Source organism: Prionailurus viverrinus, chromosome D2 (genome assembly GCF_022837055.1).
Source record: "Prionailurus viverrinus isolate Anna chromosome D2, UM_Priviv_1.0, whole genome shotgun sequence".
Classification (NCBI taxonomy): domain Eukaryota; kingdom Metazoa; phylum Chordata; class Mammalia; order Carnivora; family Felidae; genus Prionailurus; species Prionailurus viverrinus.
Window position 1 is genome coordinate 79,518,122 of NC_062571.1, and position 69,904 is coordinate 79,588,025.

At 49.7% G+C, this 69,904-nt stretch overlaps 3 protein-coding genes across 5 annotated transcripts; all 3 read left to right on the top strand.

Annotated features, from left to right (window-relative positions):
* Nucleotides 1–27,335: 27,335 nt before the first annotated feature.
* Nucleotides 27,336–29,036, top strand: HMX3 (H6 family homeobox 3). The gene is made up of 2 exons (XM_047826435.1): nucleotides 27,336–27,735; nucleotides 28,363–29,036. The coding sequence occupies exons 1-2, from the start codon at nucleotides 27,336–27,338 to the stop codon at nucleotides 29,034–29,036; spliced, it is 1,074 nt and encodes a 357-aa protein (XP_047682391.1).
* A 10,413-nt stretch (nucleotides 29,037–39,449) lies between these two features.
* On the top strand, nucleotides 39,450–41,207 carry HMX2 (H6 family homeobox 2). The gene is made up of 2 exons (XM_047826319.1): nucleotides 39,450–39,717; nucleotides 40,654–41,207. The coding sequence occupies exons 1-2, from the start codon at nucleotides 39,450–39,452 to the stop codon at nucleotides 41,205–41,207; spliced, it is 822 nt and encodes a 273-aa protein (XP_047682275.1).
* A 4,201-nt stretch (nucleotides 41,208–45,408) lies between these two features.
* On the top strand, nucleotides 45,409–56,827 carry BUB3 (BUB3 mitotic checkpoint protein). 3 transcript variants are annotated; one of them, XM_047825787.1, is made up of 8 exons: nucleotides 45,409–45,536; nucleotides 46,005–46,199; nucleotides 46,843–46,912; nucleotides 48,984–49,135; nucleotides 51,752–51,910; nucleotides 53,577–53,754; nucleotides 54,036–54,252; nucleotides 55,231–56,827. In XM_047825787.1, exons 2-8 carry the CDS (start codon nucleotides 46,005–46,007, stop codon nucleotides 55,244–55,246), a joined length of 987 nt encoding a protein of 328 aa, XP_047681743.1. In that variant the 5' UTR covers nucleotides 45,409–45,536; the 3' UTR covers nucleotides 55,247–56,827. The 3 variants fall into 3 exon arrangements, with proteins under 3 accessions (XP_047681743.1, XP_047681741.1, XP_047681742.1); XM_047825785.1 differs by having other exon boundaries at nucleotides 45,441–45,589; XM_047825786.1 differs by having other exon boundaries at nucleotides 45,441–45,589; nucleotides 56,481–56,827.
* Nucleotides 56,828–69,904: the final 13,077 nt, after the last annotated feature.

Here is a 69,904-nt window from a genome sequence, read left to right on the forward strand (position 1 = left end):
TATTATGAATCAGCTGGCTATTGTGGAGCCAAAAATACTCTCCGTGGGTAGCGTCTCTGTGACTGATATTAAAAATGACTGATTTAAGAGAAAGTGCTTCACCCCCGTTGCAAACTAAGAAGGTAGGGCCGGAGTATTCTCAGCCTTAAATGCTGCCAGTATTTTATCTTTGGGTAGTCATAAAGTTAAAGGTTAATAGGCTGTACAAATGACAGAGTTTAAAGGGGAAAATGCGGAGGGGCTGAGGCGCTCTCGGGTGGCCGTGGGCATGTGGGAGACAGGTGGCCGCTCACCTGCAGGGACGAAATATAGAGGGGGTGCTGGCAGGGCCCTTTCTGGTCCTTCCGGTTTCTGCTCCCACGTGGGGATTCCTTCTCCCGAGAGCTCTTTCTCCACAGAGGGATTGCTTTCCCCGGGAGGACTTGAGGACATGTGGTCTTGGAGAGACGGCTGCTGGGCCGGGTTGTGAAAGTCAATGCTTAACCGAGAGCCCCGAGTGAGAGGCTCTCGGTGGCCTAGGGAGAAGGCCGAAGGCTTCAGAAGGAAATGTGCCGAGGGCCAGTTGACCTCACACAGTTGACCCTGTGCTCAGAGCTCTGGTTCTCAAATTCGGGAGCACAGCACAATCCCCGGGGATCTTGTTGTTCAAATCCAGATTCCCAGGCGCCAGCCCAGGTGTTGAGAGGGGGCCCGGGAATCTGTATGTCAACAAATTCACACCCAGGGCCATGGGTTCGCCTCACCAGTCACCACCGTGGAGCCTTGGTATCACCTCTTTCTACATGCTATTTGGGCCAGCTCTGTCCTGGGCTCCATCTGGGGACTGACAAGCAACGGGTACACATGAAATGTCCTGGCTGCAGGTACACACGTAGGGCTCCCTAGAGTTCAAAGTCTGCCCACAGTCTGGGGTTTTAGATAGAGCAAGAACTGAGCCACCCACAGACACAAACTGACTTAGGGAGGAAACAAATGTTAAATTCGATTAAGCAGAACCCAGCTGTGTACGTCCCCTCCGGGAGAAGACTTTTTAACTGAGTTTCTTCCCATGCGCCAAAAAACGTCTTCTCTCTGTAAGGAATTTAACCGATTCCAACACACATTTATTGTTGTGTTTCCTTAGGTCCTCACAAGAGCACCGTAAGGTACTGGGCACGGTTCCACTTTAGGACAAAGACACTGAGGCCCAGAAAGGCCAAGGGACTTGTCCAAGGTCCTTGGGTGGGCAGAAGAATGGCCCCCAAAGATGTCCACGCCTTATTCCGCCAAACGTGTAAATACATTAGCTTCATGGCAAACGAGACTTGGCAGATGTGATGAAGTTAAGGGTTTAGAGGTGGAGAGAGGATGTTGGCTGATGGTTATGACGACTCAGGTCCTTACAGGGGAAAGAGGGAGGCAAGAGAGAGTGAGTCCAGGTGAGAAGGACTCCCCCCTTCATTGCTGGCTTTGAAGACGGAGACAGAGACCGAGAGCCTAAGAAGATGGTCAGCCTCCAGTAGCTGGAAAAGGCAAGGAAACAGATCCTCTCCTAGAGCTTCCAGAAGAAATTCAGCCCTGAAGACCCCTTGATTTTATCCTGGTGCGACCCATTTTGGACTTCTGACCCACCAAAGTGTAAGGTAATGAAGTTGTGTTGTTTTAAGCCACTAAATTTGTGATACTTTAAAACAGCAGCCCTGAGAAATGAAAAACAGTCACATAGAAAGAAAAGAGTGGAACTGAACCCAGCGTCGCTGGTTCTGGGCAGACTCCCCACACTGCAGAGGGGTACACAACTGTAAGGGGAAATACTCTGATTCCTGCTACTTTCTTTTTTTCTTTTAATTTTTCTTAATGTCTATTTTTGAGAGAGAGAGAGAGAGAGGGACACAGAGTGGGAGCGGGGGTGGGGCAGAGAGAGAGGGAGACACAGAATCCCAAGCAGGCTCCAGGCTCTGAGCTATTAGCACAGAGCCCGATGCGGGGCTCGAACCCATGAACTGTGAGATCACCAGAGCCGAAGTCGGATGCTTAACCGACTGAGTCACCCAGGCGCCCCTGTGATTCCTGCCACTTTCTTTCTGAGAGCCAGTCATAACAGCCACTGGATGGTAAACAATCGAAACTCCATTAACACCATCTCCCTTCCTGTCCTCAGCCTGGCCTGAGTTCCCTGCTCCCCAACCCGGCCTCCTCCCAGCCCCTGCCTAAGGGACACTCAGCCTTGCCCAAACCCCAGACACATTGGTCCTTCCCTCGTCCCCCCAAGGAGGCCTGATGGGGATCCATGCGGTGCAAGAATCCAGAGGAATCTGCTGCTGGCCCAGCTCCTGACCCTGTCTGGGCCGAGGCAGTGAATGCCCCCCGGCCCTGGTAAGGTCTGGGGCGGTGGCTGAGCCCTGCAGGACAGTCCTGGGAAGGAGCTGCTTGTGATCAATCTTGCCACAGTCTCCATGAATTTTAAATAAAAACGGCTTTGCTCCCTGGGTGCGTCAGACTGGAGCTTTTACAAGATCATATTTCTTCACATTTTCATACAATTATTTTAAATGGACAAGATAATGTTGAAATTCTTATTTAAAATGTATGCAGGTAGAGAATGAGCCTTCCTGCTTTTTATATTTAACAGCAGACAGAGCAATAGAAGGGAATTTTAACAACAGAATTGAGGTGGAAGTGTCTTATGCGTTCATGATGGACTATGGTTTTAAGCAGCTGGGTTTTTTTGATGAATAAATAATTACACCCAAAATAGATAGTTTGGCCATTATTAATCTCATTTTAGACTGTGCGCATTGTATTGATTCCGAAGTACAAGAATTTTTTGTGAGTTTCACCAAAGGCGATTTTCTTAATTAAAATGTAAGTTAAAGGGAAAAAAAGTCTGAGGAGTTTTGTCAGAGGCAGAGGGGCAGAAGGCCTGATTACTTCTAGAATGAACCCTTTCCAGACTAATGACCCCCAGAGATATTTCATGCAGCCAGCTCACCTCCAGAGCAGCCAAGGAGATTAGCGGAGGCCCAGCCAGAACAGGGCAACGAGACAGCACTGCCGGGGAAGTTGGGGGCCCAGCACCCTCCTGTTCGGTCTCTGTCTGCAGGACCTCAGAAAGCAGAGGTGTTTACCCCCGCCTCCCCTCCTCCCTCACTCTCACGGATATCTCCTGCGCAAACGTTGAGGCAATTACATTTTATTTCCTTCAATGCTTAACTAGGATTTTATACATCGAGAACATTATAAAGAAGAAAATTCAATAATCCTATTGCATAGATAATACATATTGACCTTTATCAAATCAAGGGGGTAGGTATACTTATAAAGTTCAAGTAGAAGAGAAAAGTAGCTAATATTTAGAGAGCACTCATGTGGTTTTCAACATACAAAAATCGTGCAGGGCAGACACGGCATCATCCCTGCTTATGGATGAGGGCATAGACGCTCAGGGACTGCGAGTGGCACGGTCAAGGTCGCCCAGGTGAGAAGGGGCAGCACCGGGTTTCAAACCCAGCAACCTGTCTCTCGTGCCAATTAGTATAACCATTTTGCTCCACTGTAGCGTAAGTGGAAGGTTATAAAGAAAAAGCAAAAGCCACTGGTTTCCCCCAGCCCCTCCCACTAAGGGAATCACTGTCGGTAGTTTCTGACAATGTCTTCCAGAAAAAAGTAAACGTTTGCAACAGCACCGTGCTCTGCTTACAAATGTCAGAAACGTGAAGCGGTGGGCACATGTTCTCATTGGTAAAATGGTAGGTGTGTTTGAAGCCCCACCTCTACCCCCAGCTTCCCCGGGAGGCGGGGGGGGGGGGGGGGCTCTCCTCTCCTGCTTCATCTGTTGTGATTCTGGGTCTACCTTTATGCAACGGAGACTCATTGATGTGGGAAGCAGCATGGCGAAACACGAGGGCTCTTGCAGCTCCAGAGCCCGTCACCCGAACACAGAGAAGTCCCCTAGCATGCCCGTCTAAGAGACTGCAGGGTAGGGCAGGGGCAGGGGTGTCCTACAGTCACTGGGGAGCCTCCGGAAAAAGACTGGATTTGGACTCTGCCTGGGAATTAGTCCTTCTAGACAAAGCAGCAAAAGCATGGGTCAGAAATCAGCATGGTGCTAAGGGACAAAATCATTCTGGAAGGTTCTTTACATCAGCCTTAACTGTAGTATCCATGCCACATTTACTTGCCACCTGGGAGACTGACAAGGTCACCTCCTAGCAAGCCTAGCTCAAGTACCAGGGTTTTTCATCATCATGAATTGGTTGGTGGTCATTTAGGGACCAGAGACAGAGCTTGAAATCCTGGGGTTGGGGTGCCTGGCTGGCTCAGTCGGTAGAGTGTGTGACTCTCCATCTTGGGGTCATGAGTTCGAGCTCCACGTTGGGTACAGAGATTACTTAAAAAGAAAATGAAGTCCTGGGGTATCGCTCAACCACACTCCGAGAAGGGCATGGCAACATGGGTTTCGAGGGAGGAGCAGGGTCCATCCTGGATCCGACATCCCCCCGCCCCCATCCCAGGGAACACATTCAGGCAAGACCCATCACTGGCCACTGGGGAGCGAACTCAGGCTGCACATGCACATAGTGCAATTCCCCTGTGACGACAAATGACCACAGGTCCATTGGGAGGCCATCGACTCATCACCATCCAACTACTAAAAACTCCAGTGGGTGACCGGATTTACCCTTATGGTAAATCGTGACACTTCTTTGGTTACCCTTCCTAATTCCAAGTCGATTTCACCTAACTTATTTGCTATACGGAAAGCCCATGAGGAAACGGGGCACGTGCTCTGAATTTTACTTGACATGTCACCTACCTCGAAGGGGAGGGTCCTTAGTACTGTAGCCTTTTCTGCTGGAGGTGCTGTCCCTGGGGTCTGAAATTTACAACTAATCCTAACAAAATTTCAGGGGAATTGGAATAGTTATGGCTGTTTTTCTTTGATGGAGAATCAAACATGTGACTTGAGTGAATACTTGCCTTTTATGACCCATCCCTGTCCGTAAAGTATCCGGTTTATGTGCCAAGGAGAGTATAAACATATGGCACAGTATTGGTTTTTCAGTAACTTGGCTTAAGCCAAAGGGGGGAAAAATCCCATCCTGACACTATTTATGAAACAATTAATGTTGTCAACAGCCTTCCCACCTGCTGAGTTACACACAGCCATCCAGACTCTGATGACTCCGAGAAGTGTCAACAATTCCAATATGAACTGTTGAAGCAAATCCATTTGAAAGGACTTATTTCTACAACTTATAAAATGTGATGATAGATTGCTCTCCAACTACAGAGTACAAAAGATGCCTTATTCTCCAGTAAAATCCCCTCACCATAAAGCTAACGTCAAGATAAGGAGCGACCATGATGCACCAAGCATTCCCGCAAATAGTATCTCACTGAATCCTGACAACAACCAGATGGGATGGGTATTATTATTGTTATTGGCCAGGTTATAGCTACAGAAGGCAATTCTCACTGAGGTGAAGTAACTTGTTCAAGGTCACGTTGAGGGGCTGCACACAGATCTTTGGCTTAGTCAGCCTGGGCTGCTGTAACAGAATACCATTCATTGGGTAGCTCAGACAACAGAAACTTATTTCTTAGAGTTCTGGAGACTGGAAGTCCCAGGTCAAGGTGCCAGCATGGTCCGGTTCTGGTGAGAGCCCTCTTCCTGGCTCAGTTGTGTCCTCACATGGCAGAGATCCAGCTCTGGTCTCGCCCTCTCCGTGCAAGGTGCTAATCCCATCATGGGGGTTCCACCTTCATGACCTCACCCAAACCTAATCCCCTCCCAAAGGCCCCATGTCTTCAAACCGTCACACTGGTGGTTAGAGCTTTGACATGGATTTGGAGGGACACAAACATTCAGCCTGTAGCAAATTCAAACTGATCTTCAGGATCTGAAGGACTGTGTGTCCCCCGGCGGGTCACTTAGAGGGGCCTACATTGAACCTCACCTCAATAAATGAGATTCTCTCTTTTTTTTTTCTTAATGTTTATTTATTTTTGAAAGAGAGAGACGGTGGGGGGGGGGGGGGGAGAGACAGAGGTGAGCAGGGGAGGGGCAGAAAGAGAGGGAGGCACAGAATCCAAAGCAGGCTCCAGGCTCTGAGCCGCCAGCCCGGAGCTCAACGCGGGCTCGAACGCACAAACCGTGAGACCGTGACCTGAGCTGAAGTTAGACACTTACACGAAGGAGCCACCCAGGCTCAGTTTTTAAAAAGGCAAAATACCGTGGAATACTTTTGAAAACTGTTCGGCAGTGTCATGTAAACTTAATGTATTAAACATAGCCCTACCGTGTGACCAAGCACGTCCGCTCCTAAGCATTTACGTAAGAAAAACGAACACATATGTCCACAAAGACTTGCACAAAAACGTGCATATAGCATCGCTAATTAGGAACAACACAAATGTGCTTCAATAGGTGAATAAGTAAACAGAGAGTGGTACTTTCATACACTAGTATATTAGTCAGCAAGAAACAGGGATGAACTGCTTGTGCCAGCAACAATCGGGATCCAGCCCCAGAACATTCAGCTGAGCCAAAGAAGCCAGACACAAGAGAGTAGATATCACGTGAGTCCATTTATGTATATGAAATCCTAGAATGGACAAAAATAATCTATATTGACACGAAGCAGGTCAGTGGTTGCCTGAGGCTCCGAAAGGGAGGGTGATTGCAAAGAAATGGCTAGGAACTTTCTGGGGAAATGGAAATGCTCTCTCTCTGGATGGGGTGGTAGGGCCACGGGTGTGTGCATTTGACAAAACTTACTGAACCGTGTGCTTTCGATTGCTACATTTTTATGGCATGCAAATTATACTTCAGTCATGCTTTAAGTTTTTGTATTTATTTTGAGAGAGAGAGAGCATGAGTGGGGAAGAAGCTGAGAGTGAGGGAGAGAGAGAGAATCCCAAACAGCTGCCCGTGTGGAGCTTGACACGGGGCTTGATCTCATGAACCTCGAGATCATGACCTGAGCTGAAATCGAGAGTTGGACGTTTAACTGACTGAGCCACTCAGGCAGCCCTCAATAATGTTTTTATGTATGTATGTATGTATTTATGTTTATTTATTTTGGGGAGAGAGAGAGAGAAAGAATGTGAGCGGGGGAGGGGCAGAGAGAGAGGGAGACACAGAATCGGAAGCAGGCTCCAGGCTCCGAGCTGTCAGCAAAGAGCCTGATGCCGGGCTCGAACTCAAGAACCGTGAGATCATGACCTGAGCCGGAGTCGGAAGCTCAACTGACTGAGCCACCCAGGAGCCCCTCAGTAATGTTTTTAACAAGGCGATATGGTATGGCATATTGAAGAGATCATGCCCCTGAGGTGAGAGGACCGGACCTCCTCGGCCCCACAATTCTCTGGACCCACCGCGTGGCATAGGAACATGTTGCCTAACCCCTCAGAGCCCCGCTTCTGCGTGCCTGAACACAGATGCTAAGGCTGTGCTGGGGAGGGTTAATTTGGGCTGCACCAAATAGAAAGCTTAAGCAGGGGTGGCTCAGTCAGTGGCTCAGTTGGTTAAGCGTTAGCCTTCAGCTCAGGTCATGATCTCACAGTCTGTGAGTTCGAGCCCCGCGTCGGGCTCCGTGCTGACAGCTCAGAGCCTGGAGCCTGCTTCGGATTCTGTGTCTCCCTCTCTCTCTGCCCCTCCCCCGCTCACGCTCTGTCTCTCTCTGTCTCAAAAATAAATAAAAACATTAAAAGAAAAGAAAGAAACCCTAAGCAGATGTCCCAGAGACGTTCACACACTTCTGCTTAGACCTGGTTGCCTAAAATCTACTAGTATGGTCCTCCCTGCTGCAAGGAAGTCCTTCACTCCAGGTAGCCAAGTGCCCTCCTAAAACCTGGGGTCTGTTACCAGGAGGAGGGGAGGGAATGCTGGAGGAGGCACCCAGGAGGCCCCCAACAGCCTCTGCCCCAAATAGCTTTTCTTCCCAAATGATCTGAGGATCCAAGGACATCCACATACCCGTTCTGTGGAGCTCAGAGCACACAGTTACTGATCCTGGTTATTAATGAGATATTATTGATTATTCCTTTTCTGAATGGAACGCGTTCTACGCAAAAGCTGTCACTTTAGAATTTCATCAAATAGCACCCTCGCCTACTGCCTTTGCACAAGACACCTTCAAGAGTCAGAGTTCCTGACGGGATCATCCAATTCCAAGTCTAGGCCTCACATGCAATAATTATTAAAATAATAATAAATACAAAATAATGATAACAACAGACATTAACGAGCTCATGAGCTCATATTGTGTTCCAGGTGCTGTGTGCTAAAGGCTTTATATTCATTTTTTTTTTTTTAACGTTTATTCACTATTGAGAGACAGAGAGACAGACCGTGAGCAGGGGAGGGGCAGAGAGAGAGAGGGAGACACAGAATCTGAAGCGGGCTCCAGGCTCTGAGCTGTCAGCACAGAGCCAGACGAGGGGCTCGAACCCACAAACCGAGAGACCATGACCTGAGCTGAAGTCAGACACTTAACCGACTGAGAAACCCAGGCACCCCAGCCTTATATTCATTTTCTTACTTAATTCTCTCCACACCACCTTGAACTTGTGCAGTAGAAATTTGCTGTGTTTCAGGCGCCCAGCGTGGGAACCGTACAGGGAATCCCACCACTGCCTGGCTCTTGGAGGTGAAGGAAGAGACTCACTTCCGCTCTGGAAGCTGCAGAGAAACTTCCCATCATGTGACCTGGGCTTGACCAATCAGATGCTCCTGCTGGGACTTCTCGTCTTGGGAGGGAGTGGGGACTGTTGGTGGTTGTTCCCAGCAGAGACTGGTGGCTGCGCGGCGGAGACCCGTGCAGTCCGCCTCTACAACAGCAGAGCTCCCACTAGAAAGTGCTTGTGGCCACACTGTGTGCTCACAGCTGTCTAGACTCCTTTGGCTCCTGCTTTTTTCTGAGCCAGGTCTCCAGCCGTCCCCTCTCTTCTCGAATTGTCCCGCATCCTTCCAAAGAATTTCTCTCTGCCACTTCCCCTGGGCCCTGCCAGGAGCCTGTACCTGGCGGTGCTGGATGTCCCCTCTGTAAGCGAGTACAAGACTGGCCTCTGACTCCATACCGGAGCCCGGACTCTCAAAGTCTGCGTGGAAAAGACTCCTTCGCTTTCTGTTCCCAGCCTCTCTCCCCTTCAGGGCTCCAGTCCAGTTCACCGGGTGGGGAAGAAGGGGACAGACACCATGGCATTCTTTGCCTCTTTTCTCATTGTTCTTTCAAGTTAAATAAAATGGAAATAAAACCAAATTCTTTCTCTTCCCTCCGCCCCAAACGGGATACAACCAAAACCAAAAAACACCAACTTCATCCACGTTAATTTACCAAAAAAGAGACCATAAGGTCACCATAAGGTTTAAAAATGAGCCAAATCCCAGGCGCCTGGGTGGCTCAGTCGGTTAAGCATCTGACTCTCAGTTTGGGCTCAGGTCACGATCTCACGGTGCGTGGGTTCAAGCCCCACATTGGGCTCTGTGCTGACAGTGCTTGGGATTCTCTCTCTCTACCTCTCTCTGCCCCTCCACCCCAAGTCTCTCTAACTCTCAAAATAGATTAAAAAAAAAAAAAAACTTAAAATAAAGAATACTTTAAAAATGAGCCAAATCCCAAATACAGTTGCACGTTTACCAGGAACCACCATGCCTACCAAAATAAAAATAAATATTCTGCACGCATGTAACTCCCTGCTGATATTGAGATGGAATCTGCACCCCCTATTTGAGTGAGCTGGCTGGTCTCGTCAGGGCCCGGCCAGTTTAATTTATTCTTTACTGTCGGCTTTGCCACTAAATGAATTCCCTATGTGCTATTATTTGTTCAAATAAACTTATTTGAATTTCTTTGACAATCATTTTGTCCTTAGATTTCAAAACAAATAGAAATCCACACCAACTCTTTTTTTTTTTTCTGGAAAATTCACACTGATGCCAATTCCCAATAGAGACATAAAAGTATTTCTCTTCATCCTTATCAGCATCAAGCATTATCTTTCCCTTAGTTTTGCTAACTTACCAATAAAAAGGTATTTCACTGATGTTTTCGTTTGCATTTATTTGACTGATAGAGAGTATATCTGTTGTGTCTGTGACTCACCGATTACATTCTTGGCCTAGAGTTCTGTATCTGGTAAATATTTTTGTAACAATGTGTAAATGCTTTTTAAACATTGAGGATATTAATTCTTTATCCTATTAAGGCCAGAAAGTTTTCTGATTGTTTTTCTATAGTCATAGGCATGTTGTGGTTGAATATTGACCTCATATATCTTTTCAGAAGGACTCAACTTCCAATTTGATAATCAAAATAAATGCAAAATTCCTGGGCTTGCTATACAGACACTCAGTTTACAGAATCTCTTTCTTTCCTGAAGTAGGTACGGCCTTAATGGGCCATGGTTTCTTCTTCATAAACTTAAGTTCTGAACTAAAGGTGATCTTTTACGAAAGGCACATAACTCAGATATATGTCCAGGCGGGTTCTCCTTTTTTTCAGAACTTTCCATGTGCTCCCCTGTGGTTCCCATTTCCTCCCTCTCTACTCCCTCCAATGGCCTTTGATCTCACCTAAATTCCTTCCTCTCACCTTTGTCTCCACATTCCAGGAATGTTCTCCTCAGGAGTCTGCTAAGTATCTGCTGGCATTAAGACCAGAGGCGACCCTTGGAGTCAGACTGACCTGGTTCAAATCCTGAATTTGCTGCATATTTGCCTTCTGACCTCAGTTAAGGTGTCTGAGCTTCAGCTTCCTTGTCTGTAAAGCAGGGTTACTGTGAACTTTAGGATCAAGGTCAGGTTCAGCACAGGGCCTGGCACACAGGAACTCAGTAGGCAGCTCCCGTTATGACTGTGGCTTCCCGAGCTTATGTCCATCTCATTTCCTTTTCTTTTCTTTCCTTTATTTTAAAAAAAAAAATTATGTTTACTTATTTTTGAGAGAGAGAAAGAGAGAGCGTGTGAGTGAGCAAGAGACAGAAAGGGGGAGACCCAGAATCTGAAGCAGGCTCCAGGCTCCGAGCTGTCAGCACAGAGCCCGACGTGGGGCTCAAACTCAGGAACTTCGAGAGATCATGACCTGAGCTGAAGGCGGATGCGCAATGGACTGAGCCACCCAGGCACCCCACCGTCTCGTATTTCAAGATCGCCTGTCCCATTCCTCTGCCCCAGACCTATTACTCATTAGCTGGGTAACTCAGCAGGGCACCTGCTGGTACAATTCTTATACTATGCTATTAAAAGTGAAATTTTCTTGTATTATTTAATAATGATGTGGTTTTTTTGCTATTTTTAAATAATGGAAAAATGTGTGAACTGTGCTTCTCCTTATTGCCAGGTGCTCCATTACTGTAAATTGTAAAATAACATTTTAGTGAGTAATATTCCTTCTTCAGATCATACATCAAATATATGTCATCTTCATTGTTTAATTGACACTTTATTCCCCCCATTAAGATACAAGCAGAAATAAATTTCACTTCCCCTCCTGTAGATGCAATTTCATTTCGATCACACGTGTCAGTGGGAGCAATAAAACATCAATTAAGCAATGAAATCGTGACAAATACATGGCATTTGATGTATAATTGCCCCCTCCAAGCTCGTTTTCCCCAAGGCCAAGGCTTCCTGGACCATTTATGCTCTGTGTTTCCCCCTCGGAAATCAAGCCTGGGCTTCCTACCCCGTTGCCCGCCCCCAGGATGGGTATCTTCCTTCAAAACATCCCACCCAGAAGGAGCTGAGCTGGTGGGGATCTTATAATCACAGAGTTGTGGTCTTGTCATTCAGATCAGGAAACTGAGTCTCAGGGAGGCAAAAGCCTTGCAAGTCCTGTCTGGGGTCCCCTCTACCCCCACCTCCCTGGATCAGAGCTGGGGTTGGAACTCAAGCGAGCTCATTTCCGCTGCACTGATTGGTGACTGCAGGGCAGGGTAGGCCCCCAGGCAGAGGGAGGGAAACAACCAGAAAAAGCCCAGAACGCATGGGCTTGGATCTCAGAGAAGGGAGGCTCCATGGGAGATGCAGGGGGTGATGGGCACTCGGCTGAGGAGGCCCTCTCTCCACTCCAAGCCCCCTGAGGCTGACTGACATTTTGCAACTGCGTGCCGGTCCCCTAGGTGCTGGGCTCCATGCGGACCCTGAAGACTGATGGCCCCTGGGCGGTTTGGCTCTCAGACATCCTGGGGACTGGTGTGGGGCTGTGCGCAGGGGAGAGCATGGGGTTTGGGGGGAGGATCCTCCCCGCCTGGGGGGAGTAGAGGGAGGGAGGGAGGGACACAAAAACACAAAGTGAGGGCTCGGTAAAGAGCGTTCAACGGATTAAAAATATTTGAGGCGGGATTGCTTCACCTGGAGGAGCCCGCCTAATGCCTTGTCTGGAAGCAGCATAGGAGGGAATTTGCTCCCTGGCCCCTGGGCTGGGCAGGCAGAGAAGGTCAGCTCTGATGATCCCAAGAATGTTCCATGTTTGGGCGGGGGGGGGGGGGGGGGGGGGGAGGGGGGACGCCCTGCCACCTCTTGGAGCCCCCAGCGGTGGCCCCTGTTCTCAGCAAAGGTTGCCACGATTGGACGGGAGGTGGGGACTGGCGGAGGGAATGGAGGGCGTGTGAAGTGAGACGCACCTGAAGTGCCGCTGAAGGGGGTGTTTAACTTCCACTCCCTGTTTCTGAAGAGTAATTTTCTGCAGAGACATGAAGAATAATAGGAGGAACTTGGCTCATTTTGGCAAATAGCTCCAATTTTCCCACATTCTCGGCCCCCTGTATCACCTGCCCCCACCTGTCTATTTGGGCCACTTAATGCTCTGGATTGGGACCTGATAGAGGCTGTTTGTTTGGCCCTGGCCCGGAGGCTAGACTTGTTTTCAGGACAGAAGTGGGAAGAAAAAAAAAACAATCTGGACATCTAAATCACAGCCAGGACTCATTACATAAATGATATATTTACACAATTGATCCCTTTTCTACTGGGTAATTAATTCGGCATCGGAACTCTTAACGATTTAATTGTCATATGTTTAAACTGAAATGGTTGCCACAAATTTGCCGAGACAAGGCACGAGACCGAGGAGATGGCCTTCTTTTGTCCTCAGAGTGGGGGTGGTTCCCCACTGCTTCAATACTGCTGGGAAAATGGGGGCAAGCCAGCGGACAGCCCCCAAAGGGCAAACGCGGAAGGATCGCCTCTGTCTTGGAGCTCGGGTCTTGCCGGATTAGGTTGTTTGAGGGATGGAAGGGCCTGGTGCAGAGGAAACCTAGATCGGGAAGCGAGAGACTGGGGTCCTAATGCCACCATGGAAGAGGTCGGTGCCGGTGCCCCGGCTGGGTCCCCAGACGGCCTTGGCTGCCCCTGCTTCTCTCTGCAAGCACCTGTGACTGGGAGGGCCTGCCTTGGGGCTACTGGAGCCACTTTGCCCAATGATAAGGCTGCTGCGGGTGAACACCTGGGACTTTGTGTGTCCCCCCCCCCCCCCCGGGTGGCCTTCCGGGGGAAGCAGGAACATGACAGGTGCAGCATCTCTGACTCTGACACAGGCACTCGGGGGCATACCTGACTCATCAGGGGTCCCCCATGAGATCACAGTGAGCCCATCCACTGCAGAACCTGGCCTGAAGTCGCACCTGACTCAGCCCCCTTGTCTTTCCTGCCTAGCTCTCCCCATCCCTACCCAGTCCCCCTTGGCAACTGCCAGAATCAAGCAAACCCCTACCTCAGGATCCACTTTGGGGGACCCCAATCTAGGGCAATCGCTATCTAGCCGGGTGACCTTAGCAGGCCTCTTGCCTCTCTGGGCCTCAGAGCCATCTCCTGTGAAGCAGAGAAAATAGTAACACTGATCCCACCTGTTATCAGGCTGGCATTTAGGGAGTCTGTGCCAGGAACCTTCCGTGAGGCACTTTCCACACGTTCTCTCGTCTGATCCTCTCAGCGGCTCTAGGACGAAGATACTCATATTATCCGTATTTTACAGATGGGTAATTGGGGCGCAGAGCAGTTAAGCACTTTGTATTCCCCCAGCTGGTAAGTGGCAGGGACAGGACTCAAACCCAGGCGGTCCGGCTCCAGGGCACCCCCCCTTCGCCGTGTCCTCATGCACAGCCCAGCCCACCCAGCAGGGCCTGGTCCAGACAGGACGATGGACGCAGTGGGTGCAGTGCAGGGGCCCTGGATGCTCACCCCAGCGCTTCGTCTTGCCACAGTCCCCGGGAAGAGAGGGGAGCTTGTCCAGGTCACGGGCATGGCCGTGTCACTACTGCCTCTGTGCAGACCTCCCAGTCTCACCGGGGGAGGCAGAAGCATGCCTCCCCCCCGCCAAATCCCGAAGCTTCTCCTGCCTCAAGAGGCTCCTGCATAGCTCGAAGACACCCCCCCCCCCATACACACACACACAAAACACACCGCAACCGGGGCGCCTGGCTGGCTCAGTCGGCAGAACGCGTGACTCTTGATCTTGGGGTCATGAGTTCGAGCCCCACGTTGGGTGTGGAGCCTTCTTTAAAAAAAAATTAAAAATTAAAAAACAAACAAACACCAGTGCAACATAACAGAGTGGTGGCTATGTCCTGATGTCACAACCAAGATTTGCTGAGAGAAAACCCTCATGAGGTGTCTGCACCACCTGAGGCCTCTCGGCTGGGTCAGCCAAGGAGCCTTTGCTGGTTGCACTTGCTGAGACTCTCCCCGACCGTCCAAACCCAGGCTGACCTCTCAGGTCTGACTTCCCACGCTTACAGCTCCACACTTACTCTCTGCCTGCCAGGGACACAGTGTGGCATAAATTTAAGAGCATGGGCTTAAAGTCAGATAAGATACATGAAGCATTTAGCATCACAACTGACTCCTCGTCTATAAACACGTGCTACAAATATCAGAGGGAGTTGTTGTTGTTGTTTTTTTTAGTCATGCACACTTTAGTAAGAATCAGTGAAATTCTTTCCAAAGTGACAGGTGAGAATAAGTTCTCAAGCTAGCCTAAGCAGAAAAGGGACATTTAGTGTAAGGATACACGGAGCCTAAAGATGGAAATGCAGCCAGGCCTCAGGAAGTAGGTGCAACCAGCGACAAGAAAGTCATCAGGGATAGGGCCAGCTCGTCTCTGCCGGGCAACTGCTTGCTTCTCTTTCTCCAGACCTACATCCTTCACTTGGTCGTGCATGTGGCTAGAAAAACGTGTCCAAATACTTCCAGTCAGTGGGCGTGGCCGTGTGTCACAAACTTGGCTACTGGGAATGCAGGGAGGGGAGGGGAGGGAAGGGAAGGGGCAATCTCTGGGCCAGGAGGTGTCTCAATAACCTGACATCCATCGCATGCCAGGAGTGGGAGCAGAAGGCCGTGGGGACAGGGGAAGGCAGCAGGGCTCTGTGGATAAAATGCTGGGCTTGGAATTCGGGTCTCAGTCCCACCCCTCCCAGCTTTGGGGTCCTGGGCACGTTGGCCAGCTTCTGTTTCCTCAGGCGTAATCTTGCAGGTGGGAGAGAATTGAACGCGATAACATTCATCCAACATGTGCCTAGCCAGCGCCTGCCCTGGAATGGATACCCAGGACATTTTGATGAGAGGGTGACGGAGAAAAATGTCACTCCCGCGAAAGGGTTGAACCCTGATCTCTGGGCTTAATCTCGAGGTTTGACAATCTGGAAATTAAATCTGCAGTTAAAGTCAAATTATGTGGGAGGCTATACGCCAGCATTATCAAACAAGAGAATTGCTCTATAGTAGTATTTTTACGGTCGGCCGTCAAGAAAATTCATATCGTTATCCTGCTTATTTTTTTCAGTCTCAAGTCTTATTTACTTCATTTACTAGTCTGTCTCCCCCACCAGAGTGTGAACCCTGGGAGATCAGATCTCTCTTTTGTCCTATTCATCCCTGACTCTCCAGAGCACAGGCTGGCACCTGGCACGGAGAAAGTATTCAAGAAATAGTAATCTGTTTAAAAATTGTTTTATTTACTTTAATGGGGATTTTTGAGAGGGGGGAGGGGCAGAAAGAGGGAGACACAGAATCCGAAGCAGGCTCCGGGCTCTGAGCTGTCAGCACAGAGCCCGACACGGGGCTCGAACTCGCGAACCGTGAGATCATGACCTGAGCTGAAGACAGATGCTTCCCAACGGAGCCACCCAGGTGCCCCAATCAACTGCTCTTCATTATGTAAGCTGGCTGATGGAGCCTCCGTTTGGCTGAGAAACTTTACTTCAAGCTGAGTGTGCGATCGGGCTTGGTGCCTCACCAGAGCCTCGGCTCTGGTCTGTTTAATCTGGGGCCCAGCCTAAAAGAGAGGCAGCGGCCCCCGGGGAAATTCTCTTCAACTCTATGGCGTAAGAGGGCAAGACTCACTGTACAAGTACATTTCAACCCCCTGCTTGCAACATGCCTGAAGCAAGTCAGATGGCCACGCCTGAAGTCAAGGGACAGGCAAGTACACGCATCATCATGAGGCCAAAGTAAATCCGGGGCCCCAGCTTGATAAATCCTCGGAGTAGGAGGAGCAACCCTCCTGTAGACAGGCTATTTTGAACATCAATTTCATATGCCCCCTCCTCGAACCAGGTTTTCTTCTATGTTCCCCAAATGATGAGATTTCCTTGATTCTAAAGTAGATATGCTTTTGTATTTAATATTTCTGAAATTGAGATAATGGACGACAATTACTGTGTATATTTATTGTAGTGATTTCATGGTTTTTCTTTTACCTAAATATCTTGGTACTAAACTGCTGGTGTACTTTGAGATTGATAGTGTGTAAGAATCGTGGAAATTTAGGGGCGCCTGGGTGGCTCAGTCGGTTAAGTGTCCGACTTCAGCTCAGGTCACGATCTCGCGGTCCGTGAGTTCGAGCCCCGTGTCAGGCTCTGGGCTGATGGCTCAGAGCCTGGAGCCTGCTTCCGATTCTGTGTCTCCCTCTCTCTCTGCCCCTCCCCCGTTCATGCTCTGTCTCTCTCTGTCCCAAAAATAAATAAACGTTAAAAAAAAATTTTTTTTTAAAAGAATCATGGAAATTCAGTAATTTATGACTGTCCTGCCGGACACGGCAATCTTGAGCGCGTTCAGCTCTTTCCTCTCCCCAACTTTGACTTGTAAGTAGTTTTTGGGTTCTGTGGCCCTGCCTTTTTGAAAAACTTCAAATCGAGCCCTTCCTTCCATCCCCATGGCCATCTCCCTGTTTGGACCCTCGTAATCTCTCTCCTGAACTGTAGGCGCAACTCCTGCCTGGTCTCCCGGCCACCAGACTCTGTTCCCACCCAGCCTCACTCTGATGACAGGTTTATCTGTATGAACCACAGCTCTAATCCTGCCATGCTCTTGCTCCAACACCTTCTGTGGCTCCTCACTGCCACAAGAGTATCCCAGCTCCCCTGGCTGAGTGTTAGGATTCTCGTAACTCGGACCAAATCTGCCTTTACAGCTAACCCTCACTCCCACGGCTGCCCTGCTCACATGCCCTGCGGATGGGTCCACCCCATCCTCTATCTGCAGGTCTCTGGGTCTCTGCACATGCTGTCCTCTCTCCCTGGAATGCCCTCTACCCCCTCTCACCCCTGCTTGTTGAAATCCCGCCTCCTTTAAAGACCTGGTTTCCATACCACCTTCCTCTTCTCCCCTTCACCACAAGAACTTCTTTTTAAAAAATTTTTTTGGGGGGGTGCCTGGGTGGCGCAGTCGGTTAGGCGTCCGACTTTGGCTCAGGTCATGATCTCGCGGTCTGTGAGTTCGAGCCCCGCGTCGGGCTCTGTGCTGACATCTTGGAGCCTGGAGCCTGTTTCAGATTCTGTGTCTCCCTCTTTCTCTGACCCTCCCCCCGTTCATGCTCTGTCTCTCTCTGTTTCAAAAATAAATAAACGTTAAAAAAAATTAAAAATAAATAAAAAATAAAATAAAAATTAAAAAAAAATTTTTTTAATGTTTTTAAACTGACCCCCCAAATAGGACTTCCCCCCAAATAGGACTTCCTATTTGTGTCCTTTCCCGCCCAAATCCATCTGTCAAAGCCCTGACCCCCAAGGTGATGGCCTCTGGAGGCGGGGCCTCGGGGAGGTGACCAGGTCATTAGGGAGGAGCCCTCATGACTGGAACGAGTGACCTCAGAAGAGGCACAACATGAGAGAGAAGATTTCCCTTTCTGCCACGTGACGATACAACAGGGAGGCAGCCATCTGTAACCCAGGTCTCGCTAGACCCTGGCCATGCTGACACGGTGATCTCAAACTTCCGGCCTCCAGAACCGTGAGAGAGAAATATTTGCTAAGCTCCCCCCAGTCTATGGTATGTTTGTTCTAGCAACCTGCATGGACTCGTACCCCCTGTCACCTCCCTCCTGCCCTCCGTCCACACTCCCAACATTTCGTCGGCCACCATCTACCGAGCCAGGTGCCACGCGGAACACTCCTCACTCACGACCTCGTGTCAGCCTCACAGCTGGCCAAGAAGTGGGCACTGTCGTGGCCGTCATCCAGATGAGGAGACCAACGTGTCGGGGCAGCACACGGCTTGCCAAAATCCATGCAGCCCGGAAGCAGCCAGGTTGGGATCAGAGGCAAGGCCTGCCTAGCTCTACATTCTAAAGCACTCCACTGCCCAAACGGATTCCCAGTTCCTGTCAGGCCCGTTATAACCAAAACAAGAAGAGAGAACTTTCTTTTGTGACCTCAGGGGAAAAGTCTGAGCCCTGCGTGAAGACCTTTGGTTCAACCTGGTGTCACTCTTAGCAGCTGAGGGCCCGGTGTTGACTTCTAGTGAACGGATTTGCACCAGGGGACCAGGGAGGGTAAAGGCTCAGCAAATTGCATGAGGAAGAGGAAAGCAAGTTGTCCACTTTTCCCCGAGACTTCGAATTTTTGTTTTGTTTTCTGAGAGGCAGTAATAAAGACCCCTGGCCACAGAGTCATGAGGAAGATGTGGAAGGTTGGGTGAGAAAGTGCTTTTCTGTTTTTCTATTTTTTTATTTTTACAGAGAGAGCACGAGTGGGGAGAGGGGCAGAGGGAGAGATGAGAGAGAGAGAGAGAGAGAGAGAGAGAGAGAGAATCTTAAGCAGACTCCATGCTCAACTCAGAGCCTGATGCAGGGTTTGCAGGCCCATGACCTTGGGATCATGACCTGAGGTGAAATCAAGAGTCGGATATTCAACCGACTGAGCCACCCAGGTGCCCCAAAATGTGCTTTTTAAAGTGCAGCACATGTGAAGCCTGGTCAGGGTGATCTGGAGATCTCTGGGTACACCAGGAGCTCTGTGGTACCTCAACTCTGACCCTACCTGGATCCTTGCTTCCTTATTACTGTGGACAGAATAGTGTCCTTCTCCCCTACCCCCAAAGTCATATGTTGAAGCCCCAGTCCCCAGTGTGATTATATTTGGAGATGGGGGCCTTTGGGCCCCTTAGAATGAAGCCCTCATAATGGACATGAGACCTCTCTCTTCCATGTGAGGACACAGCACGAAGGCAGCCTTCTGCCAACCAGAACCTTTCCAGAACTGAAACCCAAGCACACCCTCTTGCTTCTGATTGAAAAATCCTTCCATCGCTCCCCATTGCCTACACCTTCAAGAGGCTGCCCTTAGTTCCTAAAAGCAGGCAAGCTGAGAAGGTGAGAGAGTTAAGCAGCGAATAAGACAGATGTTCGAGTCTTCTGTAACCTAACCATGGAAGTGACATCTGTCCCCTTTGTTCTATTCTATTGGTTAGAATCAAGTTACTAGGCCCAGTCCATACTCAAGGGGAGGAGGGATCACTGGGCACTGTGAGCTGAACTGTGGCCCCCAAAAAGACATGTTGGAGTCCTAATTCCGCGTACTTGTGAATGTGACCTCATTTGGAACTAAGGTCTTTGCAGATGTAAGATATGAGTCAAGTGAAACCAGATTATGTTGGGTTAGAGGAGGCCCCAATCCAATGACTGGGGTGCTAATAAGAAAGCCCTGTAAAGACCCGGGGACACACATAGAGGGAAGAACGGCCACGTAAGGACAGAGGCAGAAAGGGGAGTGATAAAGCTACAGGCCAAGGAATGACCAGGACTTCGAGATGCCACCAGACACCAGGAGAGAGGCATCCTTCCCTAGGACAGATTCTTCTCTAGAACCTCACAGCATGGTCCTGCCAACCCCCTGACTTCAGATGTACAGCCTCCAGAACTGTGAAAGAAGAGATTTCCTTTATTTTAAGCCCCGAACTCTGTTGCGCTCTGTTCCAGCAGCCGTAGCAGACGAGTACACGGCTAGAAGTCTGCCGATCCCAGGTGACAGAAACGGCAGATTCCTGAGCCCGTGACTCACCACCACCACCACCACCACCACCACCATGTGATTCGGTGGGTTTGGCGGAGTCTTGTTGATTTTGATGCAGGAAGTCAAGGGCCCACGCAAGGGAAACAGCTTCTCTGGCCAGGTTTCAGGTTGTTCCTCTAGCCTCCTGTGCATCCTCCCCACCATGCGAAGCCCTTTTCCAACCTCTACGGCCACATCCCGGCTGTTTCCTCTGTCTCTTTGTCCTTCTCTCTGCTCTACCTGATAACGTCCTCATCAACACTCTAGCTGAACACCTCCTCCAGGAAGCCTCCACTGACCATAGCATACCACCAGACTGAATTAGTTTGTCAAAGCCCATCTAACCATACTCTCAGAATGTGCACACTTCTTTTTTTTTTTAATTTCTTTTTGAAATTTATATCCAAGTTAGTTAGCATATAGAGCAACAATGATTTCAGGAGTAGATTCCTCAGTGCCCCTGACCCCTTTAGCCCATCCCGCCTCCCACACCCCCTCCAGTAACCCTCTGTTTGTTCTCCATATTTAAGAGTCTCTTCTGTTTTGTTCCCCTCCCTGTTTTTATATTATTTTTGTTTCCCTTCCCTCATGGTCATCTGTTTTGACTCTTAAAGTCCTCATATGAGTGAAGTCCTATGATTTTTGTCTTTCTCTGACTGACTAATTTCACTTAGCACAATACCCTCCGGTTCCATCCACGTAGTTGCAAATGGCAAGATTGAAATCTTTTTGATTGCTGAGTAATACTCCATTGTATATGTATATGTATATGTATATGTGGTATATGTATACCACATCTTTTTTATCCACTCATCCATCCATGGACATTTGGGCTCTTGCCATACTTTGGCTATTGTTGATAGTGCTGCTATAAACGCTGGGGAGCAGACTGTGTGCATTTCTTTTGTGCAGTACACTACCCTCAAAAAAAGCTGATTTTGTAAAATTTACAACTCTGCCGTGATCCTCCATTTTGCTCAGAATAAAGACAAATTCCTATCGAGGCCTCCAGAGTCCTGTGTGCTGCACTCCCACCTTTCCCATCTCTCCTGCTACATTCCCTTTGGTCGCACCTCCTTATAGCTCCTTCGACACACCAGACACCCTTCTGCCTTGAGCCCTTAAGCACTTCCTTCTGCCTGGAACACTCAGCCTAATGCACCTGCTCAGAGTCTTTGCTTAAACCTCACCTTCTTCTCACGCAGCCTCACTTGACCACCTGATGTGATGCTATAGCACCCCCCCAACCTCAGTGCTCTGTCCCCCTTTAAGTTTTATCTATTATATTTATCACCCCCTAACGTACCTTATCATTTACTTGCTCCCTCCGCCAGAATGTAAGCCTCCCAGGGAGGGCGGGGAACTTTGTGTTGCACGAGGAAGAGGAAAGCAAGGTGTCCACTTTCCCAAGACTTCGAATTTTTGTTTTGTTTTCTGAGAGGCAGTAATAAAGATTGCTGAGTAATGCTCAGCCTTCCCTGAGGCATCTCAAGTGCCCAGAACAGAGTCTGGGACATATTAGGTGCTCAAGGTTTATTGGGTACATTATGGTGATATTCTTGATATCTAGAAAGCCTTGCTTTGGAAATCCCAGCCTGTCTCAGCAGTGTATGAGAAAGCAAAGAGGAGTGTCTGTGTCCACAGTGGGGCTTAATGCACTTCAGGGATAGCAGCCCCCCCTGAGCAGAGGGGTGGAGAGCACAACAGTTCTCAAAGGAAGGGCTGGACCCTAGAGTGAAGACCCAGGGGTGAAGTCTAACAGCTTGTGAAGCCTTTTCTACAATGAGTAGCTCCTTTTTAAAAAAAAAAAAATGTTTAATGTTTATTTATTTTGGAGAGAGAGAGACAGAGTGCGAGCAAGGAAGGGGCAGAGAGAGAGGGAGACACGGGTTTTGAAGCAGGCTCCAGGCTCTGAGCCGTCAGCACGGAGCCCGACGCAGGGCTCAAACTCACCAACCGCGAGATCATGACCTGAGCCGGAGTCACAAGCTTAAGCGACTGAGCCACCCAGGTGCCCCCACAAAGAGTATCGTCTTCCAAGACTTGACGGGTGCCTTGCTTGCCTAACAGAGTGGTTTTGGTGCACCCCATTGTATTTCATATGGAGAGGCTGGGACACAGAGAAGTTCAGAGTCTCATCAGAGGTCAGAGCAAATTGGGGCACCTGGGTGGCTCAGTTGGTTAAGCATCCGACTCTGGATTTTGATGCAGGTCACGATCTCACGGTTGGTGAGTTGGAGCCCCGAATGGGGCTCTGTGCCAATGGTGTGGAGCCTGCTCGGAATTCTCTCTCTCTCAATATAAATAAATCTTTAAAAAACTTAAAAAAAAAGTCATAGTAAATTATTAGCCAGAGCCCAGAGGGTATCCAGACACTTACAAATGGTAAGATATGGGAGAGCAAAATGCAAAAAAAAAAAAAAAAAAAAAAGCATTTGTTTTCCCCCAGTGAGAACAGGTGAGAGATTCTTTTTGGGAAGAAAGGCTTTTTTGAGAAGACAAAGAGGGAACCAGGAAGAGAACAGGCGTCAGGGATGGGAGAGCTAGCTTGCTCCTTGATAGTGAGTAAGACCTCCTTGGGCCAAGGCAACAATTCCTGGGGCATCTTTCCCTTGTAAGACTGCTAGCTTTCTTGGAGAAACCCTGTAAGAATGGATTTCTGGCCCGTTCCGGGCTCATCCGAAAAACTGAATAAAGAATAAGAACAGTAAGAGACACAGCTTACGTAGCACTTCCTGAATGCCTGCACGGTCCTTGTAACAATGCTCTGAGACTACCTTCCCTTCGTCACACCCCCTGTGCCTCAGTTTCCTCATCTGTCAAACAGGGATAATAACAGCATCTTCCTCACCAGGTTATAGTGCCTGGCATATAGTGGGGACCCAAAAACTGCTAGCAGACATTACCTCCAGTAATTATCACCCTTAACTCTCAGGAAAGGGCTAGACCTTCGGCCACTATAAGGAAATTCTGTTTTGACTCAGGATGCGTCTCAGAGTCACAATCAGGAGCCAAAGGGAGGGGTCTTTGGTAGCATTCTTGGCAGTGTTGGAACAGATAAGGGAACTTTCCAGGAAAGAGGGCCAAAGCACATGCTGGCTGGGGCACAGTTTCCCCAGGATCATAACTCCAAGCTATTATCCATTCTGCCTACAAATCAAGGACCTGCCGGTCAGAAGAGCTAAGTGCTCATGCGGTCAGCAGGATCCGTGCCCGTTCTGCGGGGAGACTCCGTGCCTGTGAGCTTGGCCGCCTTGGCAAAAGGCCTGAGTGGTCCCACCCCACTCCATGGGTAAGCAGGTGGGCTATCCTAGGAAACTGTTCCAAGGAGGACCCTTGGAGGAAAGCAGGTGAAGTTTCGAAGAATATGGAAATGTTCCCCTTGGGAGCTCAGTACTTACTGACTTCTAGGTGTGCATATATATAGCTGTGCTTTGTATGTGTGGTGGGAGTGGGGGGAGGCAGGTGAGAACACCATTCTAAACACTCCTTTGCCAGGCCTCACTCTTTTTTGTGAAAGTTGGGTGCTAATCACTAGCATTCTCCAGGCCCCTTCTGCCCTTGTCCCACTGGGCTGCAGAGACCCTGTTCTAAACGTTCACCCGCCTTTGATCAGTCCGGGAAAGACCCCTCCAATAGTCCTATGCTGGGGCTCTTTAGATGTTGTAAAACGTGTCATCAAAGGACCTCAGGTTCTCACTAAACTTTTTGAAAAATGCTATTGGATATGATCAGGCTACCGGAAGAACTATAATCAACTGGACAAATCCTCTGAAATGGGAACTATGAATTCATTCATTCACTCAGGCATTCAGATACGAACACAAGCGCTTACCGAACACCACTGGCCCTCCCAAGGGGTCACATCTAGCCTGCAGTCAGGATGGGCACCTCAGCGATCAGTTACTAGCAGGAACAGAAAATGGGCCCCAAAACAGGGGCAGGAAAGGAGGGAAGGAGGGTGGGATGAAGGTGAGACCACTTCTTACGGTGGCCGGGTAAAGATCAGGCGATTACACTCTGCTTTTTCAGGAATCCGGCCGGGGGGGGGGGGGGGATGCTTTTGTTCTCTAGCCTTGGCCCGGAAGGGTTAGACAGCGATGGCTTTTAAACGCTTTTCCTTTTCGCAGGGGCTGAGGTTTCTCCCGCGGAGCCTGCCGTTTGGCCTAGAGGATGTCCCATAGAGGGCGCTGTTCGCCTGCCATTGAATGGAGTCCTGCGCGCGAGTGAGCAGAGGCCACACCCCTCGCCAGGGAGCGAGTGAAGGGCTGTGTCCGCGCCAGCGGCCCCACATCCAAGAGCTTTCTGGAAGCGGAAAGGAAAGAAAGATTTACTCTCTGCAACAGGCTATTCAAGCCCAGCATCCCTGAAATTCAGAGTATGGGCCGAAGGTGCTGATACCCAAGAAACTCCTCTTTCCGGTGAACACACACACACACACACACACACGCACACCCGCGCGCCTGCGCGCCCCCTGGGAGGGAGACACCGGGAGAACTTGGGAGAACTAGAGGGAGTGAGGCTCCGGTAGCGGCCTCACTGAGTGCGGGGGCGGCTGTCCAGACTCTTCTCCTGCCAGCCTGGACCCCTTCCCATCTGGGTCTAGTCTTCAAGTTGCCATCAGCCAAGAGCCCACTCCCCCCCGCCAGAACTTCTCAGCGATGTCTGTCGGTCGCTTCTTTTTTTCCCCCGGGGGATGAGCAGCTTTTCTGTTCGTCTCAGTTTAAAGGCGGCTTCCGCGAGTCAGAACTTTAGCCAACTTTGCACGCGTTCGCTTCGGATGGGAAAGCTCCCACGACACTCGCGAGGACACACAGGGGCCTCTCTGTCACAGGCTCCGCCGCGTGGCGGGCGGATCCCAGCCCAGCCCACCCAACCTGCGTAGGCGCTGCGCGCAACGAGCTTTTTCTGCAGCTGGGGAAAAAGGGACTTCTGGGTGTCCGGCACCAGTTGGGTGACCTTGACCCAGTCTCTCCGGGAGCCCTGTTCCATCTGTAAAACCCAAGTGTGAGACCCACCCTGCTTGGCGGGCAATCAGGGCGGTGATTGCTTTCAAACTCAGATTTTGGACGGTATGGCGTTTTGCATTCCATTAACTCTCTGTACCAACTCAAGGGAGTAATAATAATGAGAATAATGATTGTTTACGGAAGTACCATTTACAATGCTTCCAGGTTCCCAAAGCAAAAATTGGGTTCACTATGGTAGATGAATGTTTGCTGAAAGAAGCATTAAATGCGCCCATCGAGATTTGGGGGGGGCGGTGCGGGGTCTGAAGCCCCGGATCAGAAAATAATAATACAAACCCAGTTCTCAACAGCGGAACCAAAGCGGTTGCATCTGGCCAATGCATCTGCCAATAAGGCAATCGGGAAGCGAAGGGGCCATGAAAACACCTTGGGTGCATGAAAGCGCACGATGGTTGGAGGGGAGTGATGGCCACTTCGCCGCCTTTCTCTGACCAGAGAGCTGTCTCTCGGGAAGGGACCCCACAAGCAATTCTACTTTATTTGATGCTTAAATCTAGAGTCTTAAATGCCTGCCTTCCGGGCTTCTTGTGCAACCTGGGGAGTTGCTTTTTAAACCGATGGAGTAGAGTGATCTTCCCCCAGCTGTCCCTCAGAGGCCCAGCAGGGTTCTCTAGGGACTCGGCGGTCCTGGGGGACACGCTGCGGTGCCGCTGCCACCGCCAGGGCTGAGCAAGGTGCGCCGCTGTGCCTTCGGTTCGCATTGCCGCTGTTAAGCGCCGGCGGGAGAGACTTCCCGGGAGAAAGTGCTGTCTTCTAGGGCCCGGGCCAGAGAAGAGGAGCGCCCTTCGGAGCGTAGCCGTCGGTGCCGCGACGCTGCTGCCCCAGGAGCCCCACCAAGTGACGCGCGGGTGTCGGCCCGTTTTGCGCGCACCCGCAGGTGCACAGACACTCACACCCACTCCTGCTCCAGAGGAAAGGCTCACTCTTCGGTTTCCCAGGGCCAAAGGCCAAGGGCACGCTGATTCCTGAGCCCGCTGATGCAGTCCAAGGACTTACACCCTGATTCCTTCCCTAACGATTAGACGGGAACCCAAATCCCCCTCTTCGTGGCCGCGCCCTTAGCAGGCTTTGGGGAGTATGCTGAGGCCGCCGGACCCCAAAGGGTAGGGAAGTGCTGACTTTGCCGAGGGCGGGAGGTCGTGTCCTGCCTCCCAGGTCGGGGCTGCGTGGCTCTCCAGCTGCGTGGGGGCGGCGGGACCCTGTCAAGCCCCTGGGGGAGGGGGGATCCGCAGCTGCGAGCGCGGATAACCCCGAGGTGACCCGGGCGGGCCGGGCCCGCCCCTTCCCCCTCCCGCAGGCCTGGCGGCTGGAAGCGGGTCCCCGAACTGCAGGGGGCAGAGGAAGGCTCGGGCTCCCGGCGCCTTGGCTGTCAGTGCGCTCCGGGCCGGGGGGCGCCGCCGGCTCTGCGTCCCTCGCTCGCCTCCTGCGCTCGCCCGAGCGCTCCGAGTGCCTCTTTAGCGGGAGCCAATATCCTTTTGTGCTAATAGGCTTGTCCTCATTTGCTGCCTAATTGGACTATATAAAGCCAATAACAGGCAGGCTCTTATAGCCCGAAGCCAAAGCGCCAAAATCCGAGCGAAGGCGAGGAGGGGGCGGTGGTGGAGGCGGCTGCGGGGCCCGGGCTCGGCTGCGCCTTCGCCTGCCTAATCCCATTTGCCATTGTACGCGCCCAATCGCCGTATACTCCCCGCATTTAACTTGGATGACATTTTGATTTCATCATTAGCATCCGGCGCCGGATTGACGCAGCCCCGAGCCGGGGACTGCTCCCGCCGCCTCCTCCCCGGGAGCTGCAGCCGCCGCCGAGCCGCCTCGCTCCCTCTGTGCCGCGGCTGGGCCGCTCCCCGCCCCTCAGCACCCCTCCCACATGCGAGCCCGCCCCGGCCGGGTCCTCACCCCGCCCTCCCGCCGCTGGATTTGCGCCTGGGGCGGCCCCCGACTTTGCGCCCCGTAGTTGAGTTCCGTTTATGGTCTGATTTCCGGCCGCCCGCCTGCTCGCCCGGCCGCCCGCCCGTCCCGATCCCTCCCTCCCCGGGACCCGGAGGAGAGGGGACCATGCCGGAGCCCGGGCCGGACGCCCCTGGCACGGCTAGCGCGCAGCCCCCGCCGCCGCCGCCCCCACCTCCCGCGCCCAAGGAGTCCCCGTTCTCCATCAAGAACCTGCTCAACGGAGACCACCACCGGCCACCCCCTAAGCCGCAGCCGCCCCCACGGACGCTCTTCGCGCCGGCCTCCGCCGCCGCCGCCGCGGCCGCGGCCGCCGCCGCTGCGGCCAAGGGGGCTCTGGAGGGCGCCGCGGGCTTCGCGCTCTCGCAGGTGGGCGACCTGGCTTTCCCCCGCTTTGAGATCCCGGCGCAGAGGTTTGCCCTGCCCGCGCACTACCTGGAGCGCTCCCCGGCCTGGTGGTACCCCTACACCCTGACCCCCGCCGGCGGCCACCTCTCGAGACCTGAAGGTACCGACCTCTCTTTGAACTTTCGTTGTCCTCCCTGCGCGCCAGTACCATCCCCGCCCCGCGCTGCCTCCCACCGCAACCCTGGGACCCCTGCACCCTCCAACCCGCTGTTTGGCCAACTTCCTCCGGCCCCGGGCTTGCACCTACCGCCCGCGCGCTCTGTTGCGCTGCCAGGGAATCCAATCCCACTTGGTGAGAAAAGAGGTGGAATTGGAACCGGGGGCGCGGCGCTTCCCGGGACAAGTGGCCTGGGGTATGAACGCGGAGGTTTCAGCCGGCTGCGACTGGGGACAGGGCCTGGATGGAGGGAGTGAGCCGGTGGGGCCCAAGCCAGAGGAGAATCTCTCCGTGGGCCCCTGGCGGGGGAGCTGAGGGAAAGAAAGGAAGTGGCTGCGCCGCCACCGGGTCTGTCCGGGTCTGTCGCCTGCCCTCGGGAGGAAGGGGATCCCAGGGCGCGGAGCCCGTGCCCTGGCCCAGCCGGGAAGGAGGCCCATGAGAATGGAGAGGCCTCGAGGCCTGGGGCCCAGAGGCTACCGCGGATTGAGCCTGCGGCCCCCAGGCGCCAGGCCTCTCTGAAGGCTGTTTCGGTGTGCGTGTGTGCACGTCCGTCTGTCTGTCTCTCCCCAGCTTCGGAGAAGGCCCTCCTGCGAGACTCCTCCCCCGCCTCGGGAACCGATCGCGACTCCCCGGAGCCACTGCTCAAGGCCGACCCCGACCACAAGGAGCTAGACTCCAAGAGCCCGGACGAGATCATTTTGGAGGAGAGCGACTCGGAGGAAGGCAAGAAGGAAGGCGAGGCCGCTCCGGGAGCGGCCGGGGCGAGCGTGGGGGCGGCGGCAGCGACGCCGGGCGCGGAGGACTGGAAGAAGGGCGCCGAGAGCCCCGAGAAGAAGCCCGCGTGCCGCAAAAAGAAGACGCGCACGGTCTTCTCGCGCAGCCAGGTCTTCCAGCTCGAGTCCACCTTCGACATGAAGCGCTACCTGAGCAGCTCGGAGCGCGCCGGCCTGGCCGCGTCGCTGCACCTCACCGAGACGCAGGTCAAGATCTGGTTCCAGAACCGCCGCAACAAGTGGAAGCGGCAGCTGGCGGCCGAGCTGGAGGCGGCCAACCTGAGCCACGCGGCGGCGCAGCGCATCGTGCGGGTGCCCATCCTCTACCACGAGAACTCGGCGGCCGACGGCGCGGCGGCCGCGGCCGCGGGGGCCCCGGTGCCCGTCAGCCAGCCGCTGCTCACCTTCCCGCACCCGGTATACTACTCGCACCCGGTGGTCTCGTCCGTGCCGCTGCTGAGGCCAGTCTGAGGCCCGGCAGGGGAGGGGGAGGGAGCGCCCGGCCGCCTTCCCAGATCCCGGAGGAGACTGGGCCGGGCCGAGGGCGCCGAGACGTCCAGCGGCCTTCGGGAACCGGGGCTTGGGCGCGCGGCCCCGGCCTCCCCTCCCCCAATCGGTAGCGTTTCGTAAGTATTTGCAATGCATTTTCGTGCAATTCACCCCTAATGGATTTGAGGCGCTTCTCCTCTCTCTTTTGGTTTTGGTTATGTTAAGAAAGAGCAGGAAAAAGACAAAATTGCCGGGTCGAAGATTTCGGCTGGCTGAAAGATGTAAAAGGTGCAGCACTTCTCCCCAAATTTGCATTGCGCTGTGGTTTTTTGGTTTTATTTTTAAAGAAATAAGCCCCAGAAACATAACCCCCTTAGCTTATTCTTTTTTTTATATATATATATATATAGAACTATTTTCAGAAGTCCAGAGAGAGAGAATTCAACTTGTGGTACTTTTATTCCTGGATTTCTGGGTGTGGTTCTTCCTCTCCACCTCCAGTTAGCCTCCCTAATTTTCAGAATCTGAGCAGCCTCTGGGAGGAACCCCGACTCAGGCCACTTTTCCGGCAGAGGTGTGTCACAGGTGACCTCTTTATCTGTCCCGCTTCGTGACTGAACGATTCTCTAAATGTTTAAAGGGAAAAGATAAGACAGGCCTCAAGCAGACTTCTGATTATTGAAACAGCTCCACATCTGGCCCGGTGTGAGTGGTCTTATTTATTAGTAGCATTTATTTTGGGGATTTCATTTGTTGGTAAATTATTATTACCAGTATTGCTTTGTGCCCTGTTTCGAGAAAGTCCATCCAATATTTAAAAAAAAAAAAATCTGTCTTTTAGCCTCTCCCCCTACCTTTTTGTTCTGCTGTAACTGTTGTACTTTCGAGCTGTGCAATATTGTACAAAATTTCCTGAGAGCCCTGCCTCTTTCTCCAGGGAGAGAAGCAGACGTTTTCACTGTGTAATCTTCGTCATTGGTTTAGGAGAAAATTAAGAAGGGGAAAGGGAGGGGAGGAAAGAAACAGAGATAGGTAGCAATGCTCAAAGGAGTGAGATACGCATACTGGAGCGCTTTAAGTGAAGGACAATCAACTTAGGAGAATTTTAACTTATTTGATATATGTACAGATTTCTTGTAAAGTTCACCCTCAATTCCACAGGGCTCCTGGCTCTGCCCCCCAATCTGTTTTCTTTTTGTCGGCTACACCTGTTGTTCTGCGATAGCTTGGTGTTCTCCCCGCCCTGCCCCCCATCTCCCTCGCCACTATGCGGGTTCAGTCCCTTTTTAAGAAAAAGAGAAAAAAAAGCCCACAAAATATTGTTACATTTACTGTTGTCGTGAAATCGAATTAATTAAAAAGAAAGGAAAAGCGAAGCGTTTCGTGTCGCTAGAGTGTGTAAACTTCGGACGATTTTCCGCAGGGCAGGTGTCTCTGGAAGCCTTTTCTGCCTCGCTCTCTGGCTGCCTCTGCGCTCGCCCAGTCCGAGCTGGACGCACATCCCCGTAATCCAGGAGGTGGCAGAGACAGAGGCGGCTTTGTTCCCGACCAGGGCTGCGCTCTCCCCAGTGTTTTTCGAAGCCTGCAGAGCCCTGCGCTCAGAGGGTAACGCGGGGCGAGGACCTAGGCTCATCTAGTTTGAGAAATTGAGCGAAGCGGCCGCCGCCAGCTCCGAGATGGCTGATAAATTTCTGAACGCTGGGCTACAGCCCCGTGTTCCGTTCCCAGGCCACGGTCCCTTCAGAAGCCCCGAGATTCTGGGCAGGACATTCCTAGGCATTCGTCAGCGGGCCTGCAACGCGGTGGGCTCGGTTGCAGCCAGGGGCGGGGGGCCGGGGGGAGGAAAGAAGGGAGTGGACTTAGAATTTAGCTGTGGCCGGAGGCGGGTCGCGAAGTCCAGCTGGGAGAGGCCGGATCGCGAGAGGGCCCTAGAGAAGGCGGCTGCCAGCTCCCGGACAGGGAGGCCTCCGCCAGCCTTGAGGAGCTGCGGCTCTCGGGGCGGCTCGGGTATGCGCGCGGTCCCGGCCGGGGAACAGAGACCACCCAACTGTGGCCGCGGCCACTGAAAGGACCTTGTCTCCTCCCGGCCAGACCCTTTTCTGTCCACGGGCGCCCGACACCTCAGCGGCGGCCTCTCTGGTCTTCTGCCCCCACCCCGGCCCATGCCAGAAAGCGCAGCGCTGGCCGTTCCCACGCGCTCGGTGGGCGGCCAGCCGAGGCGCGGCGCGCGGGGAGGCCCAGCGCAGCGCGCGTCTGCGGGCGGAAGCAGGTGCCTGCGCGCTCCTCGCCGACCGCGCGGCTGCCTGCCTTAGAGCGTGGGGTCTGTACGCCCGACTCCAGGCAGGGCAAGTCTGAAGCTGGGGAGCCAGAAGGGGGAGATGAAGAACCTGTAGACGGTCAAGATGCCGAAGAGCACACCGCCCGGCGCGTCCGCTGGGGAGCGCCTGCACGCGCTCGCATTCCCTCTCCCCGCGCTTTGCTGGGTTCTTCAAACCCAATCCACACAGTTGAGTCTGCTGTGGCTGAAATGTTGGGTGTCGTTTTCTATTGATGGGAAACTGCCCCCAAATAAACTGGCATGCGTATTTATGGCACAATTTTAGCCTGAACCTCAGTGAAGATAGATCTCCCTTTATTTCCCTGTGGTTTGGAATAAAAACGAGGGCATGTGTCGTAAATGAAAAATAAACAGAAATTCAGGGTCAAAATATGTTGTTCCTTGTGTTACCTGAAAACACAGTGATGCCTTTTACTGTTGGCAATACTAACTGTGGGACAGGCCAATAACAGCTCATTAAAAATAATGTTGCAATAGCAAACACATCCTTAGATTTTTACAGCCAGAACACGATGCTATCAAATGCCAAGAAAATACTTCTTTATTTGTGTTTGGATTCTAGAAAACGGTTCTTGACTGACCCAGTCTTTACAAAGTCGAGAAATAACTGGTTCCCCACATGCAGCGTTTATCCTTTGTCCTGCTCTCCCCGTCTCTCTCTCTCCCTCCTATCGGGGGAGCTCCGCTGCCCTGCACCCACGTGTTCCCGCCCCCTACCCCCCCCCCCCAGCCACCGTGCCTGCCCTAAGGGAGAAGGGTCATCTGGCCACCTCCAGGGACTGGCCGCTGTGTGAGCCTGAAGCTGGCCCAGGCGGGAAACTTCCACCTCCCTCCTGTCAAGTCGGAGTGGTGGTATTTCTCCCAATGCAAGAGAAAGAATTGTGCCAGAGTGTGGGGGCACCATGCATCGCTCTACACAGGAAGCATCCTCGGCTCTACTGCAGGGCTTTCTGAGGCCTTAGTGTCCCCAGAGTCCAAGAAAGCTCTTGGTGGGACTGTCACACCCCAAGAGCTTGTTGGGGTCATCTTTCCCTACAAAGAATGCCCCTCCCCACCCCTGCCTCCGCAGGGATTGCGGGGGAGTTGCTGGAACCCCTCAGCGGGGGGGGGGGGGTGTCTGAAGGAGCCACCGTGCATCTACCCAATTCCTCCAGGACATTCCATTGCAGGATGCCAGGGCAGCCCCTGTCCCCTACCCTAGGACACTGAACCAACACTCCGGATTTTATCCATTCGATCCCTCCCCCCCCCCCATCGCAGAACCTAGCCTTCTCTCCACCTACCCTAACTTCAGACCCTTCCCTATCTGCACTCCCTGTCAGTCCTCAAATCAGTGCAAATGACACTGTCTTTCTGCATCACCCAAATAGACACACCAGCAAACCACACATAGGGGACACTCCCGTGTGATATAAACACTCGCCCCACACACGAACACATTAGATAGACCCTAATGAAGACCATACCCAGGTGCTTGCGGTACACCCACCCACATATGTGTTCATCATCACAGCTATCGCTAACACACAAAGTCAGGCACACCTTGTTTGAGGGGACCCTGGGAAGCTGGTTTTCTCTACAGCCTCAGGCTAAGTAAGGCAAGCTGGGTAGAATCCCTTGGTACGTAAGGCAAGCCTGAAATCCTTCCAGCAGGAATGCCTCGTGCATTCCTGCTCTCCCATCTGGGACAAACTAGCGGAGGCTGCCAACACCCACCACGGACTCCCATACTCCTATGGGCTGGGACCGAACTCGGAGCCGAGGTCCCCACAATGTGGGGCTCTGCCACTCTGAGCGCCCTCGATCGCCTCCGGGCCCTGGGAGACGGCACAGCCAGCGCGCGAGCTGTTTCTGTTGGCAACACAGATGTATTTCTTTTATTTGGTAGTAAATAGAGCGGGTGTGTGTACATCAAACAATAGCGGGACAGATATAAACTGCCCCCCCACCCGCCACTGGGCGCTCATTCTGAGCCGGGACGTCCTCCTGGCAGGCTCCCGGCACGCCAGAGCCAGAGGCACCGCCGCAAGAACCCCGTCCTCTCCTCGCTCCCAGAGCGCGCGTCTGGAGGGTAGAGCCGGAAGAAAGGAAGAGAAGGCAAGGTCGGTGAGATGTGCTTTCTCTTCTGCGGGCGGGCGCACGCTGGGCCAGCTAGGGCCTGGGCGATGGGAGCAGGGTCCGAGGGCTGCGCAGCCTTTGGCCTTTGGGAGCTTTGGCGAGGCCTCGCGTTGTTGGGCTTCCCAAGCCGGCGCGACGCGCCCTTGCGTGTGCGCGGGGCACCTCAACTTCCCTCGAGGGGCGCTGCGGGGTGCAGACTTAACTGCCCGCCTCCGAGACTCCATTTTGCCCCACCTCTCTCGGTTTTCCACGCCCCGCGGCCCAGTGACCCATCCAGAGGGCCTCTCCCCTTAGCTATCTAAAACCAGACTCTGCAAAGCAGCTAGGAAAAGATGCCTCCACTGGGTCGCCAAGATGGAGTCAGGGTGCAAGAACCCTGGGCTCCATAGAAATCCCCTCTTGGGACTACTCCTGCCAGGGCGCGGACACGTGGCCCCGAGGAGGCAATCCGCCAGGCTCCTCCTCCAGGCTTCCCGCCCACTCTCTGCCCACCACCTCGCCCTGCCAGCCCGCTCTCCCAGGCTCCTGGGCGCGAGCGATCCGTGCGTCCCGGCATACGCCTCTGGAAGTGTGCGCGCCAGGGTGCACGTGCCCCGGTCGAGGTGTGCCGGGCGGATGTTGACCCTTTGATCTATAAACAACTGGGGGTTGGATGGGTGACGAAAGAGAGGAAAAGGTCGCAAAAGATAGCTAGGCCGGCTGTACTTTGGAGCCCCGCCTGGTGCTCGGACCTGGATCTCGAGTTGAGATTTGGGTGCGCTTGTCCCGGAGTGTGAGCCCCTCCTGTGGAAGTACCCTAAAGGCTGCTCGGGTGGGGAGCGGCAGCTTCTGGAGAAACTGGTCTCAGACGGCAGCGCAGTCCTAGCTCTCCCCGGGGTCCATTTAACCGCCTGGGATTTCTTCCCACCCTTGTCGTGCCTCTACGATCCGGTAGACCTTCATGCAAGCGTCGGGCAGTTTCGGAGACCTGAGGCAAGGGATAGCTGGAGGCTGCGTGCCTCGTTGGAGAGTTCCCAGGAGGTGCACACGGGTTGTACTCGCCCAAACCCTTCCTTGGCTGCTGCTCCAGACGAATCTGCCGGGGAGAAACTGCCCACAACTGGGTCCCTTCTGGGGTTCCAGAAGGATTCCTTCTGGCTGCGGTGGAAGAAGAGGAAAAAGAGCTGGGGTTGAGGTGTAGAGCGACCGAGCGAGCGCTCCGGAGAGCGCGTTGCGCCCATCACTTAGGAGCGGTCAGGTGGAGTCACCTGGTGTGCCTCACCCGAGCGCAAATGTCTTAAAGAAATAGAAAGAATCCCCTTCTCTCCTGAGCTCCTTCGCCGCCCTCGCCCCCCGTGGTGATGGAGTGCACGCATCAGATTTTCATCAAAGTTCTATTAAGTGAAACATAGGTTGCAGGGCACCCTTTGATTGAAACAGTTTAAATTTTAATTGTGTTTTTAATTTGACATATAGTTGCAGAAAGGAATGACACTGCGTCGCCAAGGGGCGGTCGATTTTCTTAATTTCTCCCAGAGGAATTGATGAGTCTATCAGACCACTAGATTGGAAACCCATTAAAGCTCTCTGGTTAGGCTGTTAATTGGAACTTGATGGATGTGGGGGGGGGGCGGTGTCGGGGCTCGGCTATGCTGATCCAATCTTCATGACTTTCTGTTTTCCAATAAATTACACAATTCATTTTCCAGCCGCAGATTACATAAATTGTACACCTCTGGGGCTCTCTTTTTCAAATAGGGAGCCCTTTTCCCCAAAAGCCTATTGCGAGATGTCATTTGCACCAAAGAACGAACAGCAGAGGTCCTTGAATGAAAATCGAAACATAATCAACGTTTATACTTAGAAAATTTATTGAGATCATTTTCTTTGGTATTTCCTTATTTTAAAGTTTGGACGCGCCATATATCATAATCCAGTCCCGTAAAGGTGGGGGGGCAGACTGTGTTTAATATTTATCGAAGCTTGATTCCAAGATCAAACTTGTTTATGACTTCATCTGTCATTTCGGAGGGAGCCTTCTTCCACTATTACTCGGCTCAGCCAGCCTATTTCCCAACTGCTGCAGAGCAGAGAGGATCAATTTTTATTAGGCTCGGCAAGTTTGCTCTGGGCCGCTTTAATATTGAGCAGTGGCATAATCTCGAGACCTAAACTTTAAGCGTCCTTTCAATCTCGGAAAGTTTATCATTCCTTGGAACCCGGTTGTGTCTAATTCCTAGGGAGGGAGCGATCCCCAAAATGAGGAGGGGCCAGAGCCCAGAGTTTCCGCGGTTAATCTGAATGGAGCAGGGAGGGGCGGAGCTATCCCGAGACTCCGAGGGGTGGGGTGGGAGGTGGTGCGGAGTTGAACGGTTGCTACACTCGAGGGCAGAGAGAATGGGTGTCTGTGGGTGCTGGTTCCTGGAGCTAAGGGTTCCTGGGAGTGTGTTTTACAGCTGTGCTGGGCCCAGGAGAGGGCGTCTGGGCCTTTGAGCTCTGGGTGATGTCTCGGGGATCCCCGGATGCCCCAAAGGGATGGTGGGAAGATCTAGTCTTGGCCTTCCGGCCCCTACGGTGTGACTGCGGTCAGTGCACGCGGGGGGGGGGGGGGGGGGAGGCGGAAGACAACGCAGGTGACCCGTTCAGAATAGCAGAGGAGAGTCCTTCGGGTAGCAGAGCTGGGAGTCCGCTGGTCTCCGCCACGGCCTCCCCGCCTCTGTCCTGCTGCCACCATCATTTCCTTGGCTAAGTGGAGAGTGTGAGTGTGCGCGCGCGCGCCTGTGCGCGCGCACTAGTCAGAGCTCAGAGAACGTTTGCTGCCTCAATGCGTGTGAACGCGTAAGCGTTTATGCAAGCGCGTGCATACAGCTCAGGGCGTGCGCATGAAGTGCGGGGTGTGCAGGTGATAGAAGCTACGCAGGACTCAGTTGTAGCGCACCTCTGTGTAGACCAGACGGTCAATGCGAGAGAAAGTAGGGTGCAAGCAGAGTACGAGGCCAGATGGCTCCTTTTGACCTCCCAAATTAGCCTGGGGTGGGGGTGGAGGTGGGGGCAAAGTTGTGGGGTCGCGGGGCTGCGTGGTTTCCTAGTTTTGAGTCCTCACACCAGGCTGCATGGGTCAGCTCACACCCCTCCCCACCTGAGCTCAGTCCCTCGCTGCTTCCGGTCTTGGAGTTGCATCTCTGAAGCCTACCCCAGAGCCCTGCCACCACCTCTTAGGGTCTCCGCCCTGGCAGAGGCCAACCCCGTGGGCCCTTGACCCCGTGCTCTCGGAAGATAGCTGAGGTCCTCCCGGACTCCATGCCAAACTCCATACCAACGTCTGCTCCACCCCTCGCCCCCTCCCAAGGGCCTGGTATTGGCAGTGGAACAACCTTGAGCTTCAATCTTGGTTACTCTGCCTGGGCTGGTCACTTTTTCCCCGGGAGCCTCAGTTTCACCGCCTGTACAATGGGGTTAAAGATCTGCACCACAGATTGGCTATGAGGATTAACGTGAAGAATGATGGGAGGCTCCCGGCGTGTTCCAGGTTGCTGGCACCAGGTATTTACTAATTTGGAAGGGTCCAATCAACACCCGCACCCCCCCCCCCCAACTCTGCTTTCTTCCCCAGAGGGTGGTGGGTTCTACTCCCCGGGCTGGCCAATTTCCCTTAGGGTAGCCTTGGCTAAGGCCAGGAGATAACGCCCACTCAGGGTGTTTGAGGAGGCAGAAAGGCCGCAGGCGGCTGAGAGTAGGCTGTGTCTTTCCAGGAACCTCCCCTCTGTCCCTCAGCCATGCGGGAGCGCGCGGGACAGGCCGCGACGTGGCCCTGGAGCTTGTGCCGCGGCCGCGCAGAGGACGCACAAATTGTATTTCAGCGCCGGGTCCTTCCGGGTTAATGAGCTGACACCATGATTAAAGCTGACCATTTGTAATGTGTCTCGACCCCGCCGCCGAGCCCTGAAGAGGTTAATGCGGTGACGGAGGCCGGCACCTGCCCCTCGCCGGCCTCCCGGGCCGTGGCGCACAGCCCCTAGCCTCCACCCCCTCGCCTGCCCCTGCTCGGCTGCTCCGCCGACTCCTAATCAATTAGCCCATTAACGAGCCCTTCGAGGAGTTAAGTAGCGAGAGGTTCTGCCACGGGTAGGGCTGCAGTCGGTAACTCACCGAGGCTAATGATATTATAAGCGCTTTACTCAATAACCCCGCGCAGCGCGGGCGAGGAGGGAACTGCACCGTCATGGTGCAGCGTCTGGACATTTGTGGGGACTGATTCCAGAGTCTCCTATCACCTTGGTGGCATTTGGGGGAATATCTTAGGGGCAGGGGGCTCCCAAGAGCTCTTGGTGGAGCGGTCCTGGGGTCGCAAACCGAGCTGGTGTTGCCTGAGTGCCTCGGGGCCTTACTTCACCTTCCTTTCCTCTCAGCTTGTGTAGACAACTGTGCCCCTGTAATGTTTTGCCTGCGCCTGGCTGCTTCGAGGTCCAATAACAGCTGATAGGGAATTAAAGGGGCAAGAACCAGGGCTCAGAGGTCGCCAGGAGGAGGGAAGGAACCACGGTTTATTGAGCACTTACCCCTCGCCGCCTCGGAGTTGGCCATGCAGACCTAACTATAACTTCTTCCAGGTAGGCATTTCTTCCCCCAAGTTTAGGAAAGGAGGAAATCCAGGCTCAGAAGGTTTTAGTGTCATGTTCAAGGTCACCCAGATGAGATTTGAATGGACTTTGCCGAATTCTAAAATCATGACCCGTTCTCACCTCTTTCTCCTTTTCCCAGCATCAAAGCGCCTCTATCTCTGCAGCAATTCTGTGACCTGCAATATTTGCCAAACAAACAAACAAACAAACAAACAAACAAACCCAGAAACTTGTGAAATGGAGAGTGGGCTGTGGGCTATTCAGCAAAAGTTTACTGAGTCCCTACTATGAGCTCCTAGGTCTCCTGGGCTTTCTGCAGCTTTCCATCCCTATCTAAGGACATCCTCGAAACAGGAGAAAGGGGGAGATGCTAATGAGAAGTTCATTCCGCCAGGGAGGGCAGTGAGGCTCTGACTCGTCCTGGTTCGCAGTCTGTAAATGGTGGGGCCAGGACGTGAACCAGGATGTGTTGCCACAAGATCTAGGTCTCTCTTCCACACCCCCAAGGATCTGTCGCAGGGGTGGGACCTGTAGGCTGGGATGGTCAGAAGTTGTCTGCCCCGGGCCTGCCAGTTGGGGTCCCAGGGAGGGCATCAGTTCGGAAGCGCATGCTCTTAACGCCCCCTCCCTCCCGCGCCGGGCGCAGTGGTCTGCGGGGCGCCGGCTCTGCCTGCCGGTCCGGGGCCGGAGGGGTGGGAGGGTAGGGTGGGAGGGTGGAACAGCCTGTACCAGCTCCTCCGGCGGTGCGAGGACCGTCGCCTGAGGGAGGCGTCGGGCCGCTCCAGCTCGGAGCCCCGCGCTGCCCCTGCCCCTCAAGAGGGCCGGAGTCCGAGCGGTCAGGGTCGCCAGAGCGGCCAGGAACCTGGGGCTGGAATCTATGCTGCTCTCCGCCCGGCTGTCCCTGGATGCACACAGCTGATGCCCTCCGGGTTCTCGGCGCGCTCCGGGGCGCACAGTCGCTGCGTGCCGGGCCTGGGCTTTTTGAAAATTTCCGGGGCCGCTCGGCGGCGCTGCGATTGGCCGCGTCGGGGTAACCTCTATGCAAATAAGGCCGCGCCACCTCCGCGCCGGCGGAGACCCCGCGAGCTGGCGGGCAAGGAAGGGGCATTCGCGCCGGGGCTGGGCGGGCGCACCCAGAGTCGGGCGGGCAAGGATCCCCGCGCAGCCATCCTGTGCCCGCGTGTCCCCCGCGCAAAGGGGACGCCTCACCAGCTTCGCCGCCCCCTCCCCCTGGCTCCCCTCCCCGCCCCTCCCCCCGCCTGCCTGCCTGCACCACCTTCCACCCAGATCGTCTCTAAAGGGAGTTCTTGGTTTCCTCCGATTTCTTATGAACCCAGGATGGGCAGCAAGGAAGATGCAGGCAAGGGGTGTCCGGCGGCCGGCGGCGTCTCCAGCTTCACCATTCAGTCCATCCTGGGCGGGGGCCCCTCCGAGGTGCCACGGGAGCCCGCCGGCTGGCCGGCCAGGAAGCGCAGCCTGTCCGTGTCCTCGGAGGAGGAGGAGCCGGACGACGGCTGGAAGGCACCTGCCTGCTTCTGCCCAGACCCGCACGGCCCCAAGGAGCCGGGCTCCAAGCATCACCCCCCCATCCCCTTTCCTTGCCTGGGTAAGGATCTCACGCCGCCGGGTCGGCCGCGAGCAAGCTCTAGGGGCGGGAAGCTGTGCCGGGGTCCAGGCCCCCTCTGGCCAGAGCCCCGGCCGCCCAGGGTCGAGGGAGGAGGGGAGGGGACGCGCGCGTTGTTGTCTCCTCCTCCCGGAGGGGGCCCGGGAGGTGACTGGGAACACAGACCTCGCGCGGCGCGGTCTTGGAGAAGGTTGGGTTGGAGGGAGAGTGTAGCACAGCGGGCTGGGTACAGGGCCGGCCGCACACACGGCTCTGCCCTCAACATCGCCCTCGTGCATCGGTCGGATACTCTCCGAGCAAGAGGTCTGGAAGTCGGGTGCCAGCGGTCCGTCTGTCTCTACCGCAATCTCTTCCAGCGTCTTTTTTCTCCTCTCCCTCCCTCCCCGCCCCCCACCCTGGGCCTGATTACCACTCCAAGATGATTGACAATGGTGCCTTTCAGAGACGGTTCCTCTTTACAACATCTGACGGAGGGGAGCCCCGCGTTAGTCCTTAGCGTGATTTCCGAACAAACGGCCTGTGAAATGATGCCATACTATAAAGCTCGGGGAACTCTGCCAGCTCAGTTATTACAAGGCAAAATCACCTTTTAAAATGATGCTAATGTCCCCCTCCCCCCCCCCCACCGTCCAGACCTCCTCCCCCTGTTGCCACACGTCCTTTCACGAAGCTGGGGGCACCGAGACCCCAGACTCGAAGCGGCCGGATCCCTCTCCCGCTGCTTTCCAAGGCCAGGGTGCTGGGCTTCGGGTTCCGGCGAGAGGGAGAAGAGAAAGGGGTTGGGACCAAGGCTGCAGCCGCCGGCCGCACCCCCCGCCCCCATCACCACCCCTGCCCTCCCACCCCGGGTCCTGGCCAGAGCTGGGGCTTTCTGAGGTTCCCCAACTCCATGCCCTCCTGTCTGTTCTCACTCCCCAGGTACCCCCAAGGGCAGCGGAAGCGCGGGGCCCGCGAGCTCGGAGCGCACGCCTTTCCTCTCTCCTTCGCACCCGGACTTTAAGGAAGAGAAAGAGAGGCTCCTGCCCGCGGGCTCGCCTTCGCCAGGGCCCGAGCGGCCGCGGGACGGCGGCGCCGAGCGGCAGGCGGGCGCCGCCAAGAAGAAGACGCGCACGGTCTTCTCGCGCAGCCAGGTGTACCAGCTCGAGTCCACCTTCGACATGAAGCGCTACCTGAGCAGCTCGGAGCGCGCCTGCCTCGCCTCCAGCCTGCAGCTCACGGAGACCCAGGTCAAGACTTGGTTCCAGAACCGCCGCAACAAGTGGAAGCGGCAGCTCTCGGCCGAGCTGGAGGCGGCCAACATGGCGCACGCGTCGGCGCAGACTCTGGTGGGGATGCCGCTGGTGTTCCGGGACAGCTCGCTGCTGCGGGTGCCGGTGCCGCGCTCGCTCGCCTTCCCGGCGCCGCTCTACTACCCCGGCGGCAACCTCTCGGCCTTACCTCTCTACAACCTCTACAACAAGCTCGACTACTGAGCGGCCGCCGGCCCCGCGCCGCGCTCCCCGGGGCCCCGGCGCGGGGCGGGCTGCGGCCGGAAATATTAAGAAATACACCATGTGTATTCGTTATCTCTTATTTATGGCCTCTGCCCTACTTTTCGTTTCGAGCGTTTCGGGTATTTATCGGCCTTTTCTCCAGCCACATCGCCTGCTCTCGCCTCCCCCCTCCCCCGCCCCCCAAAACCAGTACGCTTTGAAAACCATGTCGGAGGGGATGTCCTCGGGTGGTGGTGGGAAAGGGGGTTTCGGCCAGATCGACAGTGACCGGTAGAAAAGAAATATCAGAAAAACGCCAACCAAGCCAGGTACACTCCTCACCCCATATAGACACCTGTATGTAGGTACATGCACACGCAGCCGGCCAAGCCAGCGGGGGGCTTTGGACAATGAGCTCAACGCCCCTTTTCGTTTCCCTCGTCCGGAGGATGGGTAGGGGCGAAAGGGGGAGATTTCAGATCTGTAAATATTTTTAAAGAGGAAAACAAAAATAAAACATTTTAAGCATCGTTGCCAACTTTGGTGAGATTGATTGCCCAGCGTGCTGACGCGCGGCTTTTCTTCGTTTTTGGTGGAAGCGTGCGACAGCAGAGGCCGGCTCTCCCCACGTGCAGGGTGGGACCGGGGTCAGGGGTTAAAGGTAGCGACCTTGGCGCCGCCGAGGCGGCACGTGGGCTGGAGCTGCACCCCCTTCCACTCCCTTGATGCCCCAGAGTCCTGGCTCAGGCCACGGTGCACCTGGACGGGAATCCAGCTCCGGAGCCCGCGCGGAGAGGGACAAAGGCCGGGAGCCTCACCGCTGAAGCGCTGCCTCCCGGGACCCAGTATCTACCCAGCACTAGAAGCGCCTTGGGCTGGTCCGCAACAGGGCGCCCTGCGACGTCGTGTAACCCGTGCCACGAGCCTCCTAACGAGGGCGAAGGTCAGGTGGGGTGGCGCTGCCTGAACCAGGTAAAGAGCCCGCTTTGCTCGTCCCTTAGCCTGGCGCGACAGGCTTGCAGCCGCTCACAGTTCCGAAGCCGGTGGCACACTTGAGCGTCCCTCGCGGCGCGGGAACCGGGCGCCGAAAAGAGACGATTCGGCTGAGCAGGGGGATCTGAGGCTGGAGACTCGGCAAAGAAAGCGCGGGAGGCAGAGGCGCTTCCCCGCACTTTCAAAAATTGTTGTTGTTTATAGTTTTCATTGTGCGTGGCTGAACGGCGGGGTCAAGGGCAAGCACTTGGCCGGTCGCGCTGAAAGGGATCGCGGCGCGCCGCCTGCACGCCCACAGGCTTTTGCGCCACGGGATGGGAGGGCGAGGCGCCCAGAGAATAGCAGCGCGGGCGGCATGTAAATCGCAGAGTTTTGCAATGTTTGACCGCAGCCGCCTGTTCCTTGTAAAACGTCGGAAAAGATGGCTGGACCTTAGAGGAGGAGGGTGGCTCGGTGTCACGTGGGGAGAACTCCCCGGCCCTCCAGCCTCAGATCCTGAGGTCCTCTTAGTCGGTGCAAGGGTGCTGGAAGTGCGCAACGCGGAAGTAGGACCTCACCCTCTGGAAGGAAAACATTTGCGTGATAGACTGGTCTCTGAGCCGAGAGGCATCGAAATTAATCAGCGTTTTATGAAAATATAGGATACCTATTAACCGTCTATGTGACCCGCAGTATTCTGCCTGAAGTGCTGGGTCTCTTGTCCACATTTTGAGGTCATTGTTTTCCTCTCACCTAAGCTCTCATGAAAATTACAATCTCTTTCAAGATGACGTCAGAAGGCTGTTATCCAAGAATACATTCGCCTATTCTAAGTTTGTTCTAGTCCGCTTATTTCATTTCAGCTTAGTTAAATACAGTAAATATTTACTGAGCCCTAGAACTTGCTGAGAACTCTGCTGACTATTGTATAGTCAGAGAGGGAAAACAAAAGAGACACTGGATCCGTTTTCTTCTAATTTATTTGGTCCACATATTTTATTTCCATGAAGTTTTTCTTTCCAGATGACCCACTGTAAATTCTTCTTTTCCTTTAAAGTTGTTATTTGAATATTCCATGGAGAAATAACCCATTTTCTCCAGGAACTACTTGTATAGGAATATTCCATCCATATCATTATTGTCTGCATTTCAATAGATTATGTGTTCGTCAAGCAATGATGGTTTTAACAGCATTGGCTCACTATATCCTCCTTATGCTTACTACTCTTATAGGAAGTGGCTTTCTCTAGCCACTCTAGGCTCTTAATGGCAGTGATTTTGCCCTTAAAATATCAAGGATGACACTTTTCAAGTTTGTCATATAGTGGATATTTCAATCTTTTTACTAACCCAGAAATTAGCAGTCCAAGGTGATCCAACAGTGTAATTAGTTTCTAGGGATTCCTCTTACAGGTAACTGATTGTTAATACACACACACACACACACACACACACACACACACACACACACACGACTTGAATTTGGATTTAAAATGTTCAAGACTCCATTGTGGCCAGATCTCCTATCTCGAGACTATCAATTCATTTGAATAATCAGCAAAATCATCAGCCTCCTTTCAGGCTGTAAACTGGATTTAAAAGATTGACGGTTCTTAAAACTCAAATAGAGTTCAGCTGCAACTGCCTGCCCAGAGGGACCTGAATCATACACACACTGTATAATGAAATACACTTAGATTTTATTAGCAGATAATTCATGTTCAGAATCTTGAAACTCTAATAGAATTAAATAAACAACTGGAAGAGGGAACCAAATAGAATTATTTGGAGATAAAATTATTTAGCCAAAGTTAGAATGGGGGCAAGGCACTGCATTTTAAAATTCTTAACCTCACCATTAACTTGTTGAGAGAGAACAGATGGAGAACCAAGTATGAGGACTGGTGAGGAGGGAGGGCAAGAATCTGTTCTTTTAGGAGTAATGTCAGCACAGTGGGCAGAAGGGTGGTTACTGTGAGTGTGTTTATTGTACTGAGAATCATAAAAAGAAGTGCACCTGAATAGGGTATGTGAATGTGTAAAGGCCAACAACATTTTTTTCTCTATTAGTGTACCTTAAAAGTTAAACACTTTAACTCCAACAATTTCCTTCCACTTCATAGAAAATCACACAAGAAAGTAAGTTTTTTTTGTGTGTCATAAAAGGCAGTGAAAAAGCGGTTGCAGTATGGATTAAAGTAAATATTGCCAGTGAGTTTTTGATATTCAAGAGTAATCGAGTCACAGCATTCTAGGTATAAATTAAGAATTACTTTTCTTTCATGGATATTATGTCAGTTACAGAAGCAACCTTCTTGATTCTCCTATTTCTGGAGGAGTCTAGAAACAGAAACTCTAGGGAGTTTTTGGGGTGGAGGTGGACAGGGAGAAGCTGTCATTGTAGCTGTCGTTTTCGGACTCTGCTGAAACATATGTCTAAAAGAGGCTTTTGAACTTTAATGCACTGCAGAGTAATTGTTTGTTTTCCAGTCTGTCCACCCTTCTGGACAGAGTCCCCCAAGAACAAGAACTGTGTGACTGATGCATCTTCCCAGAGTCCCTCACCAGGCCTGCTCAATAATTGTTTGCAAAAAAGATGGAATGGAGGGATAAAGCCTAGTATAAATAAGGGTGAATTTCTGTGATATCGATAGATCTTAAGACAATGGGAAATGTGAGACCCTCGTTCACAGGTGGAAACTCCAGGAAAATGAGAACAAATCAGGGCAAAATAATGCAAATGCTTAGGGCAAATATTTCCTTCTCCACTCCAATTCTTGGTTAACTTCATGGCTATATGCATGTCCAGTGAAAGGGAGAATAATTTATTTCTATACATGTATTGACCAAAATGGGATTTTTTTTTTTTTTGTCTGAGAGACCGAGTCGGGGGGGAGGGGCCCTAAGGGTCAAGCTGGAAAGAGCATCTCTCCCACTTACTATCTAGAAAACCGGCAGGGCGTTGGCCCCAGGGAAACTACATTTCCCAGCGTGCCGCACACGGGCGGGAGAGAGCGTGAGCTCAGCCTTGGCGCGATGCTCTTTGGGAATTGTAGTTTCCACTCCTTCCTCACGGGCCGGGGGGCTCAGCCTTGTGATAAAGGGAGACCACGTGATCGGAAAAACCGTGGTTTGCCTTTGAGCCGGAACAAGATGACTGGGTTGACCGACGCCGGGCCTCGGAGCGGACCAATTGGCGGCCTCGAATGAGACGTTGGCGTTTGAAATTAGCCAATTGCAGCCATGCGCTGGAGCTTCCTCTCCGCCTCTTTCGCCCAGCCCGCGAGTGCTCGGAGGGAAGCGAGGAGGTGGCGCGTCCGCGAGCGGCGGCCAAGTTGCTTCTGAAGGGAGCCCAAGGTAGCGGGGCGAGGCCACTGGGCGCAGGGACGGACCCGTCGGGGACTCCCCAGGTCCGGAGCTGCCAGAGCCGTCCATAGGGAGCTCGTTTCGCTTCCATCCTTCTTTATTTTCGGAGCGTCTGGGGCGCTAGGCCCGGCGGAGGGGCCGGGTTGCGGGAGCCCGCGGCGGGCTATGCTGGGGGCTGGAGTTAGGGGTGCGCCGGTAGAGGTCGGGCCGGTTGGGGCGCTGAGCGGGGGCGGCGGGGGAGGAGCGGGTGAGTCCCGACCGCGGTGGGCGCGCACGCTCCGCGCAGGCGCAGACGCCCGGTAGCCTACGTTCGCTAGTTCCCTCCCCGGTGAGACAGCCCCTTGCCGGGAAGGCACCCCTTCACCGTGACCCCCCCCCCCGCCCCCCTCCCCCCAGTGCTCGGCCAGCCCAGCACCCCGTCCTGGACCTTTGGGGACTGACTGGTCGCTTGTTCCGTAGATGACCGGTTCTAACGAGTTCAAACTGAACCAGCCACCCGAGGACGGCATCTCCTCGGTGAAGTTCAGCCCCAACACGTCCCAGTTCCTGCTGGTCTCCTCCTGGGACACGTCGGTGCGCCTCTACGATGTGCCGGCCAACTCCATGCGGCTCAAGTACCAGCACACCGGCGCCGTCCTGGACTGTGCCTTCTACGTACGTGTTCTCAGTTCGCGCACCTGCGCTCTTTGTTTTCGGGGATCCTGTGTTCATAGCGTCCTTCTAACAGCATTGGGTAGAAGCTTTTGTCCGTAGGCATTCGGGCAGCTCTTGACGTTTTCCTGAACACCTGTCTTGAGCGAAATGCCGTTTTTTACTTTAACTTTTGGCGTTGGGGTTATGTAGAAGTCGGAAACTCGGTCTCCTTTCCAGTGGGGTAACCCTGCAAACTTTTTGGATACATGACACTTGTATTTGAAATTTGCCACCAGACGGTAAAATTTGGTTGCCTTATAAAAAGGAAGGTTTTTTTTTTTTTTTTTTTTTTCACTAGGAGATAGAAATGAAATGCCTGTTTGCCTCTCAGCCAATGTGCCGAAACAGTTCTCCTTAGTTTGCTGATGTAGTTTTTGCTTTCTTTTGTGCGCTTGGGGTTTTGTGTGTGTGTGTGTGTGTGTGTGTGTGTGTGTGTGTGTGTGTGTGTGTGTATGTGAGAGAGAGAGAGCTCACATCCTCTCACATACACGCACATGTGAACAAATGGCTGTTCAAAGTGAACAGATGGCTGTAGGAACCGGAATTTTGAAACACTGTGTAAATGTCTATAACTTTTAAATGTCTTGAAACTTTTATTTTGTAGGATCCAACGCATGCTTGGAGTGGGGGGTTAGACCATCAATTGAAAATGCATGATTTGAACACGGATCAAGGTAATATGGCCACATTTCTACCAGTTTATTGTTTTCTCAGCTCAGGTACTAAAGTGTAAATGTTTATTTAGTAAAAGTGGCTTCTGAATTGCTTAGTTCCCAAGTTGTTTAGGTACAAGTAAAAGTGGCTTAAATTTAGGAATTTTTTTTTTTTTTAAAATTTTTTTTTCAATGTTTATTTATTTTGGGGACAGAGAGAGACAGAGCATGAATGGGGGAGGGGCAGAGAGAGAGGGAGACACAGAATCGGAAGCAGGCTCCAGGCTCTGAGCCATCAGCCCAGAGCCTGACGCGGGGCCCGAACTCAGGGACCACGAGATCGTGACCTGGCTGAAGTCGGACGCTCAACCGACTGCGCCACCCAGGCGCCCCTAGGAATTTTTTTAAAAATGATAACCGTAAGTTACTGATCACAAAATACAATGCATTTACTTTCTCAGTAAATTCAGTTCCATTAGGATCTCCATTCTAAGTCTTTACATGAAGTTGCCCTTAAGGATATGACTTTAACCTGTCCTCAGAAGTGGACTGGATTCCACAGTAGTCTCCTGTACATTGGGATTTTCCAGGAAAGTGGTGATGTTTGAGTGTTCTTTGTTCTGAAGCTATTTTGGTTCAGACTGAAGGAAGATAGGTTTTTAAAAACTAGATGTAAAAATAGCCAGTCATCTCCAGCTTCTATATTAATTCCACTTGTGTGATTATTTAGCCTAGAATATGCCTGAGTTGCATTTATTGAATGAGTAATAAAATGACACATTTTCTTATAGTTAATTTCAGAAATTAACTGAATAAATTAAGAAATTAATTAAGGTGCAGATAGGAAATGACTTAATTTTTTATGGTAACTTCGGAGCAGAGCAGAAGTGCAATGGAACTTAAATGCACAGAGTTCTTGGAGCATTAAAAAAATGTCTTTTTTGTATATGCATCTGTTAGGTAGAGTTGTACTTGAAGCCGTTGGCGAGGTACAAAGATATGACTACATGAGGGTGAGCTGGACAGTGGGAGGATGGAAAGAGGATGGGCACAATATTGAGTCAAAAAAACCCAAACAACTCAGAAGAGGATATTTCATGAAAGTCCCCTTGTCATGTAACTTCGAACTGCAGATGTTTGGTTTTGTTTGTTAGCAGCTTATTCCACACAGTAAGTTAGCTTGCAGGTTTGGGTCCTCTTTGTTGGAAAACTTCGGAGAAAAAACACACTGAAATACAAAGATTTTTGATATGGAGACTATAATTAAGGGAATTAGTTGTTTATTTGCAGGAGGTCATTGCCGAACTTCATGAGGAATTTTTTTGTGTGTGTCAGTGATACATTTTTAAATAGGTGGTTTTTCTGTTTGAGGATCAGGACCACATAATCTTTGTTGTGTCCTTAGCATGTGGTATAGATTTTGGCACATACTAGACATTTAGCAGATGTTAGTTGAATGAATGAATGAGATTGGGTGAAGAGTTGAAATTGAAAGGAAGGAAATTGTGTATTGGAAACTTGATCCACCATTTGAAAGCCAGGGGACTCATCCTGAGACTCTCTGCCTTCCTTGTCCCCTAGCTTTCAGATGATACTGTTACCACGTAAATAAGTTTCTTACAAATATTAATCTAATGCAGCAAGTTTTATCCAGTTCCAGGAGACCAGAGTTTTCTACTCATTCATTCATTCATTCATTCAGCAGATATTTGAGTACCTCCATGTACCAGAACCTGCAGTAGATAAAGTCAGAACTGTAGAGTTTGACAAGGTTTCTGATTTTTAAGGAATCTAGAATCAAGTGAGGAAAATAACAGCTATGCCACCCATTTAATGCAATGTGAAATTCAGGTCAGCCTTTGGTATGTGTCATGCCAGTGAATCAAACTATGCATTGTAAGGTGAACAGAGGAATGGATGACTGTAGTCATGGAGACATTTTTCTGTGTGCGGACGTTTTCATCGAGTTGGTGGAAGCGGATTCATTACAGTTTAATGAATGTTTCCTTCTATTCACTTGAGGAATCTTTGTTCAGGAGAGGTAGTAAAGGTGGGTGATTTTTTTTTTTTCTTTTTCTCCCCCCCACTGTAGAAAATCTTGTTGGAACCCATGATGCCCCTATCAGATGTGTTGAATACTGTCCAGAAGTGAATGTGATGGTTACAGGGAGCTGGGATCAGACGGTTAAATTGTGGGATCCCAGAACTCCTTGTAATGCAGGAACCTTCTCTCAGCCTGAAAAGGTAGGCTCTTTCCATTCATAACAGGAATTTTAGTCTCACGGGTGATTTGACTTGGTACACGTTTGCTGAAGGTGGTGTTGAACTTGAAGGTTAACTACCAGTTGATGAGGAGCACCTGGCTAGCTCAGTGAGTAGAGCAGGCGACTCTTGATCTCAGGGTCGTGAGTTCAAACCCCATGCTGGGCGTATAGAATACTTAATTGAGTCTGTTTTACAACACAGATGTTTTGAAGCAAAAGGAAATGAATTTTGGTGTGTGGGTTAACTTTTTTTTTTTTTCTGTTGTCCTCTTTGTGCTAGATGGCACTAGTGAATAAACCCACTGCTGTGTATTATTAATGCTTTAAATCCCAGGACTGAGAAGCAACTCCTTGCCTTTTCAGAGAAGTCATTTAGCAGAGACCGTTGGATTGCCTTAAATTGGGTTTGACATGCCCAAACCAGGGAGTAGGATGGAGTGTCACTCATTTTCACTTAGGACCCGAGGTTTCATTTGAGCGGACTGTTAAGAGGGTGAGATGGGTTATCACTTGAGGTGAGAAAGGTGTCCTGCATTCCTTGGTTTTTGCCATTTGTGTATTTGTTTTTATTATTGATCGATGTAGTTTGAAGGCTGTACTGAGGGAAGCTTTTTAAAACTGAAACTCTGTATTCTAACCTTTTCATCTGGACAATGAAAGTAATTGAGCATTCTTGCTGTATCCTCATCAGCCTTTATCAGGTGGTAGTTGATTTTAAAGATTGATTGTTTTAGCAGTTTAAAGGTATCCTTCACTTGAATCTATTTCCTTAGTGTAAATATACTATTCAGTTCCTGCTAGCCATCATTATATACTGTAGTGCATCCAAAGAGCCATTATTTTTGTCACATCACAGTCGAATCTACTCCTGGCAAGACCTTTGTTCAGAATAAAATAATTGCATTGTTTCTAGTTTTGATTTATGGTTGTATGTAACATGTTAAGAGCTGTGATAAATTGCAGACAGAATATCGTATAATGGACAGCCACACTGAATCAAGCTGCTTATTGGTTCAGCAAGGTTCATTATGTCACTTTTTTTAATACTTTCTTTGATAAATGTATAGACCTAGTCAGTGGCATGACAGTGGTTTCACTTGATTTACGATCAGTGGGGATAGAAAGCCCTATTAGAAGCTTGTGTGTCACCTGTATAGTAAAGATTTAAGATAAAATTCCCAATCTGATCGTGCTAGTATAAATCGATCTCTTTCTGGATTCTGTGTTGTTTAAGTTTGGCGTTTCACATGTCTTAGGTTAATTTCTGGTTTTCTGCAAATGTGTTTTGTGAGGAAACTGGTAAAGCTTTACATCTTTCTTATTTAAATGTGCTTAACTAAATCTACTGTTTGGAATCTTTCTAATTCCTCGTAATTTCCCTTAGTCAGATTAGTTGGTTGAATTTGAAGGCCAGATTGTGGAGATGATTTGATTGTTAATTGTTAAACCTAACTTGGTATTTTTGGTTGGTGGTATGCAGTTAACACACCGGTGGCTACTAATCTTGTGTTTTAACCACTGAACGTTAAAGAGGTGTCTTACATTGCAGGGCCTGGGTTCTCTTCATTTTTTAATAGTGTTTCTTCAGGTTTTAAAATACTAAATCGGGTTCAATTAGAGTTGCTTATTAGTTGAAAGTAATAACCAGAGTACAATTATATATCTAAAGTCTAGATTTAAAAAACTTATTTAACGTGATCAGGAAAATACATTGTGCTGCCTTTTTCATCAGTTTGCTATCTGTTTGGTCCCCAAATAGCATGTTTGAAAATAAACCACTTGAAATGCTTGCTTGCCGGAAATTCTGTAACTTGTTATAAAGGAATTTTTTGCGAAAGTCGTTGTAATACTGCAAAAAGGGTATGATGGGGGCGGGGGATAGATGCTTTTAGGGGAGAAAATGCTTTTTAAATTTTCACTAATGATGAACTTTGTCTTGAGTGTTTAGTATGACATCAGGGCACAAGAATGTGCTTTGTCACATGCCAGACCACTGTCCTCGTCTTTTGAGTTCATATGCCACAAAAAGCAACTAAGCAGCTAATTGACGATGGCTTCTTCATTCTTCTTAGAAAGGCCTAATTTTATTCAGTGTGACAGCTGAGAAAAATCAAGATTTTTAGAGTCAAACATGAAATCTTTTTTCAAAAGGTGGTCATAGAAAAATAACTTTGAAAATGATTATCTTATGAAAAGTTAGATGCCCGTGGAGAGGTTTCTTGAATTGTTTTATGGCTTTATTGTTTCCTTTTTGAGTAGTTTTTACGGTTTTATATTGTTACTAAATGAAACAAGAAGACTGGAAAAATTGTTAAATAATTTGTTTTATCACCAAGAGAATTAAATCTTCCAAAGTGTTTTTGCAGAGTTAGAATGTACATAATACAATACTTCGCTAAGTACTAAGAATATATTGGGTTGAAGATTTTGTGCAAATTACTTGGTTTGTAAAGCTGTAATATTTAGAATTTAATACCGGTGTTTGAGAACCTGATCGGCTAACTTTTTTATGGTTTTATGATTAGTGGACTTTTGGGGGGCCAAATATTTTCTGGCAAATAGGTGGATTTTAGTGAGTTTTGGTCTTTCTTGAAAGGTGTATACCCTCTCAGTGTCTGGAGACCGGCTGATTGTGGGCACTGCAGGCCGCAGGGTGTTGGTGTGGGACTTGCGGAACATGGGCTACGTACAGCAGCGCCGGGAGTCCAGCCTCAAGTACCAGACCCGCTGCATACGGGCTTTTCCCAACAAGCAGGTGCGCACCTGTCCCCCCCTCCCCCCCCCAACCTTCCTTCAGTTTGAAAATAAGAGGATCTCACTGGTCATTGCCTTTTAAAGCTTCGCTTCTCTTTTGTTTGTAATCAGTAGTGGTTTAGAATTTGCTGTTACGTTTTCAGCAGCCTTGTGTTACAGAGTAGTGTGTTAACCCAGTTTCAGAGAAGGCCTTGACGTTCAGAGAAATCAAATCATCTACCATGGTTGGAACAGAGGTCTTCTGATTCCTTGGTCCAGGATGCTTGACAGGTATACGGTAATCCAAGAGGGTTTTGCAGACATTTCCATTCACCAAACCCATGAATTCAGACTTAGGTCTGGAAACTCAGGATTATGGAATTGGCTCTTCTCTTTTTTTTTGGCCTCTTTGTAACCCTAACACGAATGGAGCTCTTTAGCAGGTCTGACAGCATCACTTGGATTAAAAAAAAAAAAAAAAGCCACTGAAGTTAGAGAGGCCATGCTCTTTACATAATGACTTACTCTTGATATACAGGTTCTCCTCCCTTGTCATCACTGCTAAACAAGACTGCCCTGTTTATTACTGAGCCCCTTCTCCCCTCAGATCCTGAAAGTTTGAAGGAGAGTTGGTGGTGTGGTCAGCTGCTGTAAGAATTTTACAAGAGGAAAAGTCATTAAAAACGGCAGTTATCTTTGGAATCTTCTGCTGTCCTTTCATGGTTGAGGATCTGGATGCAGTTATGCTGGTTATTCTCTTGGCCCTTTATCTCAAAAGGCTAGTGCCTTAAATGGTGATCCCTGTTCTTTTTCTCAGGAAATTGTAAATTTCCATTGAAGATAAGGAATGGCAGTTATGTGAAACTTTTCTAGATCTAAGCATGTGATTAAAATATCCTTGCATTTATCAATCTCATTTTTAGGTCACATCTAAAACTTTGTTAGACTATCTCTAGTGGGTCATGGAAGTTTCAGATTTCACTGATTTTTTTTTTTTTTCTCCCTAAGTAGTTCTTCAGGAATAATTTGTTTTCATACCTTGAAGAATTAAAAAAAAAAAAAATACAGACTCCTTATTTATCTTATGTTTCGGTTTCTTTGACATACTGTCATTTCAAGGAAAGGTGAGAAAAGTTTTGAAATGGTAACCCACTTTTGAACATTGTTGAAAATCTGTGTCGTTTATGTGTGAGCTCAGCTTGCTGTAGTTCAATGCAAGGGGCAGGATGACTGAGATGGAAGGCTGGCATTCTAGCTCATTTGGATCTTTGATCCCCCCACTGGAGGAATCCCCCTTCTTACAGTTGTTGGAGGTAGAGAGGCCCAGGGCATAGCAAATTATATCCAACTGATGGAACACATTTGAGCCCTTCTTGAGCCCCCTCTGGACAGGACGAATAAATGATACTGAAGCCCTTTAGGATTCTTGTCTATATTTTAAAAAGTTACTAGATGTGATAGCTTTATTGTTCTTTTTCTATAGAACAGGTATTCATGTTCTCTTAAGTTCTGGAATGGTCATAGCTTTGTTAGTACAGCTTAAAACCTACACCTGATTAAAACCTGGCTGTACTTACCTTTCATTTCTGAAATAACCGTCTTTAGCACAGGTTGAATTTGGGAATCAGTGCTTTGTTTTGGGAAGCTGGAGTCACCAGTTTTGTCCTTCTTTGCTTCCCTCTTGGCAGGGTTATGTATTAAGCTCCATCGAAGGTCGAGTGGCAGTTGAGTACTTGGACCCGAGCCCTGAAGTGCAGAAGAAGAAGTATGCCTTCAAGTGTCACAGACTAAAGGAGAATAACATTGAGCAGATTTACCCGGTCAATGCCATTTCCTTTCACAACATCCATAATACATTTGCTACAGGTACGGGATGGCAGGTGAACCTGCATCGCATCACTGAGATAACAGATTTTGCTGCAATTGAACATGAGGCATTTATACTTAGTCAGGGTTTAAAAAAAAATTGTGCTTGCTTTTTCTGATATTTAGGGAGCAGAAATTTTATGTGATCCTCTGTGGGGAAAATGTAACTCATGTGATCTTAAAAATTAACCGTTAAAGGTCCTGGGTTTTTTTTTTTTTTTTTTTTCTTCCCTGTGTCTGCTTTTTAAGAACCCTTTTACCTCTTTTGAAATGACTTCTAGGCGGCTCTGATGGATTTGTCAACATTTGGGATCCGTTTAACAAAAAGCGATTGTGCCAGTTCCATCGGTACCCCACCAGCATCGCATCGCTTGCCTTCAGTAATGATGGGACCACGCTCGCAATAGCATCATCGTATATGTATGAAATGGATGACACGGAACATCCTGAAGATGGTATCTTCATTCGCCAAGTGACAGATGCCGAAACAAAACCCAAGTGAGTATGCTTCACCTGTATTTGAGCCTTTTCTTGCATTCAACCCAGGATTTATTAATTTTTCTAAATTCACGAATAGCATTGTTGATGCCTGCTCGATATTACAGCTGACTGTAGGGTTGGAGTTGATTTTATCTTGTTCTCCCAAGCTTTCAATATCCGTAGGTTGATAGACGTCTGATGGATAAAATTGTGCCCAGTTGTTTGGTAGAGAAGAATGTCAAACTCTCATTCTTCTTGAATAGGCACTATTATTTGAATCTCTGGAGTTATTACTAGCACATTGCTTCAAAATTAAGTTGAGGAATTCAAGAATAATTTATTTTAGCGAATCTGTTTAAGATATTTGAGAATTTGAACCACCAAAAATCTTTCCTCTCCACGGAGGTTGTTCCTTTAATATTTACACAAAGTGAATGACCTTCAGGTCTTACTGGAAACCCAGAATAATATGGCCTTGCCTGGAATAGCAGATTTCCGTAGTTTTGAAATTTTCATAGCTGTCTTTGGCTCTTGGTTGTAACTGTTGACAGAGAGGAACAATTGACATTTTTTTTGGTACCAACAGGGCAGAGCTCTTTACTTAATTACCTGTACCAGGCCTAAGGGAAAACTGATACTTAGGCGCTTGTTAAACTGTAAAATACCTGCCCCCGCGGGTCTTTGTCCCTCTTCTCTGTCCCTCTCTACCCAGGCCTCAGTAAATATAGAATGACTGAATGTTTTCAAGATTCTTCTACTTTTCTGAGTTAAAATGGTTTAACATCCTTGCTAAATTGGTTGAGTCCCAGAGAAGGGGCAGAGTGTTAAATATTTCATATGATGCATATTTTTACAGATTTGACTTTAGAAAAGACTTAGTATGTGAAGCCTGTTGGATAAAGGGCTGTGTTTGCATTTAATCTCTCACTTTTGTGTTTCTTGTCCTGGCCGGCCATTTTGATCTCATGCTGTTCTTTTTTTCTTTTGAACTTGTAGGTCACCATGTACTTGACAAGATTTCATTTACTTAAGTGCCATGTTGATGATAATAAAACAATTCGTACTGCCTAATGGTGGATTTATTACTAATAACAAAGAAACCAGGGAAATATATTAATCTTAATATTATAAGAACCTGAAAATAATGGAAAAGTGGTTTTTATTGATTTTTTTTTTTTTTTTTTTTTCTTTTAAACCGAACACTCTTAAGTGCATGAGACGGTTGATGGTTTGCTGCATTAAAGGTATTCGGGCAAACAAAATTGGAGGGCAGTGATTGCACTTTTGAGAGTCAGTTTTGACCTTGATAATTTTTGTTTCCACTGTGGAAATAACATGTTTGTAAATAAACACAGGTAATAAAAACCCCTTTGCATTCTTTCTGGACCTTAAATGGTGGAGGAAAAGGCTCTTGAGCCATTTGTTTCTTTTGCTGGTTGTAGTTGCTAATTCTAAAGCTGCTTCAGACTGCCTCATGAGGAGGTTAATCTACAATTAAACAGTATTTCCTCTTGGCCGTCCATTATTTTCCGAAGCAGATGGTTCATCGTTTCCTGGGCTGTTCAACAAAGCGAGGTTAAGGTTAGACTCCTGGGAATCAGCTAGTTTTCAATCTTATTAGGGTGCAGAAGGAAAACTAATAAGAAAACCTCCTAACTTCATTTTGTGACTGTAAACAATTATTTATTAGCAAACAATTGATCCCAGAAGGGCAAATTGTTTGAGTCAGTAATGAGCTGAGAAAAGACAGAGCATATCTGTGTATTTGGAAAAATAATTGTAACGTAATTGCAGTACATTTAGACAGGCATCTATTTGGACCTGTTTCTATCTCTAAATGAATTTTTGGAAACATTAATGAGGTTTACATATTTCTCTGACATTTATATAGTTCTCATGTCCATTTCAGTTGCCCAGCCGCTGGTGATTAAGGTTAAAAAGAAAAAAAATTATAGTGAGAATGAGATTCACTTTAATGTAATGCCCTGAAGCAGAACACGAACTTGGCTTGGCCTGTTCTAGCTGGTTCCAGATAGTATTTCTGTTGTCAAACTTTTGGTGTTTCATATGTATTCTTTGCACATGTACGTTTTTGAATGGGACTTGGACGTCTACTGAAATTGATCCATGACGTGTTTTTAAAAAAATTCTTTTGATAACAGAGAAAGGTCTTATTTTTAAGTGTTTCAGTGGAAACTTAGTACAAGTCTGAACCCATCTTTTGAAATGTATTTTCTTCATTGCAGGTCCACGTAATCATCTCGTGAAAGTGGTTTCTCTGTGGAAAGCTTTGTTTTGCTTCCTACAAATGCATACTTATCCCCTAAGGGATGCGTTATGGTCATTGTGGACACCTTATTTAGTATGTGGATTTCCCAGTTTTCTGTCTTAAAACAACTTGTCTGTGTGCCCTTTCATGCTGACTTTGTGTAGGGTGAGGAGTCTTTGTGTCCTCGTGCGGTGGTCTGAAGAATTGTCCCCACCCCAGCAAGCCCCGTGGTTGTTTATGAGCAGCTTGAGCTCTTTTTTGTAAAATAATCTAAACCTGTTATTTCCGTGCTGCCTAATAAATCAGAGATTCAGAACCCTTAAATGTTGGATGTTTTTAAACGTTGGTAATTAATGTAATTTACTTCATAAAAAGGCTTCTGTAAAGCAAAACTCCCTCCATCAAGGGCCTGGTGGGGATGACATTGTACCTTTAAGTCCACACGGCCTCGTTTAATTATGCCTATTCTGGTGTAAGTTGGGGATTCAGTCCTGGCTAAAGTGATCTGTTGGAGTTGTGCCATTTCCCTGGTGCCCTCTTCTGGATCGACGGGGCCCCTGAGCCGCCTGGGCTGCGTCACGGGGGGGGGGCACGGACCGTGCACGGCTGACGGGCGCCCTTTGGCCTGGCGCTCTCCTGGTGCTGGTGCGGGAGGGCACATGTGGCCCATACATCCCTGGGCTGGCGCGGTCCCCGTACACGCGCACGCAGAGCCAGATGACAGACCCGGCTGTACTTCTCCATCAGATGCTAAATCAAAGTGAAGCCCTTGGGATGGGCAATAATGTAACAGCCAGAGACTAACTGACGGTATTGGTTCTTTAGTGTGATTATGTGCTTTTTAGAGTCATAACCACTTGGTCGCGGACAGAGCAGAAATTTAAACCATTGTTTAACTGAAAGAGAATTAATACGGTATTGTCAGAGGTGACTGAAATTAAAGCAACGTTTGGGACCTGTTTCAAGTAGGTGGTGTGGGAGAGCTTTTTTTGGTACTTCTGTGTGGATGTCCTCTCCTCTCTCCTGAAACTCGTCTCAGCCTGAATGTGTCTCCTTGCCTCCCCTGTGGACCGTTAGCCACTTCGCGGTTTGCCTGCTTATGATGACAGCTGCTTCCCCCCACAAATGGCCCAGTGTAATTCCTTGGTGTTTTCAGTGATTTCCCTTCTCCACGGTCTCGTCGTGGTTTTTAAGTTTCTCTTCTTCTCCTTTTTTTTTTTTTTAAGTGTATTTGTTTATTTTGAGAAAAGAGAGTGTGTGTGCACAAGCTGGGGAGGGGCAGAGAGAGAAGGAGCGAGAGAATCCCCAGCAGGCTCTGCACAGAGCTTGACCTGGGGCTCGATCCCACGAACCGGGAGATCATGGCCTGAGCCGCACGCAGTCAGGTGTCGGGTGCTCAACCGACTGAGCCACCCAGGTGCCCCAGTTCCGATGATTCTTTGTGCTGCTGCTCTCCCACTGTCTTAAAAGGGTCTTCCGCCCATCTGGGGGCGGGCAGCAGCCTTCGGTCTCTGTCCTAAGTTCTCCCGTCTTGTGGAGCAGTGACTTTCAGACCTTTTAGCTGTGATCCCAGGAGGAAATCTATTTGAACCGCAGTCTGGAACACAGAGGTCGATACAGTATGTGTAACAGACACACGTTTCATAAACTTGCCCTTTGTGCCTGGGACGCATCTGCTTGTCTTTTTTCTTTTTCTAAAGAAATGCTGGTTACGGCCCCTTGATGTGTGTGTGTAACAAATGCCTTGCCACCTCTAATTTGAAAAAGCTGCTCTATACCACTGAAGACTTTAAACACACTTGCTTTTTTTCTCACGCTGTGCTTGGGATTGTCAAGTGCTCCCCGTTGCTCATAGACGTCCCTGCGTCACTTTACGGGAAGGTGTGTGTCCGAGGCCCGCAGATCACCAGGAAGCCACTGCTGACTGTCCCGTTGCTCGCAGAAGAAGGGGGCTGGCCGCTGGGGACTCTGACAAGTGGATGGAGATGTGGTGGCAGCGACACCTGCTTCTGAGTTCTGTGTAGAAACTTAGGGGTACATCAGTTCCTCCTCTGTTCTGGGGGAAATCCTGGCCCTGTTGGAAGGACCGAGGCCAGACTACACACTTGGCCTCTGGCATTCAAGCCCTTTATTGTTTTGCGTTTGTTATCTGTTAAACGTGTTTCCCAAGGTGTTTTGCTGTCCATTAATCTCTTCAGTGAAAAAGGATTGTGTGGTCAAATACGACTAGATTTCTTCTCCAGGGGCAGAAGCTCAATGCACATTATCTTGTTAAGAGCTTGGAGAACTCCAGCAACGAAGACGTGCCTGTTAACTTTGTTAAACCTAGTTTTCCCAAATTTCTTTGCCCCTGAGCCTCTGTTCTTTCCCCTCGTCCCTTGTTCCCACACCCCCTTCCCCGTCCCCCCAACACTGTACATTTTACCGTTCCCCAGAAAAAAGATCAGGATTTTGTACTCAGTGCTGGGCTGTTTGCTTTACTGTTACTCAGGTACACGTGCTGACTGCCAGATTTCACAGTGTTGCTCAGACTTTTCCCTTTTCTGAATTGCTCTTTGAGTTTTCATTTGAATCCTTCTGTAAGGTCCCGTTCGAGATCCCTTTTTCCATGAAACCCTCGTCAGTGCAGCTCGCGAGAGTATATTCTTCGAAGCTTGCGGGAAGCACCTCTTGTCTGTATGTATACCTTTAGCATATGCTGCCTGGCATTGTACCTGTTTTGTATGTCTGCACCTTACCTCACCTGTTACGTTCCATCAGAAGTGGGGAGCACACAGTTTTGTATGCTCTGGCACATGAGCACTGCCCCGCTTCGGTGTTGTTGAATGATCGGGGTGATCTCTTTTTTCAGAATAATTTTCAGTGTAATTTTGGAATAGCCCTTCGGTGTCCATTGCGCTGGACATGTGATCTTTAGCTTTGTTAATTCAATAAGCACTTGACAACTGGTACAGAATTAACGTTTATGGTAGACAGATTTGGATAACTGCATGCAAAAAATGAATTGTACTGTCACCTGGTCCTACAATAGGAGATGACAGTTTGGTTACTCAGAATATCCATCCTTCAGAATTTTCTGTGCACATCTTCCTGTAAATAAGCGTTTTTGTTAACCACATCAAATGAAAATGCCTGGGTGAACGTGTTTGGAGATTTTCTTTGAGATGGTTTGATTTATGGTACGTGCCATGCGTCTTTGTGACATTTACTTTGAGGAGGCGGCCTAGGCGTGCTTTGAAGTCGTCGGTGGCTGGTCAGCCCCTAGAGCATTTGAAGCCTGGGTGCGAGCGATCTTACGGCGGTGGCCGAGAGGAGTCTGGCCCTGGCGAACTCAAGACACGGATTTCAAATCTGCACCCCCAAGTGTCATATCGGGCAGGTGTTCCAAATGGCTGGTGACAGTTGGTAAATGAGCTGCTTCTCACATGGCCTCACTCTTTCGGCATTTCCAGAGAGGCTGCAGGTGCCTGCATCTAAGATGCTCCTGAGCGATACGGCGGTGGAGGGCTTTGGCATATATCATTTGATAAAACTTGGGTCATATAGAAGAACCCTGCTTTATACACTTAAATGGGGGAAATTTTCTCATAGTTTGTGTCTTGCCTTATTTTTAATTGCCACCTAGTAGGAATATTGAACAAATATTTAATGCCTGCTGTATGCCAGGCACTGCTGTGTGTCGAGGCTCCGGTGGGAAGTAGGATAAAGTACCTGCTCTTGCTGGGTTTCCAGTCTGGGGCAGGGATTGTGGCGGGCAGTGATGAGCACGCAGGCAATTCTGGCTGGCAAGTGCTGTGACGCCATAGTGTGACCAAGTTTTGCTTTCAAGCACTTGGCTGACCTTTGGTCCTCATACCTATCCTGTTAGTGAAGGGGGCAGTTAGGTTTGGTGATTGCTCTTAAACCTGAACTCATTAATAACGCAGACACTGTAACAGCCTGGGCACCAGGAAGAGCAGTGTGGACAGAGAGCCCCTGTTCAAGAACTTTCTGGTTAGTACTTTAAAGAGGAAAGAGTGTTGCGAGTTCCTGTAGTCTTAGAGCCCCCTCACCTGTTTGGCCTGTTATTCCTCCAGAATTGTGCCTGCTTGTTTTTTTTGGGAAGTGTGATGAGACAGCTTGAGTCCAGCCTTCGAACCTGACTGAATCCTCACTTTTCTGCTTGACCCCTTGAGTAACAGTGGTCAGGTCAATTTCTTCCTTTCTTTTCCTTTTTTTTTTTTTTTTTTTTTTTTTTAAATGTTTGTTCATTTTTGAGAGAGACCGAGCATGAGGTGGGGAGGGGCAGAGAGAGACACACAGAATCTGAAGCAGGCTCCAGGCTCTGGGCTGGGCTCACGAACTGTGAGATCATGACCTGAGCCAAAGTCGGACCCTCAGCGGACTGAGCCACCCAGGTGCCCCTGTGGTCAGGTAATCTCTGAGCCAGAAAATGGAGAAAACACCTAATTCATGGAGTTACAAATGAGTATATAGCAGAAAGTTTGCCTGACAGTGTCCATGAATAGCAAATCCTGGCTCTCCTTGGATAAAAAAATATTCAATTCATGGCTCTCACGTCTTAATAATTGACTTTTAAGTTTTATTTTTCATTTTAATATACTAATGTAGTTCTCAGGTTATCTATAAGATTCCTAGTTCTTGTGTGTGTGTGTGTGTGTGTGTGTGTGTGTGTGTGTGTGTGTGTGTATGTGTGTGTGTGCATAGTAAGGATTTTATATTGGTTTTGCTTTTAGTTTTTTATTTTTTATTATTTTAAAAAATATAATTTATTGTCAAATTGGCTAACATACAGTGTGTACAGCGTGCTCTTGGTTTTGGGGGTAGATTCCCGTGGTTCATCGGTTACATACAACACCCAGTGCTCATCCCAACAAGTGCCCTCAATACCCATCCCTCAGTTTCCCCTCTCCCCCCCCCCCCCATCAACCCTCAGTTCTCTGTATTTAAGAGTCTTTTATGGTTTGCCTCCCTCCCTCTCTGTTTGTAACTATTTTCTCCCCTTCCCTCCCCCCCATGGTCTTCTGTTAAGTTTCTCAAGATCCACATATGAGTGAAAACATACGATATCTGTCTTTCTCTGATGACTTATTTTACTTAGCATAATACTTTCCAGTTCCATCCACGTTGCTGCAAATGGCCAGATTTCATTCTTTCCCACTGCCAAGGAGTATTCCATTGTATATATAAACCACATCTTCTTTACCCATTCGTCAGTTGATGGACATTTAGGCTCTTTCCATAATTTGGCGATTGTTGAAAGTGCTGCTGTAAACATTGGGGTACACGTGCCCCTATGCATCAGCACTCCTGTATCCCTTGGGTAAATTCCTAGCAGTGCTATTGCTGGGTCATAGGGTGGTTCTGTTTTTAATTTTTTGAAGACCCCCCACACTGTTTTCCAGAGCGGATGCACCAGTTTGCATTCCCACCAACAGTGCAAGAGGGTTCCTGTTTCTCCACATCCTCTCCAGCATCTGTAGTCTCCTGAGTTGTTCATTTTAGTCACTCTGACCGGCGTGAGGTGGTATCTCAGTGTGGCCTTGATTTGTATTTCCCTGATGATGAGTGACGTTGAGCAAGATTCCTAGTTCTTAAGTTTGTCAGTATATGTATCTTTTTAAAAACATTGGCAAGCTTTTTCAAGCCTTCAGAAATACTCAGAACCATCCAGATTTTGCCATGTTAACATTGCCATATTTACTTAATTGCTTATCTTTAAAATAAAGCTTTGCACACACTTGAGGCCTCATCTGTAGCCCTCTCTCACCGCGTTCCCATTTTCCATTCTTCTGAAGTGTACTCACTTATGCCTTCATGCTCCTGTGGTAATGCTCCTGTTTTTCAATTTTTTTTTTTTTCCAACGTTTTTTTATTTTTGGGACAGAGAGAGACAGAGCATGAACGGGGGAGGGGCAGAGAGAGAGGGAGACACAGAATCGGAAACAGGCTCCAGGCTCCGAGCCATCAGCCCAGAGCCCGAGGCGGGGCTCGAACTCACGCGAGATCACTCGAGATCTCGCGAGATCGTGAACTCCCGGACCGCGAGATCGTGACCTGGCTGAAGTCGGACGCTCAACCGACTGCGCCACCCAGGCGCCCCGTTGCTCCTGTTTTTAAAAGGTGCAGAGATGGTATACTGTTTCTATCCCGGAATGAGCCCAACCCTATTCTACATCAAGTGGTTACTATGTAGAAGGAAAGGGACAAAGACAGGATCATTCGTAGGGAAACAGCTGAGCCAGGTTATACGGTGGAGTGCCTGAGCTAAGTGCCCACTTTCTCCTATGAGTGAGATCAGCCGCCATCTTCCACCTGGGAAAGAACTTATTTAAGCTGTTAGGCCCATTTCTAGCACTTTCCTTAAAGCAATGGCACCTGACTGGCCATATTGCTTCGGAACTAGCGCAAGGAGGAACGAAAGCTGCTTAGCCCGCTGCCCCCAAACGCCCGTCGGACTGGTGGCACAAGGGCACTTTTCCCCTGAGAAGAGGCGCGTTGCAACAATGCTTTCGTTTTCGAAGGATAGCCACAGAACTTGTGGGGTTGTGGGGCGTTGGCTTCTTAGCTGGGAAGAATTTTGTATCCCGATGGAAAGAAATCTGCAGGTAAAGACTAGACTGTGCCGTGACTGACTGGGCAGAGAGTGGTCATTGAGAGAAAACAACACAAGTTAGCTTGGCCGTTTAGTGTAACTCAGGGTTTGGCAGCTGGCTTTCAGAACTTATTTTCAATGAAAAGCAATTGGTTTTATTTTGTTGTTTTGCTTTCCTTGAATACACCGCTGGGGGAATGACTTTCTGAATCCCCTGACTTGAATAGAGACGTGGCAAGAGAGATGTTTTGCCTTCCTTCGCTTTAATGTAGCAGGGCGTTGGACCAGAGTACGTGAAGGCTCATTTCCAGTGGTTTATTTCATTAGCTAATTTCCCAAGAAGTATTCTTTGACCCCTGACCATCCTAGCCAACACACCCGAAGACGCCGTACAAATTATACCTACTGGTCTCAGAAGCACCGAACTTTGCTTTTCCAATGTTGTAATGAAGTACCTTTCATCCCGTTTATAGGACTCTGTTACAGGCTATTGCAGTAATTTAAAACCTATGTACCTAGACTCCTGACCTTGTTATAACATCACTTTATAATTCTCAAAATACTTGGCTCTCGAAGATTTTCTTAGTACCAGCCATGTATTCTTAAAGAGCCCAGACGATTTGTCTTTGGTGTTTTATTAGCCATATCCCCTCAGCCGGTAAGGCCTAACATTCTTACTGAATCACCTGACAAAAATCACTCAATTCTTTCATTATTTCACAGCTTAACATGGCAGTCAGTTATTAGCATTCTCCATTTACAGAAATACCCTTGGTCAGAATAATGGCAGTGTGCACCTTCAGGCTTCGGATGTGGAAGCAGCTCTGTGGCCGGGTTCACTCTTAGTTCACCCAGATTGCTGGCGATATCATGGAGAAGCACAGCCTCCCGGATGTGACTGACGTAGCTGGTCCTACACGTGGAGGACAAGTGTGTTAACACGTAGGCTCTCAGCACGTTGCCCTTTGTTGCTCTAGTCCGGCAGGTGAACGTTGACCTCAGCTCCTAGCGGAAGCCTAGAATGGGTACTGTTCGTTGAGAGCTCGGTCCTTCCTTGGCGGCTCGGCTTTCTGCTTGTCACAAGCACGCGTACTGGTCAATGCTGGACTTCATCTTTGCAGTAATATGTACTATTTCAAAACATCCTGTGCTTGTGCTGTCCATCATTATCCAGGATTTGCTCTATTTTTATTTCATTTTTTTAAAGGTTTATTATTTAAAAAAATTTTTATTAAAAATTGTTTTGAATGTTTTTTTTTTGTTTATTTTTGAGAGAGAGCGAGCGGGGGAGGGGCAGAGAGAGAGGGAGATGCAGAATCTGAAGTGGCTCCAGGCTCTGAGATGTTAGCACAGAGCCCAAAACAGGGTTTGAACTCACAAACTGCAAGATCATGTCCTGAGCCAAAGTTGGAGGCTTGACCGACTGAACCACTCAGGCGCTGCTAAAGGTTTATTTAATTTTGAGAGAGAGGGAGAGGGAGAGGGAGAGAGAGCGCACATGGGGGAGGGGTAAAGAGAGAGGGGGGACAGAGGATCTGAAGCAGGCTTGGCGTTGACAGCAACCAGCCAGATCTGAATCGTGAGATTGTGACCTGAGCCGAAATTGAAGTTGGCTGCCCAACTGAGCCACCCAGGCGCTCTTATTTACTTTTATTTTTTAAAAAACTGTCTCTTTACTTAGAATACACACACGTGTGCATGTGAGCGAGGGAGGGGCAGAGAGGAAGAGAGAATCCCAAGCAGGCTCTGTGCTCTCAATGCAGAGCTGGATGTGGGACTCGAACTCACAAACCGTGAAATGACCTGAGCTGAGATCACTAGTGGGACGCTTAACCAACTGGGCCACCCAGGCACCCCCGGAGGTTTACTTTTGACTCAGATCTGAAGCTGTTGAAGAGGAAGAGAAATCTCACTCAGTTGGACTCACAGAGAATTTGTGGTAAGTCAACAGGAGAAAAAGCAAATGAGATCAGAGGAAATATACTGAACTCTTGAAAGGTGAATTCTTCATGGCGATTAACACATTATTGGTAATAGTAGTAATAATTTGATCCGTGCATCAAACAGGGCCACTGCCTGGAAACACTTGGTAGCCATCTCTGTTACTGAGGCTGGGCATGTTTAATATTTCTAAAGAAACACTTTTTGGGTGAAAATAGTGAAACAGTTTGATTTACCCCAGACCTCTCAGCTGGTGAGTGGGGAGTAACCTGGGGAAACTTGCAGAGACTAACTTCTTGGGATTCATTGGGAAACAGTAGGACTAACCTGAAATCTAAATTGGGCTCTGTAAGCAAAATTTTAATTTGGCCACCAAGTGACTATTTTAGAAAAGGTAAAAACCAGAAGGGAAGATGATTTCTATTTCCTTTTGGACAGTGTTTAGATCTCTGTCAGCAAATTTCTTGGTTGACTTCATCTTTTTAAGGGTTTTTCCTTGACTAGAGCTTCTTAGCAGAGAAGAAAAAATAAAATTAGGAAAAGTTATTTTTAATTCTTGTTGCCTTGAGCACCTAATTGTAGATTTGGAGTTAAAGAGACAAAAATGCCTGTAAAAGGTTCTGTTTTGGCAACTTGGGAGATGAACCTGGCGAGAGAGAGAAGTGGACGCGTTGGAAGGGGCGACCATGTACCAGAGCCTATGCCTATATTTGTGGGTGGGATTGTCATTACTTTTGGCAGAAGGGGATTCCTCTTTGTTTTTCTTAGCCCTCTAGAAATACAAAGGTCAAGAACTAGAAACTGAAGAAATCAGTTCGAAACAAGCCGCCTTCAACCTCTGTCAGAACTTGCTGAGCGAGGGGTACCCAAAGCCTTGGACATCTGGAGAACAGAGATCTGAAAAGCTTCTGAAGGCCTGGCCTCTTACTGAATGTTGAGGGCCTTACAGAAAACATGAAGTCGTGGCCATTTTTCTCATGGAACTCTCCATTACTGCCAAGTGCTTGCTGGAAAGAATAACAGGGGTCTTTCACAAGAGCCTCCTCATCCTCAGAGATCAGAAGCCTGTGCCAGGCTGAATGATTCATAGCACAGGATTCAAGGTCTCTTGGCTACTGCTTAGGGCTAATCTTGCAGATCTGTAATTCAGGGGTCACAGTCCTTCACTTTTCTTTTTTTCTCCCTCTGTTCCTCTCTTACTTCTCTTTTTCCCTTCCCTTCAATCCACGGGCGGATCATAAAACGCATTTGTGGGGCACCTGGGTGGCTCAGTCGGTTATGTGACTCTTGATTTTAGCTCAGGTCATGATCTCACGGTTCATGAGATTGAGCCCCATGTCACGGTCTGCGCTGACAGCGTGGCCTGCTTGGGATTTCTCTCCCCCTCTCTCTGCCCCCCCCCCCCCCCGCTCGTTCGTGCTCTCTCTCTCAAAATAAATAAGATTAAAAACAAAACGGCAGTTGTGTAAAAGTTGGCTTAGGAAAGTAAGGCCATTGGTGGATTTCTGAAGTAGGTGCTCGAGACCCCACTGTGCCATTTGGTCCAGGCGCTGGTGGGTGGCAATGGACAGTCAGCCCAGTGTATGCCCATGAGACCAAGTGTTGGATCCAGTCTGGCATATGTGATGCCATGAAATAACTGGGCTATTTGAGGGAACCGTGAAATAGCACATTTTATCTTCAGTGCACGAAAACACAAAAACAACATGCATCATGGAAGGATTCTTCCAGGCAATCGCTTAGGAGGTACTCTCATCCCTGCTTCTCTGCATGGCTCACATAGAACAGAACATGCTTCTGGCCCACTCAGCTGGGTGCCCTGGGGTGCCGGGGGCACCTGAGGCTGCAGCTTTTTCTCTGGCTCTCTCAGGCTCCTCTCCATGCTGGCATGGCCTAACACGCTGTCCCTTTGCCTTTGGAAGGCAGGGGTTCTCAGCTTCTACAAATACGTACTTGTAATGTTTCTTGAATGTTTGAGTAGCTTGAAAGTTAAAAACCGAAATGATTTACCTCTAACTGCTCAGAGCCCTTAAATGATTTTATCCATCTTTCCTAAATGACACTGGATCATTTTTTTCCTTGCATAGTGTTACCTCTCAAATCAATGAGGATGATGTTGTTATTACTATTTTTTTAAACACATATGTATTTTTATTTTTATTTTTATTTATTTATTTATTTATTTATTTATTTATTTATTTATTTATTTTTAAAATTTTTTTTTTTCAACGTTTATTTATTTTTGGGACAGAGAGAGACAGAGCATGAACGGGCGAGGGGCAGAGAGAGAGGGAGACACAGAAACGGAAACAGGCTCCAGGCTCTGAGCCATCAGCCCAGAGCCTGACGCGGGGCTCGAACTCACGGACCGCGAGATCGTGACCTGGCTGAAGTCGGACGCTTAACCGACTACGCCACCCAGGCGCCCCCACATATGTATTTTTAAATGTTTATTTTTGAGAGAGAGGGGCACAGAGGATCCAAAGTGGGCTCTGCACTGACAGCACAGAGCCTGACATGGGGCTTGAACTCATGAATCGAGACATCATGACCTGAGCTGAAGTCGGACGCTCAACCGACTTAGCCACCCAAGCGCCCTGAGGATGATATTAATAACCCCCCAAGTCAACAAGAAATTAACATCCTCTGGGTCATTCAGCTTACTGTCTGTAGGACCAGGATTCATACCTGGCCTCACTCTGGAGCCTGAGCACTTAACCCACTACGCCATTTTGTTTCTCTGTACCTAAATAGTTGATGATGATGTGTATTATTTCCCTTTCATTCATTTGTTCATTCACTCACACATTCATTCATTTTGTATATATTTATTGACCCATACTAAGTTCCAGATTGCTAGGTAGTGAGTTCTTTTGGGACGAGGACTGTGTCTTGATTTTTATTTTTTCTATAGTGTCTGGACTAGAGTAGGTGCTCAGTAAATACATGTATGCTGCATGAATGACTGCCCGAAAGGGTGGATGTCGTTGGATGGTGCAAGAGTTTGCTTGACCCATCTGAGAGTTTCTAGTTTCCTCCATAGGGCATGAGTTCTTTAAACCCAGGGTGTAACACTTGATAGAAGTGTTTATTACTATGTTTGGGATCTAGTGGGGGAAGCCATGGGCACTCACTTTGCTGTAGGTTAAGGGAGACACATGGAGAATGTTTTAGGTGATCCACTGATAAGTCAGGCCCCAAATTACCCCCAAACAGGTTCTTCAGTCTCCCTCCTCCCTCCTTACCTCCTCTCCCTCTCGTCTCTCTGCCAGTCTGTCTCTCATACACATGTATAACCTTTTTTGGAAGTTTTAATCTTCAAGGCCTTGCTCCTGCCACCTCCTGTAAGAAGCCGTCCCAGATTTCTCACATCACATTGATCTCACCTCTTCCCGTATTCCCCAAAGCATGTTTCCTTGTACTTTTCAAAGTCCAGTTTATTTCTGTTTCAGAGTATATTTTGTGCACGAGTAGTCTCTTGTCTCTTGTGCTGGCTCATGAGCCCCTAGAGGTCAGGAACCCCACTGGTTCGCAGCTCCCCATCACCAAACACAGTGCTTTGCGTGAAGTAGGACGCAGTAAATACGGAATTAGATTGGAATTTGCCAAGACATGTTTTCTAAATGCCAGTCGTCCTGGTACTAGGTGCTGTGAGGGCCCTTAGAAGTAACAGCACAGCCCCTAACCTCAAGGGGTTTGGGAAAAAAAGAAGATAATCTTCAAAATGAATGAGTAAAATGAATGCCCCTGCCTCAACAATGGCCAGAGAAGAAGGGATATTGATTTCATAAAACTGACTAGGTTGTTTCTTGCCAGATTATAACATGAGCTGGATATGTTCTTTAGGTTTTTACCCCACACTTAAAGCACCCGGATTTTTTCCTTTTGCGTCATTTCCATTTCAGTGCCCTTTGTAAAACACCTAGTTGTGACATGTTTCTTGGGAGATCATGCTTGAAGACCTTGAGTTACCTCTGACCATATTTCAATCATGGCTTTAATCACATCCTCAGCCAGTTGAATTATTTAGAATCTTTTTGAGATTACATTTTTTATTCCTAATTATATGACAAAGATATATACCATGAAATATTTATCACGTAATTATGATTAAAATGTACAGTCTCCCCAAAGATATGAATAATAACGTTAAGTATTCTATATTTAATTAAAGGAGTCTGGTGGACTAGGCTGGGTTGCCTTGCTTAAGCTGAGAACTACGTTTCCCAGCATCCCCTTGCCTGTATGGTTCCGGGTTAAAGTTGGCCCAAAGAGGAACATACACAGACCAGAAACATGGCCATCATTCTTCAAGGTTTGTCGGCTGTCAGGTGCAGAGATGGATGGCTGCAGAAGTGTGTAATGGGTGCCCTGCTTATCCTTGCCGTCTTCTCATCTGCATCCAGCGTTTCTTCTTGACCCGAAGCCCCGAAGCCCTGATGCCCAGCTAGAGCCTAAGACCCACCGCCAGTTGTGTGGCTGCAGACCCACAGGACAGCAGCGACGCAGAGGCCTTTGTCCAGCTCCCCTTTGTGGTCCCTTTTGTAGCTGGACGTGCCTGCCCTCTCTGGTTGACAGGTGACTGCTGATCTTCCAGCACCCGTTTGGATCTTCATACCCGTCGCCCAGCTCCTCTCCTAACTGTATCTATACAGTCAGATTCCTACAAGAAAGTCCCGTTCCATTTTCTCGTGGGGTCTCTGCTCTCCTCCTGAACCCTGACTAACACAAGAAGTAAGAGAATCAGAAGCAAGTGTGAAATCTTTTTTTCGAAAGGGCTCTCATTCTTTCAAAGCCTCTTGCTTTTAAAGTTGTTAAGGGCAAGTGTTTAGTGGTGGACAAAAGTGCTAAAACCTTTTTGCCTT

Coding starts and splice junctions, on each gene's coding strand:
- HMX3 (XM_047826435.1), top strand. CDS start 27,336: ATGCCGGAGCCCGGGCCGGACGCCCCTGGCACGGCTAGCGCGCAGCCC. Junction 27,736..28,362: donor CCACCTCTCGAGACCTGAAG/GTACCGACCTCT, acceptor GTCTCTCCCCAG/CTTCGGAGAAGGCCCTCCTG.
- HMX2 (XM_047826319.1), top strand. CDS start 39,450: ATGGGCAGCAAGGAAGATGCAGGCAAGGGGTGTCCGGCGGCCGGCGGC. Junction 39,718..40,653: donor CATCCCCTTTCCTTGCCTGG/GTAAGGATCTCA, acceptor CTCACTCCCCAG/GTACCCCCAAGGGCAGCGGA.
- BUB3 (XM_047825787.1), top strand. CDS start 46,005: ATGACCGGTTCTAACGAGTTCAAACTGAACCAGCCACCCGAGGACGGC. Junction 51,911..53,576: donor GGGCTTTTCCCAACAAGCAG/GTGCGCACCTGT, acceptor CCCTCTTGGCAG/GGTTATGTATTAAGCTCCAT. Junction 53,755..54,035: donor CCATAATACATTTGCTACAG/GTACGGGATGGC, acceptor AATGACTTCTAG/GCGGCTCTGATGGATTTGTC.